Genomic DNA, 71592 nt, shown 5'->3' with positions numbered 1-71592 from the left:
GGGACCTGAGCAGTCAGCAGCCCTCTGAGGCCCTGTGTATGAGGATCGGGTGTCTGTGGGGATAAGGAGTGGAATGCATTTGGGAAAGGCTGTGGGAAAAGGTGTCCTCTAGTAGGTGGAGAGTAAAGGCAAATGGGTTGCACGCTCGAGCTCTGCATTCTATTTTTAGCACAAGAATGCAGGACTAGAGCATAGCACAGTGGGGAGGGTGTTTGCCTTCCACCTGCTTTAGATACTGGCATCCCATATGGCTTCCCAAGCATCACTAGGAGTGATTTCTGGGAGCAGAGCCAGGAGTAATCCCTCAGCACCACTGGGTGTGCCCCCAAAGATCACATAAAAAAGAGAGCAGGTCTATAAAGTACCTAGACAACTACCCTATGCCCTGTGCTATTTGTGCTCGCCCTGAGGTGCTCACCCAAGATGGTATAGAACTGGCTCATCAGTGCCTCTGCCTGGCACAGGAAAGCATTAAGATCCACGGGCACCAGTCGGCTGGTCCGGATACTGATCAGCGAGTTGGGCTTTGAGGTTCCATTAAACCAGCGGGAAGAAAAGTCCCAGCCAGACTCAGCGCCGGCCTTGAGTTCAGTGTATAGAGTCTCTCGTTCACCTGAGAGGAGGTCGCATCAGTGGGCTGGGCTCACAATCATGGCCCCACTCACTGCCTGCCCTGGGCCCACCCTTCTTGCTCTAGGACCACCCATTTCTTGGACAGGACCCCCCCCACACACACACAACTGCCTCAGGCTTCGTCCACTGCCCGACCCCGGGATCTGCTGACCTTCCTGCAAGGTGGTAGCCAGCTCGAAGTCTTTGCTGTAGGACTCAGGCCTGGTGGGTACAAAGGGGACAGTGTGCAAAATCTAAATTTATTATTTAGATTATTATTATTATTAATAATAATAAATTATTGTTTATTATTTAGGCCACATCCAGTAGCGCTCAGGGATTATTCCTAGCTCTGCACTCAGGAATCACTCCTGGCAGTGCTCAGTGGAGGACCATATGGGATGTCAGGGATCAAACCGGATCAGCCTCATGCAAGGCAAATGCCCTCCCTGCTGCACCACTGGCCCCTCCTAAGCCTCTCAGACCAAGGCTGAGCCTCTAGACTCCTGGGGCCCTTTCCATGTGCCCAGCGTTGACCATGTGCTCCCATCCAAGAGTGGGGTGCACTGCCAGCACTCCTGGTCGCTCCCAGGGAGATGGTAGAGCCAAGCCCAGCCTGGTGGTCTCACCTGGGCTGCCCATAGGGCACAAAGTAGTGATTGAGTGTGTAGTTCTTGTTGCCTGCACTCACAGAGATGTTCCTGTTGTTGGCCCAGAAATTCAGTTCCATAGCGAGCTTTTCAATATTGTCCCTGGGGCAGAGCCAGGGCATGTCAGTCAGGCCGCACCCTCGAGAAATATATGGGGGTGCTGGAGGGTAGTCTGGAGAAGGTGCCCACCTTAGAAAGGGGAGATCCTTCGTGTAGCTGAAGTAGCTGTTCATCATGAGGGTCAACAGTGGGGGCTGGCTGCGTTGCTTGTAGTACACACGTGCACCATTGGGGATGTGGCCCAGGCTGCCAAGGACCAGAGCTGCTGAGGGGATCCCCACTAAGCTGGAGCCTCCCTGCCCTGCCCTGAAAGGCTGCCCCCTTACAGTTGCACTAGATCCAGAAAGTTCTGCAGCATGCCCTTAACGGTCTGTGGCATTTCAGACAGCAGCAAACCCTCCATGATCCAGTAGGAGTCCCTGGAGACAGACACTCAGCATCTGGGCCACAAACCTGAACCCTAACCCTGTGGTCCTGTACATTGGTGGCTCACCAGTAATAGAACTCAAGGAAGCGCCCGCCAGGCACGATGAAGGGATGTGTGGACGGGATGAGAGAATACAGTTGGGGCTGGCTGATAACTTCCGCTTTCACCTGGAGTCAGGAGATAAAGAGAGGGAGCCTAGAACACCTAGCAGGAACTGGGACGAGGGAACCCTGACTGCAGGCTGGGGCCAAAGCCTGGGCATGGGGGTATGTTGGCTCCAAGTCCTGGTCAGTGCCCTGGAAGGGAAAAGCTCAAACCCTGATCTTACCGTTATCTTGTCCCCTATACCACCCCCAGGTGGGGCAACCCTACTGCCCCTCAAATCTGCTAACACACAGATAGCCCCAGAAGCCAGAATCCCTATTCTCAGCCAGGTGTGAACGAAACCCCAAAGTCTTTCCTCAGTGAGGGGAAGGGGTGCAGGGGGCTGAGGGAGTGGAAATGGGGGGGGGGCTAGCTGGTGCAGAGACAACAGTTTCTGAGTGTTGTCAGGAAGTACATGTTCCCCACTCCGCTGGGCTCAGCATGAACCCTGATATTCTTCTCATGCTCAGTCCAACTAGGCCCAGACCTTCCTCCCCAGCTTCTTCCATAGCTGGTGCAGCCGCTCTGCCCAGGTACGAAGCTGGGGGTCTGAGATGTTCTTCAGAACCTGGGGGCTGGAGGAACAAAGGGATTTTAGGGTTCAAGAACAGCCTGTCTATAGGGCCCCTTCTGACCTCTGGCCGGGCCTTACCTCTCTTTCCAGTCCTCAGGGGTCCAGACTTCCAGCTCTTGTCCCTTGGCCCGGAAGCTGGCATTGACAAAAGCCTCCAGCTTATCCCGGGGGATATTATTATTGTGGGCTTGGGACAGATCTTTAAAATTCTTCAGGATGTTCTCTGGGGAATAGGCAGCAGGACCCAGTGAGCAACCATCCCTGATCAGAAGCCCCACACTGCCTAATCCTGTCCCCTCTGCCTTGGGCAGAAGGTTCTTGAAGGCCCTAGACAACTCACCTGGAGGTAGGGACATGCCCATGTCTACAAACTCCTTGTCGTCCTTGTAGAGCTTGGCCATCTGAACTGCATGTAGCAGGGGCCCATAACAGTAAATCTCGCTGCAGGGTGGAAAGGGAGTAGATCAGACCAGTGGCCATAGTGGTGCAGAGAGGCTGAGCCATAGTCTGGCATGGACCAGACAGGGCCTTGTGAGCACCGTGAGTGCCCTAGATGTGCCCCACAGATTCCATGGCTTCCCCATTGACCTATTGGGCAGCTGCACAAGCAGACTGACACTGAAGCAAAGAACTGAACTGTTCTGTTTTGTTTGTTTTTTGTTTGTTTGGTTGGTTGGTTTTTGTTTTTAGGTCACACCCAGTGGTGCTCAAGAGTTAATTCTGGGCTCGGAGAGATAGCACAGCGGCATTTGCCTTGCAAGCAGCCGATCCAGGACCAAAGGTGGTTGGTTTGAATCCCGGTATCCCATATGGTCCCCCATGCCTGCCAGGAGCTATTTCTGAGCAGACAGCCAGGAGTAACCCCTGAGCACCGCGGGTGTGGCCCAAAAAACAAACAAACAAAAAAAAGTTAATCCTGGTTCTGCACTCAGAAATTGCTCCTGACAGGCTCGGGGGGACCATATGGGATGCCAGGATTGGAACAGCCATTTGGCTGCATGCAACGCAAACACCCTATCACTGTGTTATTTCTCCGGCCCCTGTTTTGCTCATTTTTGTTGTGGGATTGAACCCGGCTATACTGAGGGGTTATTTGTGACAGCACCCTGGATTTAGGTGTATTTACCTGAGATCTGCCCGTTTCTGGGCGGGGTCTTGGGAACCAGATATTACGTTAACCATACCTGCAAGACCCCGCCCATTTCCTGGGAGGGGTCTTGGGAGGGGTAGATAAGGCTTTGACCAGAGGATTAGGCCCCTTTTGCTCCTCTCTGCCAGAATGGAGAGGTATGAGGAAAAGACATGGCCAGACAAGTTAAGACGCAGGGCAAGCCAAGGATAGCATGCATAAATGGTTGAGATTGACCACACGTGTGGTGGATAGGGCATGAATAAAGTTGATGCTTCCTGAAGCCTGCGTGTGAGTGAGTTCAATACCCGTCGCTTTCCTGGACCCCAGACCCTCCGGTTGATGGGGGATGAAGCCACGTGGCCATGGCCTAAGAATAAAGGCCTCCATCCATCTCTATCCATCTCCATCTTTAATTATTTAATTCTACAGTTATTCTTTGCCATGTGCTCAGAAATCACTCCTATAGGAGAGGGTTCAGGGGAACATATAGGATGCCAGGGATAGAACTCAGGTTGGTTGCATGCAAGTCATGCCTTCTCTCCACTCTGCTATTGCTCTGACCCCAAGAATTGTTCTTGATACATTAGTGCTGAGATCCTCAGGCCTAATGGAGGTGTCACCCCTCAGCTGACCTCACTCACTAGCTCACTTTAACAGTGAAGGCAGGGGCCAGGCCAGAGTAGTATCACAGTGGGAAGGGTACTTGCCTTACTCACAGCAGACCTCGAATCCCCAGAATAAATCTTCTGAATACTACCAGGAGTAAATTCTTTTTTCTGTTTTTGTTTTGGGCCACACCTGGTGACGCTCAAGGGGTCATTCCTGGCTCTGTGCTCAGAAATCACTCCTGGCTTGGGGGGGCCAAATGGGATGTCGAGGGATTGAACTGCGATCAGTCCTGGATCAGCAGGCATGCAAGGCATACGCCCTACCGCTTCGCCACCACTCCAGCCCCCAGGAATAAATTTGCAGCAGTCAGGAGTAGCCCCTGAACATCACTGGGTGTGGTCCAAAAACAAAAAACAAGAAAACCAAAAAATAACAGTAGGAGCAGCTGAGGGTCAAAGGTCAGTACATAGTAGAAGAACCTGGAATCAACCTAGTCGAACCCAGGGCTCTCATAGGCAAAGCACTCTAGACTTTGAGTCAGGGCCTCACCCCCAGTTACTATTTTGGTTTTGGTTTTCAGTCACACACAGCAATTTTCAGGGCTCACTATTGGTGGGCTCAGGGGACCACATAGGGTACTGGGGATCAAACCCAGGTCAGCTGGCCATACCGCTGCACTATCCCAGTTGCACTATCACCCAGCCCTGAACTTTGAACGTTTTGTGTTTTCACAGGAGTGGAACCCAACCTTCCTGTAGGCCCAGACATTTGCCCCCCTGCTGAGCTGGGTGTAGTGTCATTATTGCTATCAGTTATTATTATTCTTAACATTTATTAGGGTCTCATTAGAGAGCAGGACTAATGGGTCAGATAAGGGGTCCCTCCCTCAAAATCTACTCTGATGTGCCCTTTCCCCAAGCCACCTCACAGGAGCACACAGGCTCACCCCGATACCAGGAACTCTAACTGCTGGAAAAAATCCAATGGCCTCACAGGACTCCCTAAATCAATCAGATTAGATAGTTCTGGAGGTTGCCAGAGGTAGGAGAGTGAAGGGAGCCTGAACCAGAAGCTCAAATTTCCAGAATGCATTTATCCCGGGGTTCAGAGGGCCATGTGGGGGCCTCACCTCCCCGGCACATCCAGTTTAGGGGCTCTGAGAGTGGCTGAGAAATCAAGAGACCTCAGGACACAGACCACATTATCTATGAACAGGGAGTCATTTTGCTGTGCCCTTGAAGCTCATAGACCTTATGCCAAGTACTGTGGTAGGAACAAAGGCCAGAGAGAGAGCCCAGGGCCTGGATGGGACCAGGCTCGATTCCCCAAGCCTTGCCAGGAGTGATCCCTGAGCACAGAGCCAGGAGCAAGCTCTGAAGAGCTGGCTGCGCTGGGGCTGAGAATCACTCTAACAGCAGGGAGTGGCCAGGACAAAGGGCAGAGAGAGTTTCAGGAACCAGCTTGCCATCTGTGATGGATGACGAGGGTGTGTGGGATCTAAATTATAATCCTTGAGCCCATTAGGTATCCCTCCCCAGGAGGTCTCCATTAGCACCTGATAGCAGGCTAATAATCGCTCCGCAGATGGCCAAAGTCCCTCCGTGTCCCAAGTGGCCAGAGGCCCTACTATAAGCTCACAAAGGACGCGCCAGGAGCCTAGGTCAGAGGGCGACCAAATCGTCCTTACCCCGGAGCAGCTGGGCTGGGAGTGCAAACTCTGCCCATTTCCAAAACTGCTGGTACCTGCCCTGCTCCTGCCTAATCTGTGCATTGTCCTGGAGCTTGGTCAGAGATTTTTATGGGGTGGGGCACCCAGAACCCCACTGAACTTCAAAGACCTGGAAACTGAGTGAGTAACTGGGTTCAGCATTGCTCACTCCACATCTGTCTCGGCTCCCCGGTCAGTGCCTTGGACACTGGCAACAGTGTGACTCGTTGCCTCTGCCAGTCACAGTGCAAGCTGGTGTCCCTCCTGTTGCAGAAACTGTGGCATTCTAGAAACTCACAATGGGGCCCTCAGCATGGCCACCACTGTCCTTTCCCCATTGTGGCAGCTTCTCTGAACACTATTCTGAGCAGGGCAAGCCAGTGATTAATCCCCAAATCCCTGATTATTCCCCAAGTCTCATTGCTGCAGTGCAGCCTTTAACACAGCCTACCATACTGAGCCTATGAATCTTTTTGCTCCTATGGAGTGCCAGCCTTGCTCCCCTCATGCCCCCAGCTCCCATGGCTGCCCCCATTTCTGCCCCAGACACTCAGGCCTCCTCCCAATCCCTCACCAACAGCCCTAACTCCCCTGGACTGTTGCCTCCCTGTGTCCCACATAGGCACGAGGCTGTGTCTCCTAATATAGCCAGTGCTTGGACACCTCCATTCTCCCTAAACCCCTCCACTCTCTGCTCCTGGCTTCCTGCCCCTTCTGGCCCGGCCTTCTCTAGCAGCCTGTCACCCTTGTGCTCCCCATCGGCCTGGATTCTCTCTACTCAGGTAGAGAGAGGGGCTACTCCTCAGTGAAGGAAAACATCTTTCCACCTGGATCTCAGAAATTCCCAAATCCAGGCTGGGGGGAGCAGACAGCGCACCACAAGTTTAGGACATAAGACTCCTTCCATTGACTCAGAGACAGAATCTGAGGCTCAAGAATGAATGGATGTGGAGCCGGAGAAATAGCATGGAGGTAAGACGTTTGCCTTTCATGCAGAAAGTCATCAGTTTGAATCCCGGCGTCCCATATGGTCCCCCGTGCCTGCCAGGAGCAATTTCTGAGCATGGAGACAGGAGTAACCCCTGCACACTGCCGTGTGTGACCCAAAAATCACACACACACAAAAAAAGAATGAATGGACTTGGGTTTTGGGGCCTGAGTGATAGTACAGTGGGGTGGGCACTTGCCTTCCACCTAGGTTTGATCCCTGGCTTCCCATTTGGTCCTCTGAGCTGGCCAGGAGTTGTGGTTTCTGAACACAGAGTCAGGAGTAACCCCTGAATTCTGCTTGGTATGCCCCCCCCAAAAAAGAACAGACCATCCTTGGTCACCTGGGGTCTCCTCCACCCTTCTGCATTCAGGCTTAGGAACGAGCCATTTCCAAAATGGTGATGCTCATGGCCCCCCAGTTCAAGTAGCAGCAAGAGGGAAAGGAAGGTCTGGCCCACAGGGGAGTGGGCAGCTGGTGGCTCTATTTTCCCCAGGAGCAGAGGTTACCCCCAACCCAATGCCAACAAGAAATCCAAAAGCTGAATTCCTCTCCCCTCTGCCTGATCCGCTGTCCAGTCCCTCACACTCTTACCTGTCACAGGGCGGGGGCAGAACCTGTGAGGACCCTAAGTCCAGCTCCAACAGAAGCAACAAAGGCAGCACCACAATGTTCGCGGGCATGGTGGTGGCAGTAGCGAGTGAACTGCAGGAGTATCCTGGGCACCCCTGCCTAAGCATATATAAGGTCTGTCAGATGTGAGGTGTGGCCTCCAGTCTGTTCCTCAAGGTGTGGCTTTCATGCCACTCCTATTCTTCCATACCACATCACCTTTCCTGGGTGATGCTTTGATACTAAAGGATTGAATCCAAGTGCAAGGCACAACAAACACCTTCCCAACTGTGCTATCACTCTGGCCCCGGGACCAACTCCACTTTCCTGGGTCTCAGGTCTTTCCCAGAGTCCTGGGGCGCAGTGAGGAACTAGATGCCTGCGTGGGGACCCAGGAGGCCCACTTACTCTGTGACCCACAAAGTCAGTTCCCATTTTTGTTGTTGTTTTGGGCCACATCCAACGGTGCTCAGGGGTTACTCCCAAGTTTGTGCTCTGAAATTACTCCTGGAAGGCTTGGGGGGGGGGACCATATGAGATGCTGGGGATAGAACTCAGCTTGACTACATGCAAGGCAAATTCTCTCCCCCGTGGCCTCTAGCCTTCCAACCCAAGACCTCCTCCCAGAGGTAATCATATCCTAGAACAGTTCAAGTCACTGAGTCCAGATTCCAGACCAGGTATAGGGCAGAACTCAAAAGCCTACACAGGTAGCCTGATACCCTTATGGGGCTGGTGAGTGGAACTCCATCTTTTTGTAAGACTGAATACTTTTGTTTTTTTTTTGTTGTTGTTTGATTTTTTGGGCCACACCTGGTGACGCTCAGGGGTTACTCCTGGCTATGTGCTCAGAAATCGTTCCTGGCTTGGGGGACTATATAGGACACTGGGGGGATTGAACCAAGGTTCATCCTAGGTCAAGCGTGTGCAACGGCAAATGCTCTACCGCCCTACTGCCTGTGCCACCACTCCGGCACCAAGGCTTAATATTTTTTTGTTTCATGCATTGACCACGTTTTGCCTCACATCACTATTCCTTCCTCCTCCTCCTCCTCTCTTCCTCCTCCTCTCTCCTCCTCCTCTTTTCTTCTTCTTTCTTCTTTTTTTTTCTTTTTTTTTTTTTTGTTTTTTGTTTTTTGTTTTTTGGGCCACACCCGGAGGTGCTCAGGGGTTACTCCTGGCTGTCTGCTCAGAAATAGCTCCTGGCAGGCACGGGGGACCATATGGGACACTGGGATTTGAACCAACCACCTTTGGTCCTGGATCGGCTGCTTGCGAGGCAACACCGCTGTGCTATCTCTCCGGGCCCTTTTCTTCTTCTTCTTCCTTTTCTTCTTCTTCTTCTTTTCTTCTTCTTCTTTCTTCTTCTTATTCTTCTTCTTCTTCTTCCTTCTTCTTCTTCTTCTTCTTCTTCTTCTTCTCTTCTTTCTTCTTCTTTCTTCTTCTTCTCCTCCTCTTTCCTCCTCTTCCTCCTCTTCCTCCTCTTCCTCCTCTCCCTCCTCCTCCTCCTCCTCCTACCTCCTTCTTCTTGTCATACCCAGCAGCGCTCAGGGGCTACTACTGGCTCTATGCTCAGAAATTGCTCCTGGCAAGCACAGAGACCACATGGAGATGCGGGATTCGAACCATCGTCCTTCTGAATGTAAGGCAAACGCCCTACCTCCACGCTATCTCTCCGCCCCACATGTGCAACTTCTATGGTGAAATCCTATGGTTTTCTTTTTTTTTTTTTTTTTTGTTGTTTTTGGGTAACAACCGGCAGTGCTCAGGGGTTATTCTGGCTCAGGCTCAGAAATGCTCCTGGCAGGCACGGGGGGGGGACCATATGGGACGCCGGGATTCGAACGATGACCTCCTGCATGAAAGGCAAACGCATTACCTCCATGCTATCTCTCCGGCCCCCGAAATCCTATGGTATTCTTATGACTATGAACCCTTGGGTGCATAAACAAGTCTTTGCTTTGGTTTCTTTAAAATTTATACTCAGAAAAAAATGATAAATAAAATTTATACTCAGGAGTAGAACTTCTGGGTCCTAGCAAAGCAAAACTTTGTGCTTGAGGAATTTTCAAGCAGTTTTCTATAGCAGCGGCACCACAGGGGTGTCGCTGGGGTGACATCACCCAACCCCAACCAGGAGGAAAAACAAGAGATAGTGGGAAAAGCTTGGGCAGCCGCTCAGAGCCCTGCAGTACCAGGCACGGCCACCAGGTACCGCCACTGTCCTCATGGGTTGGGCCTGGGCAGAACCCCAGCTCACTTTTCTTTCCTTCTCCTATCCCCTTTCCTTTCCCCTTCCCCTTCCTTTTTCTTTTCTCTTCCTTTTCACCCGGTAGCACTCGAGTTACTCCTGAATCTACGCTCAGAAATCGCTCCTGACAGGCTCGGGGACCATATGGATGCATATGGGATTCGAAACCACTGTCCTTCTGCATGCAAGGCAAAAACTACCCTCCTCCTTGCTATCTCTCAGGCCCTCCAGCTCAACTTTTCATACACGGTTTAGAAGCCCTGCTTCATTCTGATTCAGGGTTTTTTCTTTTTGTTTGTTTTTTGTATTTAGGGCCACATCCGTTTGATGATCAGGGGTTACTCTGGCTAAGCGCTCAGAAATTGCCCCTGGCTTGGGGGACCATATGGGACGCTGGGGGATCGAACCAAGGTCGTGATCTTTCCTTGGCTAGCACCTTACCTCTAGCGCCACCTCACTGGCCCCTGATCCAGGGTCTTATTCTATGTTTGTTATGTTCTTTAGTTTTTGGGTCACACCCGGCGGCAATCAGGTCCTGGTTCTGAGCTCAGGTGGGTTCGGGGACCATATGGGGTTCCAGGAATTGAAAAAGTAGGTAAAACAGAAACCCTCTCTGCAGTGCCATCACTCCTGCCCTGGGATCCAGTTCTGGGCCAGTTAAAAACCCACTTACTGGGTCTGCGGTGAAGGAGACTTGGTTACACCTGAACACCCTTCCCGAGGCAAGACCAAGTCTCCAGAGCCTGCTGTAGGAGCACAAAGGCCTCTCACTACCAGGGAGGGGGGTCCTGTGACCTCAGACCCCCCTTCTCAGTAGCTCAGGCCCCCTTGATCTGTGTCAGGGCTCAGTGCATGATGAGTGGGAGGCCCAAGCGCCAAGACAGACCCCTCCCCCCCCCCAACTCCCTAGCCCTGGCCTGCCTCTTCCCCGCAGCTACCCATCTACTATGATGACCAGGTCCTAGGTACTTTCAGGCCTGATGGCTGTTCCCTGGGGGTGCATTGTGTTCAGTACGAGCTGGGTCCTGCCCCTTGGAATTACTGATGTTTCTAGAACTTCTAGGTTGACCGTCTTCTAACTCCTTCCTCCCCTCTGATCTGCTCCTCCCCTTCCCTGCCAAGCTCTTCCAGTGGCAGGGAGACCTGCCCCACATCCAACTCTGACAGTCTCTCCCTACTCCTCGACCTCACAAGAAACAGGGGACTGCAGAAAATGAGGTAAGAGGCACCCCACTCTCTGAGGCCAGGGTATCTATCAGTTGTTTGTAGGCCAGGAAAGGTCCAGGTGCAAAGGGAACATCAAGACCCCACAGGGATTTGGGAGGCCTGCAAAGAGGGAAAGGTTTGGGGAGCTCTTGTCCTGGTCGAGTAGAGGACACAGAAAAGATGAGAGCTCCAGTGGGGTTTGCTTCTCCTGCGGCCTGGTATTCAGGCTTCCTCAGCCAGGCCTAGAGTGAGGCAAGGAAGCCTGCGGGCCCCCCTCCACTTCCCTCCTCCCTTACTAACCACAGCCACCTGCAGAGCAAAATGTTTTTTCTCTTTTTCAAATCTTCAGATGCTGGAGAGTTGTGGTGGTTGGGGGTAGGGAGGCCTCTGTACGGAGTGCTCAGATTTTGTAGTGCCTCGCATTTCTGCTCACCCAGTACTATATGCACAAGATGGAGGGAAGCAGCTGCTGCAGGGACCTCTGCCCACGCAGGCCTGGTCCTTGTTCTTCACCTTAACCACCATGACTTCCTGTTCCTGTAGGAACAGGGCAGAGCTCCGGAGCCTCTCCTCCATGCAGGCTACACACTCAGCAGTTAGGTCAGTGCATATCCATGGGGGATGGCCAAATGATTTCTCTTTCTCCTTTCAGCGTCACAACCATGAAGATTCAGAATGTATTTTTTTTCCATGACTTTTTTTTTTCTTTTTTTAATAACGTTCTTGGCTGGGATCGGTGTAATAATACAATGTGGACAGTGCTTGCCTTGCATGCTGCTGACCTAGTTTCAACCCCCAGCATCCAAGATGGTCCCTCAAGCCTGCCACGAATAATTTCTGATGCAGAACCAGGAGTAAGTCCTGAGCTTCAGGTGTGGCCCCAAATTCTTGGTTTGAAGCCACACGGGCAGGAGACATGGCTGTGCTCAGGGAACCATGAAACACTGGAGATTGAATCCATGTGTACCACAGGCCAAGGTTATGTTCAATCCACTGAGCTTTCTCTCTTCAAGCCTTGCTCCCTTTTAGTATATTTATTTATTTGTTTGTTTTCTTTGGGGCCACACCTGGTGACACTCAGGGGTTTTTCCTGGCTATGTGCTCAGAAATTACTCCTGGCTTGGGGGATCATATGGGCCGCTGGGTGATCGAATCATGTCCGTCCTAGATCAGCTGCTTGCAAGGTAATGCCCTACCATGTGTGCCACTGTTCCAGTCTCAGTAAATTTATTATTTTTTTTGTTTGTTTTTTTGGGTCACACCTGGCAGTGCTCAGGGGTTACTCCAGGCTCTATCTCAGAAATTGCCCCCGCGAGGCACAGGTGACCATATGGGATGCTGGGATTCGAACCACCGTCCTTCTGCATGAAAGACAAACCGCCTTACCTCGAGGCTATCTCTCCGGCCCCAATTTATTTATTTATTTATTTATTTATTTATTTATTTATTTATATTTAATTTTATTTTTTTGGTTTTTGGGTCACACCGGGCAGCGCTCAGGGGTTACTCCTGGCATTACGCTCATAAATTGCCCCTGGCAGGCTGGGGGGACCACATGGAATGCTGGTATTCGAACCACCATCCTTCTGCATGCAAGGCAAACGCCCTATCTCCATGCTATCTCTCCGGTCTCTCAACCTTTCTATTTTTTATCGTTTTTGTTTTTGAGCCACACCAAACAGCGCTCTGCACTCAAGAAATTATACCTGGCAGGCTCAGGGGACCATCTGAAATGCCAGGGATCAAATCCGGGCCTGTCATGTGCAAGACAAACATCCTACTCACTGTGCTATTGCTCCAGCCCCGTATTTTCTATTTTTATTGTTCTATTTTGGTAAAATTTATTTATTTATTTTGCTTTTTGGACCATATCTGGCCATACTTAGGGGTTACTCCTGGCAGGCTTCAGGGACCATATGGGATGCCAGGAATCGAATCACATCCATCCTATTTTGGCAATGTGCAAACGCCTTTAGCTCTGTGCTAATAACTCTCTGGCCCCCCAATCTTGCCATTTTAAACAAACTCTGAAAATCCCAGTGTTTTTTGTGAATCCCTTCCTTCTTCCTTTCCTCCCCCCTCCTTCCCTCCTTTCCTCCCTTCCTTTGTGGTTTTTGGGTCACACCTGGAGGCACTCAGGGGTTACTCCTGGCTCCGTGCTCAGAAATCGCTCTTGGCAGGCTCAGGGGACCATATGGGATGCCCGAGACTGAACCCGGGTCCATTACAGGTCAGCAGCATGCAAGGCAAGTGCCCTATCGATTTGCTATCACTCTGTCCCCTTGATGAAATTTATTCTGTTTTTTTTTTTCTTCAATCAACCCAGTTCCAGATGAGTTAAATGGCTAAAGAACAAAACGATGAAGACACAGATCCCAAGTTAACTTGATATTCAGTCACATAGTTAATGCCCAAATAAGACAACAGCAAAATCATGCTTCTGACTAACAAGCTCTGTTATCTGCCAAAAGAAAAAGAAAGAAAAATCAAAACCTTTTTCTCCAATTCAAGTCTTTTTTGTAGAAAGGGGATCCCCAGAAGTGTTGCAGGCCAAGGGCATGAATAACAGAATGGCTGCAGGACAGTTTGGCATACGTGGTTGCTGGGGGAGTCACGTGTCCAAGCGGAAAGTTGGGTCTTGTGATGACAGTGGCCCTTTGAGTTATTCCCTAGACCAGAGGTCCTCAAACTACAGCCCATGGGCCAATATTGTTCACATGTTGTGTTTTTTGTTTATTTTTTTGGTTTTTGGGTCACACCCAGCAGCGCTCAGGGGTTATTCCTGGCTCTACACTCAGAAATCGCCCCTGGCAGGCATGGGGGACCATATGGGATGCCGGGATTCGAACCACCGTCCTTCTGCATGAAAGGCAAATGTCCTACCTCCATGCTATCTTTCCGGCCCCTCACGTGTTTTGTTTTGTTTTGTTTTTTAACTATAGTCTGGGGGCCAGAGTACTGGCAGAAGCGGTAAGGCGTCTGCCTTGCCCGCAATAGCCTAGGATGGACTGTAGTTCGATCCTCCAGCGTCCCATGTGGTCCCCCAAACCAGGAGCAATTTTTTCTTTATCTTTTTTTTTTTTGGGCCACACCCGTTTGATGATCAGGGGTTACTCCTGGCTAAGCACTCAGAAATTGCCCCTGGCTTGGGGGGACCATATGGGACGCCGGGGGATTGAACCTCGGTCCTTCCTTGGCTAGCGCTTGCAAGGCAGACACCTTACCTCTATTACCTCTAGTGCCACCTCACCGACCCCGCAATTTTTTCTTTACTTTTTTTTGTTTTTTTTTTTTTTGTTTTGGACCAGGAGCGATTTCTGAGCGCATAGCATAGCCAGGAGTAACCCCTGAGTGTCACTGGGTGTGGCCCCCCCAAAAAATCTATAGTCTGGGGGCCTGAGAGATAGCACAGCCTTGCATGAAGCTAACCCGGGGTTGGACAACAAACAAACGAACAAACAAAAAACCTATAGCATGGTCCTCCAATGATCTGAGGGACAATGAATTGGCCCCATTTAAAAAGTTTGAGGAGATCCAGATAGCACTGTGGTAGGGCATTTGCCTTATATGATGCCAACCCAGGACGAATCTCGATTCCTGGCACCCCATATAGTCCCCCAGCCTGCCAGGGGCGATTTCTGATCACAGAGCCAGCAGTAACTCTTCAGCACCGGTGGGTGTGAGCCAAAAAAAGTTTGAGGATCCCTGCCCTATCAAGTCTTCATAGGGGCTGGCCTGCTTTAAGAATTAATTTAGGGGGGCCGGAGCAGTGGCAAAAGTGATAAGGCATCTGCCTTGCCAGAGCTAGTCTAGGATACACCGTGGTTTGATCTCCCAGCATCCCATATGGTCCTCCAAGCCAGGAGCAATTTCTGAGTGCATAGCCACACTGGGTGTGGCCCCAAAACAAAAACAAAAAAAGGATTAGGGGCCCGAGTGGAGGCACAAGGGGTAAGGCGTCTGCCTTGCCTGAGCTAGCCTAGAATGGACTGAATTTTGATCACCGGCATCACATATGGTCCCCCAAGCCAGGGGCGATTTCTGAGCGCAGAGCCAGGAGTAACCCAAGCATCGCTGGGTATGGCCCAAAAATCAACAGCAACAACAAAGAATTAATTTAGGGTGCTGGAGCAATAGCACACTGGGGAAAGCATTTGCCTTGCATGTGGGCGACCCAGGTTCGATTCCCACCATCCCATGTGGTCCCCCAAGCCGGCTAGGAGTAACTGCTGAGTGCAAAGCCAGGAGTAACCTCTGAGCACTGTAGGGTGTGGCTTAAAAACTAAAAATGGGAAGGGAGCAGAGCGACAGCACAGCAGGTAGGACATTTGCCTTGCACATTGCTGATCCATGTTCAATCTGGGCATCCCATATGTACCCCCAAGCCTGCCAGGAGTAATTTCTGAGCACACACTCAGCAGTAATGTTTGGACTTCACTGGATGTGATCCAAAAGCAAAAAAAAAAAACAAAAAAAAAAAAAAAAAAACTCTAGGGCAGAGTTTATAGGGGTACACTTGCCTTGCACATACAGCCAAACCTGGATAGATCCCCAGCATGGCATATGTCCCCTGAGCAACTACGAAAGATCCTGTGACACCCTGCACATCACTGGGTGTTGCTCCCCCTGGCCAAAACATTTATTTCTGAACACTTCATTCTTCTCTGGCTTGACCATACTTTTTGTGAAATCTACTTCCTATTCTGTGGCATCTGGCATGTCCCTCAAGTATCCATTCAGCATGGCAACCTGCAAAATTTAGACAAGGCTCGACCTGCTGCAGAGCAGTGAGGGGTAGAGCGCTGACAGTTGTGGCCTGCTAGTGAGTCTTTCCTGAGGGCCTGAGAGATCACCTATGAAGGTGGCAGCGAACATGGTTTGCTTCAGGAAACACACCTGCAAAAGCACCTGTCTGTGCCACATGTGCCAATCACTGGATATACCTCCTGGTGCCAATTTATGCCAGTCTTGTTGCCCCACACATTCTAAAAACATGCCAGTGTTAACCCAACGGCCAGCTTGTGCAACCCATGCCCATTTGAAGCCAATTGGTGCCAGTTTTGTAGTTGATAAGTCTGGGTCAACCAGTGCCAGTTGGTACCAAATTACAATGGTCTATGCCAACTCATGCTCATCTGTGCTAAGCCATACCAGTCAGTGCCAACTTATGCTAGCCATTGCCTGGTAGTTGAGGGAAACTCATGCCAATCTTGCTACCCCTGCCAACCTAAACTAGTGAGCACCAACCTTTAGTCGTCCACCCCATGCCACATGGCAGTCAATGCCCACCCAAGCCTATGCTAGTTTATACTCATGCAGTATGTGCCCTTTCCAACCTGTGCCAGTTGCTGCCAGCCATTGCAAGTCAATGTCTGCCCACATCAATGCCAAACTGTGCTAGCCCAAGCCAACACAAGTGTGCCAACCTCTGTCAATCAGTGCAAATATAGCCAACACATCAGTATGCTGACTCCTATCAGCCTAAGCACCAATATTTGGTTTTTGTTTTTGGACCATACACGGCAATGCTCAGATTACTCCTGGTTCAGAGCTCAGAAGTCATAGGCCCTGCCAAGCTTGGGGGACCATAAGGGATGCCAGGAACCGAACCAAGGTCTGTCCTGGGTCGGTTGCTTGCAAGGCAAACACCCTACTGCTTTGCTCTCTCTCCAGCTCTATGCACCAGTATTTGGCAGCTTGTGGTAACCTGTGAGACAAAGAAAAAAGCCTTCTGTCTGCACACTTGCCTTGCACACACAGCCAACCCTGGATTGATCCCCAGCATGGCATAAGGTCCCAAGCACTGCCGAGACCCTGAGCATGCAGGATCCTGTGATACCCTACACATTACTGGGTATGGCCCCACCGCCCGAAACATTCATCTCTGAACAATTCTTCACGTCTGCAAAATGGAGCCAACCTACACCAACTGCAAGCCATTGATGCCAGACTGTGCCATCCATCCAACCTATGCCTACCTGTTGATACTTAGGTAATAATACTGATCAAGGTATTTGGCTGGATGGATAATTTATATCCTATCCTGTAGTGCTCATTTATTATCTGGTCTTCGCTTCTTGGCAATGCCCAGGTGCTCAGGGCATGCTGCTCAGGATGGAACCTAGGGTGTGGCCCAAATACTCTCCCCCATCCCTTCAGTCCCACTGGGCGGCTCTGTGGTTTCATCTTAAGACTTGGGTTGGGCCAATAGTGAATGCTACTTGTGCAGGAGTTGGATCAATGTAGCCCTTGGCCCAAACGCAGTGATTGGGGCTGAGAGGGTCCATGGTTGTCCCTTGTTCAGATGAGAATCAGAATCCTGAAATTTGAGTCAGACTGAGTAGATGGTGCCTTCAGGCCTTTGGGCTCCCCCCATTCTTCAGGGAGAGAGTGGTAGGCTCAGGGCCCATGGCCTGTGACCCCCAGTGGGGCCACTGCCTTTGTATATAAGCACAAGACCCCAGAAGAAGTGGTGGGGCAAGACACAGGGGCTGGAGCCCAAGTTCTGTGAGCACCTGCCTCCCTTTCTCAGTCTCAGGCAGGCAGATATGTGGCTCTGGCGATGAGCTCAGCAGTCTCAATCCGGTGCTCATGCTCAATGTGGCTGCACTGCATGGGAGCACTCATGACAACCCATTCCAGTCTGTGCTCTTGATGCGCTATCAACCCATAAAGCAGGGTGAGGCAGTGCTGCCAAGTACTAAGACTTAACATCCCCCACCCACAACCCAGCATGCATGACAGCAGCTAGGAGACGTGACACTTCGTGGCGATTCCAGTGGGCTTTTTATTGAGATAAAATTAACAAAACTCAAGTTTTTTTTTATTTTTCTAATCAGCTATTCAAGACCTTTTTTTTTTTTAAATCAACTCGGCCACACTCCTCGGTCCTTACTATGTGTACATACAACGAAACACATCTCCAACCAAAAATAGAACCACTGGAACAATCAAGCCAATTACAGAAAGCCAATTTCCCTATATCCCCAAATTGCCATTTTTTGAGTCCCCCACTGTTGATCCTCTCAGTGGAAACTGTCGATCCCTTGTGGCTAAGGGACATTGGAATTCATCTCCCCATTTATTTTTTTTTTATTTACTTAAACAACAACAAAAGAGTTCTATTTTTGTTTTAAGTTTTGCTTCAAAAAGGGCGATGGAACGTGATTTCATTTTCTCCAGGTCTTGCCCCACCCCCACAACCACTAGCCTGATCTTATTAACCCAACCCTGTCCCCTCCCTTACCCTCCCCAGCATCGTCCACTGGAGAATTTAAATACACTTCAGTTGGAACCTGGCACCTGTGGAGGGGCAGGCTAGCTCCCTCTGACCTCAGGAACCGAAAAACCTTTGGACATTTTAGCTCGAACCCCAAAGATGAGTTTTTAGACCAGAAAGATGAGTGGATTTTCTCCGAAAGTTAAAAAAAAATGTTCGAGATTAGAAAGCTCACCCTTGTCCATTCAAATTCAACAAAATATTGATTGACTTTAGCTCCTGTGAGGCCATCGTTCTGACTGACAAAGGTTATTTTTCCAAAAACTGACTCTGTAAGAACCATTTTAAAAACACAGGACACTGAAAAATGTCACAAATTAACATAACATGGCTTAATTCCCAAGAAATTATTTCATCTTTTGAGTTACTCATCCCTAAGGTCAAGGAATATGGCTAACAACAGTTTCCAACACGGTTCTGAGCTTCCAAAGTGTGTCTAAATCCTTAAGAGCAGACACCCACTCCCTTTCAGGGGCACTGGAACCTCCCTCCCACCCCCATAAAAAAAAAATTAAAACAAGTAATCAGAATGAGATGTTTTGATTCCAACAATTACACTCAAGGCTTTGTGCGGTATACGGGACACAAAGGCGTGCAAGGAAAGATGCTCCCATCTCATTCTGGAAACGACTGTGATTGATGACCTCCCACCCCCCACCCCCGGGTCAACCCTTATTAATGATGCAAAATAATTTAGAGCCACTTTGGTTTCCTTCTTCCATCATTTTGCAAACCCATTCTTCCACTCCCGAGGAAAAGGGCAGAAGAGCTGCCTTCTCCACAGTAGTGGCCCCACGCCCAGAGGCACTGTGGAGTAGTAGGGAAATGGTGCTACAACCACAGGCCAAACTTGGCATGATTTATATGCTCAAGATGGGCCTCATTTTCACTCAAACAAACAACTATTGGAAAAACATTGCCACTAATTTAAGTAAACAGCCCACAAATGACCGAAAAATAATGAAAACGATTTCCACAATAGTAACTATGTCTTTTGATAAGGGAGCCATTAAAAAAAGGCAAAAAAAGAAAGAAAAGAAAAAAGACCGGGCTTTTGGACCCAGATCCTCCTAGAGCATACTTTCCAATCGAACAATCTCCTAATTCTAGAGGTCAAAGCACCCAGAAACGCTGGAACAGCCACACTCTCGACTGTCACAATCAGTGGTGTCCCAGATAGTTTTAAGTGCCATCCTCATCAGAGGCCTCTGTACATTTCAGCGAATACTTTAGTTCAAGATCTGTGCTGTTAGGAAGGGAACCCACAGGCAATGTGGCCACAAGCAGCCAGAGCCGTCTGTAGGAATGGGCCAAAGATGAGACTGCCTTGTCACCCGCCACCCCTCCGTGCGCGAGATACAGTGTTATCTGCACTGCTCAGAATGCAGCTGACTGACCCTCTTCATCATCGCTCATGAGGTCGGGGAGAAAGAGAACTGCATCAGTACAGGGGAAAAATTTTTTCTTTTCTTTTTGGTCAAAAATTTTAATCCCTCTTAACCCCCCACCCCCACCCCATCTTGGGAAAGTTACTCCTTAATTGGGGTTTGTGTCTGTAAGAACTCTGTGGCATGGCAGCCAAATATTTATTTTGTTTAGGTTTGTACTGTGCAGCTCGGGCTCCATTACGGAGGAGTTAGGGCTCTGTCGGATCAGGAGGCATCTGCAGGGTCTGATCCTCAAAGAATTTTGGGTGAGTCTCAAAGAACTCTGCTTAGAAGCAGGCAGAGTCATAAAAGCAACTTGGAATAATTGATTTATCTCAATGAGTTGAAACATGAAAAGCGCAGAATTTGTATTTTAAGGTTTTGCCAAAAAAGAAAAAAGTGAAATATGGAAATCAACATTTTGGGGGGGTGATTCCCCCTTCTAGATGCCTCCTGATTGACCTAGTAAACTGGATTAAAAGGGAATTAAAAACATTAAAAAAAAAAAGTTCACTGGTTTTGATTCATCTCACCCCTTTTGCCTGGAGATCAGGCCAAACATCAAGCATGTTGGGAGGGGCACAATTTTAAAAGCAACACCTATTGACTGTGAAGCATTTGCCGAGCAATTTACAATGCAGAATGACAGATCTACTTGGTCACAAAGCAAAAGGATGGCTAGCAAACTTTCCCGTAGCATGGAAGTTAACAGCTCTCAGGGGTTGCATGGTCCCTGCAGGTTTCTGTAACAAAATGGGCCCAGGGACAAGAAAATGACTCATACCAAACACAGGAGGCAACCCTCAGGGAAGCACAGCCCCCACCACCTGTGTTCACTACCAAGGCTCTATACTGGCGGATAATGGAAATGCAAACCCCCATGCCTGTGTATACACATGCTGCCTTAAGGACACCACTCTCCGCCATAGAATGCCCCCACACTGTGCTGGCCGCTGGCTCCCCCTCTCGCTGAGTCTAAAAATTCCCCTCGAACGTCTTCAAGAGGCGTAGAAGCAGCAAAACCAGAGAGAGCATCTCAAAAAAACAAAACAAAAACAAAGCACCCTGAAGTATCCAGGTTTTTGGAGCTTCCTGGCTCCTCTCTGGTCAGCCTCCTTCAAGGTGAGACAGTGTGGCAGCAAAAAGGGAATATCCAGTCGGAGGGAGTCCCAAGAAAAGGAGGCCACCCTCTAGCAAGAGGCCAGAGTCAGAGTAATTATATAGTGTTGCGGAAAACTGAGCCCATCTCATTCTCTTAGCTGCTCCCCATAATCACTCTAATCCCCCTTAAATCCCAGCAACCCTTCATCCAAAAAAAAAAATATATATGTTTATATATATATGAACCCAGAAAAAACTTATTTACAAAGTTTATACAAGTGAACACACCCAATTTCTATGGGACGCGCGTTGCCCACAGAGGAAGAGGGCCCAAGGCTCGGTCTTGTCTACATATCAAGTGCATAACTGCTCACAGAGGCGTCGTCAGTGAAACCAGTCTTTAGTGTTCTGTGATAGAGCACAAAGGCTTGTCGTATGGTCCTGCAATGAGACACTGCGCTTTCCTTTTGGGAGGCAGAGCAGGATGTTGTTATCTACTCAGCCCAGAAGAACATTTTTACTGGATTGTTTCTTTTTAAATACATGTATTTACAGTGCGGAATGAACTGGCGATTCGCATATCAACTCACTCCACATAAAGAAAAAGAAAAAAAAAGCAATGGTCGCTATAACATTACTAATACGTTTCATCTTCCAAGCAACTGGGCATGAGTAAGTAACTCAGGTAGAAAGGAGAAGAGAGACTTCAACTTGAAACCAAAATGAAAAGACAAGATTTTAAAAGAAAGAAAAAAAAAAAAAAGGAAAAGAATTACTATTGTCGATTCCTTGACCGGCAGGTGTCTAAAAGATGATATTCTGAATGGTCTCATAGCATAAGGCACTTTGCACAAGAAGTAATAAGCTCTTCAGGCTTAAAAAATGGAATGAATAATCAGGGAGAAGTTGAAAATGCACTCAAGAGTCACGACTGTTGGAGAATTACTGAATTGTAGACAAGCTTCTGTTTCATCAAGATTCTTCTCTTTCTAGGGTTTCTCCCCTTCTCTTCTTCTTCCTCCTTCCTTGTCCCCCTTTCCCAGAAAACATTTTTTTAAACATGAGCAGTTAGTGCAACTAAAGTTCAGTCAGCACACAGTGCAAACAAGTGGAACAAAAAAGGTAAGTTCCTTCTCTTCAGCTTTTTTTCTTCACCAGTTTAAAAAAAGAAAAAAGAAAGTCTGACCTCTTCTATGTCTCCATAGTTCCAAAATAAAAGAAGATGAAAAACCCACAAAGAGAAGAGCATTTCCTCAAAAATGATGTGTCACAGATCCAAACGAGCCTTCTGTAGTTTTGTCAAAGCCTAAAGGAAGGAAGAGACTAAAATCAACATCTGAGGGGCAGCACATAGAATAGTTTTTCGTAATTTCCATCCCAACAGCCTAATAGCTTCTGTCAATTCTAGAAGCCAGGCTGAGGAGAGCAACCTGTTAGGCATCAGAGACAGAATGAAAGCCTGAATATAAACATTTCCCCCCCTTTTTTTGGTTTGTGGGTCACACCTGGTGATACTCGGAATTGTCTGGGATGTCTGCCATGGGAGACAAGGCAAAGGTCAACTCCAGCCTCGCGAGCCTAAAATATTCTTTAGTAATTAAATTTTTAGTGCTGGAGCGATAGTACAGTGGGTAGGGTATCTTGCCTTGCTCCCGGCCTGCCATGGGAAATCCCCCAGGACTCCTTTGGTTCTCTGGAACACTGCCAGGAGTCTAACTTGTTGTGGTCCAAAATAAAAGAGCTCTGGGGGCCACACCAAGTAGTGCTGCAGAGGTGACTCCGCTATGTGTAAAGGGACTGATTGTTCCCAGTGAGAACATCATCAGGGTCCTAATTCTTTTGCAGGCATTCAAACCCCTGACATTCCAGGTCATTGAGCCATCCTGTCCCAGAAAATAATGTCAGGAAGCAGGCTGTAATTTAAAGAGGGGTGAGGATGGTAGCTCAATGCTGGACTACTTTTGTCCTGGCTCCCCCATTTCCACTCTCAGCTATTTACCCTTAGATGGGCCTGATGAAACCTTTTACCTGCCCAGGGCCTATCTGGAGTATCTAGAACACTTCATTTCAGGGCCTCTACAATCATAGCAAAAGAAAAGGGCCCTAGTACAGCCCACCAATGACTATGTATGTGTCTGTCCCCCCCTCATGGACCCACTAACCACCCTGCCTTCAGTTTCATCAGCTTGCCAATACACTTGCAATACTATTTGGTTTTCAAGGGCAAAAACAGTAATGTAGAAATTAAGTTACATGTTAATCTGTTAACCCTAGATGGGAAAATTCATACTGAGTTTGTCTGAGCACTTCTATGAAAAAGATGCAAGAACACAGAACATGGGAAATCAGAGAAGCAGTTAAAAACATCACTCTACTAACACTGAGCACCATTTCTCAGGAAGGTGTTACTGGTTATTTAAGGTAGTCATTAGAAATTAAGAGTGTGAATGCTAATTTACTCTGAGAGATGTCTAGTTAATGAGCCAGAAATCACCAATGCTGAATAAGATTCTTTGTTCTACTTTATGGGCCATACATCCAGTAAGCTTAGGGCTTACTCCTGGCTCTGCACTCAGCAATCATTCTTGGTGGGCTCATGAGATCTTATAGGATACTGGGGATTCAACTGGGTCATTTGTGTGTGCAAGGCAGTTGTGTGTGTTGTACTACAGCTCAAGCCCCAAGATTATTATTTTTTTTTTTTGCTTAATTTTGGAAACCTAGATTTCATCCAAGAACAGATTCTCCAGTGAGACTGTTGCTTATGTCAACGGATGTTCTACCTACAGTGTTGTTATATATGATGGGATATCAAACTGGCACAGGAAAGAGTCTTGGTTTTTAGCTCTACCCATTGTGCTCACTTTGCTGTGGCTGTGCACACACGCTTGTTAAGGTTTCTCGTCTTCTACAGGCTCGCTGTGGTATTCTGCCACATAGAGGCTCTTGTCAATGTTGCTTGGGATAGGTTTAATTTCTGTTCCCAGCTGCTCCTCAATACTTTTTAGGTTGAATCGATCATCATATGTGATCAAGTTGATGGCTAAGCCAAGATGACCAAAACGACCTAATGGAAAAAAAAATTAACAGAAAAGTGATTATTAAGATTCAAGGTGCATTTCTTCTCAGTGCTAATATTCTAGCTTATGAAATTTCTTAAGACCTCAGACACATTATAATGCCAGGGTTTACTCCACTAAGGAATACTCTATTCTTTTTTTTCTTTTTTTTTTTTTTTGGTTTTTGGGCCACACCCGGTAACGCTCAGGGGTTACTCCTGGCTATGCGCTCAGAAGTTGCTCCTGGTTTGGGGGACCATATGGGACGCCGGGGGATCGGAACCGTGGTCTGTCCAAGGCTAGCGCAGGCAAGGCAGGCACCTTACCTCTAGCACCACCGCCCGGCCCCGGAATACTCTATTCTTTGGCTATTGGGGAGGGGATACACACACATACACCTGCAGTGTTCAAGGTGTACTCCTGTGTTCAGGGATCGCTCTTGGCAGGCTTGGGGGACGACCATACAGGGTTTGGGAACCAAAGCCAAGCCATGTTCAATAATGCTAACCCCTGAACTACTTCTCCAGCTTCTCTAGTAGTTCACCCTATTTACAGATGACAAAATTAATATTCACTTGTGCCAAATTAAGTTATCCATACTAGTATGTATGGAATGCTCGCGGACTTGAAACCCGCTTGGCTGATAGATTGTGAGCAAGGGCAAATGTTTTCTCTGCTAATACTGTCATTTCATAGCCCCAATACTCCCACTTTTCTTAATATAAGTACCCTCAAATTAGAATTAGATTTAAACATTGAAAAAAAAGTTTTTAATTTATTGTTTCACTAACTAACCACAATTCTGTACAGAACAATATTTAGTGATTACATTTCTCAGAAACCTTCTAGGAAAGAACATCTTCCTTTTGGCTACACTGATCTTACAATACGGTGGAGATAGGTCTCTGCCAGGCTTTGGGAAGTCAAAGTTTATCACCACATTCACAGCGTGGATATCAGTACCTCGGGTAAACAAATCTTAGGGGTGGGGAGATAATCTCTATTAACTCTTTCTCAATTTAGCATGAATTTCCCAGTCTTATATTTTTATAATATATATTTCTAGAGTAAACAAAAGTTGATTCATATTCATTCAGCAATTCAAATACATTTTCAAATTATTGTCATTGTCTGGGGAGCATACACCTGGTCATGTTCAAGCACCGTATTTTCCGGCGTATAAGACGACTCCTTAATTTTACAGTTAAACATAGGTTTAGGCCCTATATTCGCTATATCAGGACAGAACGTTCCTGTGCTGCAACTGTATGTACCACAGTGAGCCAATCACAACAAGCAAAGATTCAGAGGTTATACTGTAATAGACTTCTTCTCTGACTCTGGGCCAATCTGAGCAGGCTTTTTACAGTGTAGATTCGGTACAGAACATTGTCTAATTTGCATGCATCAAAAGCACTGCTTGGATTGGCTGAGTTAGAGAGGCGGGTCCGAGCAGCCTTGCAGTGATTGGTGCAGGATCGAGTTAGAAAAATTCGTTTTGTGGCAATATTCAGACAATTTTTGTTTAGCGGCATATTGAAACATTTTTTTGGGATATATTCAGCGTATAAGACAACCCAGGTTTTCGGTTGACTTTTTTTTTTGTTTCAAAAAGTCGTCTTACACGCTGGAAAATACAGTATGTGCTTTGGTCTTGAGCTATCTGCCTAGCCATTATTTGTGTGTGTGTGTGTGTGTGTGTGTGTGTGTGTGTGTCCTGAGCTATCTGCCTAGCCATTGTGTGTGTGTGTGTGTGTGTGTGTGTGTGTGTGTGTGTGTACACCCAACTGGTAGCACTCAGGGGTTAGACCATATGAGATGCTGGGGGTTGTCTTATGCCTTTTTTGTTTTATTTTTGTTTTTGTGTCATACTTGCTGTGCTCGAGGCTTACTCCTGGTTCTGCACCCAGAGATCATATGGAGGACCATATGGTATGTAAGAGATTGAAATCAGGCTGGCTGAGAGCAAGGCATGGGCCCCACCTGCTATATTATCTCTCCAGCCCTAGTTCTCTAATTTTTTCTAGGCTAATAGGCACATGCTTTCCATGCCGATGATCCTTTGCACCACTTGAGTACTACTGGATTGGTGCCCAATCCCAATTTCTTTTGTAAGTCTGAAACTTACTGAACTTACAATCCAGCTAAAAATTATTATTTTCTGAATCCACCTCAGATGGAAATCCCTCACGAATAAAAAGTTAGAATGGGGGAGGGGGAGAGGAGGATCTCAAAGGCCCGAGCTCTGAGACCCCGATGGTGTCTACTTCTTTAAGCGTCATCCCTTTCCACCTCCATCTTTTTCTTTTTCTTTTTGGTTTATAGACAAATCCAGTGGCGCTCAGAAATCGCTACTGGCAGGCTTGAGGGACCATATGGGATGCTGGGGACCAAACTCGGGTCTGCCCCAGGTAGGCCATGTGCAAAGCAAATGCCCTACCACTCTGCTATCTCTCCAACCCAACACTCCCTCCTCTTTTTCATATGAAACTTATTAGAAATAATTTTACGGATAGCATATATACTTCATTCTTGTAAGCTAAAACAATTCAGAAAGCACACATATGCACAAATTGGATTAAAGGAAACAGATGAAGTAAAAATGGCAAATTTCATACACAGAACTCAGTAATTCAGAAGGTAACTCTAAACTCTTAAATTTAGGGAACCCAGGGTTATGTCATAAATTCGACTGTGATGAAGACAGAAGAACAAACAGAAGAACAAACTATGAAAAAGTGAAATACTCACCAGTGCAAACAAGATTGCGGCATAAGCCATTTCGGAAATCATGAAACACACGATTTCGATGTTCCTAAGAACAAAGTGATGCTTTGATTTAATTAAAGCTTATAGTTTTAGATTTTATATTAACCCTTTAATTTCCCTTAATTTTGCTATTAATATATTTATTAAACATATATATATATATAACCCTTAGGGGTTACTACTGGCAGGCTCGGGGACCACGTAGGATGCTGGGGGTCAAACTGGATTCAACCCAGGTTGGCTGCAAGGCAAATGCCCTACCACTGTGCTATCACTCCAGCCCCTGAATAGAAATATTTGTAATTAAAATCCCCCCCTTGATTTCTATTATCCAATATTTTTACTAAAACTTTAATTACCCAGATAATTTACTACTACTTTGATGCTGGAATGCTGGATATCAAACCCAAGTTGGCAGGTGAAAGGCAAATGTACTATCTGTTGTGCTGCTGCTCCAGCCCCTCCTGTGATCATTTCCAAAAATTACATGCCTGCATAAGGCAAACACCCTACTTGCTGTGCCATCCCTCTATCCCCCATAATGGTACCTCCGAACTATGACAATCCCCTTAAAACTACAGTGAGCCTTCTCTTCAGTCTTGAGTAAAATTTCATAATGTACTCGTGACCACACACAAAGTATCACTTTCTTTTTGTTAGAATCCAATTCTGAGATTTCCACAATGTATCTTTTTTTTTTTTTTTTTTTTGGTTTTTGGGTCACGCCCAGCAGCACTCAGGAGTTCCTCCTAGCTCTATGCTCAGAAATCGCTCCTGACAGGCTCGGGGTACCATATGGGATGCCAAGATTTGAATCACTGACCTTTTGTATGAAAGGCAAATGCCTTACCTCCATGCTATCTCTCCAGCCCCAACAATGTATCCTTTCTGTATAACAACTTTTTTTTTTTTTGGTTTTTGGGCCACACCCGTTTGAAGCTCAGGGGTTACTCCTGGCTATGCACTCAGAAATCGCCCCTGGCTTGGGGGGACCATATGGGACACCAGGGGATCGAACCGCGGCCCGTCCTACGCTAACGCTTGCAAGGCAGACACCTTACCTCTAGCGCCACCTTCCCGGCCCCTCTGTATAACAATTTTTACTAAAGAAAAAAATGGGGGCTGGAGAGAACATCCTGTGTAACCTGGTTTGAGCCCAAGCACTTTAGTTTCCTGACTACCACTAGGGGTCATTCTTGAGCTACAAAGTCAAGATCAGCCTCAGAGCACTTCTTGGGTATGGTCCTCAAACCCATCAATCCCAACTCCAAGCCCAAATAAAGGGAGAAAATAGAAAATTTAATGTGACTAAGAAACAACATTTATTTATTTCTGTGATGCCAGGATTTAACCCAGGACCTCACACAAACCATGTCCTACCTACAGGGACTCACTGAAATCAAAGCAGCACGTTTAATATGACCATAATAAACTGCTAATAATTATCTTGAAAAGGGAGCAAATCTAAAAAAAAAAGGGGGGGGGCCAGAGATATAGCAGTGGTGTTTGCCCTGCAAGCAGCCGATCCAGGACCAAAGGTGGTTGGTTAGAATCCCGGTGTCCCATATGGTCCCCCCGTGCCTGCCAGGAGCAGATAGCCAGGAGTAACCCCTGAGCACAGCCGGGCGTGGCCCAAAAACCAAAAAGAAAAAGAAAAAAAGAAACGAGAGCAAATCTAATCAATCTGTATCATGCACACCAGTTTATAAACTATCTACTCAATTATTACGTCAATCCATTTTTGGGGCCATACCCAACTTTGCTAAGGACAAATTCTTGGCATTCCTTGAGGGTGATGCAAACAATGCCTTTAAGGCAGGGGTCTCAAAACTCGAGGCCCCTTCCCCCTTCCGTACAACATTTTGTGGCCCTGCCCTAGAGGAAATCTTTTTTTGTTTTTTGTTGTTTTAGTTGTTTGGGTCACACCCCCCAATGTTCAAGGCTTACTACTGACTTTGCACTCAAGGATCATCCTGACTTTGCCTCCTTCGGCCCCCAGGTAAATTAAGTTTGAGAGCCCTGTTTTAAGGCAAAAGCAAAAAAATACTCTGAAGCCCACTTCAATACTAAGCCGTGTGAGAAGAGTATTATTACTCCTGTTGTAGAGTTAGAAAACTGATCATCAGAAGATGTTAAAAAGACTCCTAGGGGGCTGGAGCAATAGCACAGTGGTAGGGTATTTGCTTTGAACAAGGCCAACCCAGGCATCCCACATGGTCCCCAGAGCCCGCCAGGGTCGATTCCCGAGTGCAGAGCCAGTAGTAACCCCTGCGTGCAGCCGGGTGTGACCCCCCCCAAATTTATCGATTTTGCCCCACTGTTTAACAGTAATTTGCGAAATATGTTATTCGCTGCACTGGCCTACGTTTATGACTGCAGTTTCTAAGCAACCCTCCCACCATAAATAAATGGAAGGAAGGAAGGAAGGAAGGAAGGAAGGAAGGAAGGAAGGAAGGAAGGAAGGAAGGAAGGAAGGAAGGAAGGAAGGAAGGAAGGAAGGAAGGAAGGAAGGAAGGAAGGAAGGAAGGAACCCTTTGCCCACTAAGGGATTTTTTTTGCTTTTAAACACAGGTTACCTGAAACCAATATTTTTTTTTTTTTTTTTTTTGGTTTTTGGGTCTCACCCGGCAGTGCTCAGGAGTTACTCCTGGCTCCATGCTCAGAAGTCGCTCCTGGCGAGCACGGGGGACCATATGGGACGCCGGGATTCGAACCGATGACCTTTTGCATGAGAGGCAAACGCCTTACCTCCATGCTATCTCTCCGGCCCCGAACCAATATATTTTTTTTTTAATCTGCAAGTTCTAATTTTACACTTACCTGCCTCATTTTAGCATGGATATAGAAGCAAGAATAACCCAGTTGAGAAATCTTCTTGGCCAGTAATTCAACTCGCTGAGAGGAGTTACAGAAAATGATCGATTGATTTATCTGAAGCTGAACACAAGGGAAGGAGTAAGATTAGAAAAAAAAAAAAAAAAAAAAAAAAGCTGTGTCCTTTGCTAAATTTGAAAATATTGACTGGTGGAGGCCAGAGAGATAGCACATCGGTATTTGCCTTACAAGCAGCTAACCCAGGACCTAAAGTGCTTGGTTCGAATCCCGGAGTCCCATAAGGTCCCCTGTGCCTGCCAGGAGCTATTTCTGAGCAGACAGCCTGGAGTGACCCCTGAGCACCGCCAGGTGTGGCCCAAAAACAAACAAAAACAAAACAAAACAAAACAAAAAAAAAAAAAGAAAATATTGACTGGAATGGTTATGTTCAAATCATCACCTTCAACAGACACTCACAAAGTGTAAATATTGTTTTACATGTTTTTACATATAGGTGCAGATAGTGATTTCTTTTATGGAGCTGAGCCTAAGGGCTATTTTTGCCAGGGGAAGTAAAACACAATCAATTCTCATTATTTTTGGTAGCTAACATATAAAGGTGCTACAAATATAGTGACCCACTGCTCTGAGGGGGAAGTCCATGAAAATATGACAGAATGAATGCACATCACTGCTCCAAGAAACTGACTTGTGGGGCCAGAGTGATAGCATAGGCACATCGGTGGGACGTTTGCCTTGCATGTGGCCGACCCAGGACAGACCTGGGTTCAGTCCTGGCATCCCATGTGGTTCCCTGAGCCAGCCAGGAGCAATTTCTGACCGCAGAGTCAGGAGTAACTCCTTAGAGCCTCCGGGTGTGGCCTCAAACCCCCCACCATATTTTTATTATACTAATACATACTTGTAAATGACTTCCAAAAAAACAAAGTTACAAATAAATTATGTCAGTTTATAAATATAAAACATATGGGCACAAAACAAAACCATGGTAATGTGGGTCCATTGTAATAAAAAAATCATTTTTTAAAGTTGGGGGGACAGTACTAAGGGGTTATTTTCTTATTTTCTTGCTCTTTTTGTGCCACAAATACTCTTAGCACAGGAATCATTGCTGGGATTATTCCAGGCAGTGCTCAATGGACTACATGGGGTGCTGGGGATCAAACCCTGGTTGGCCACATGCAGGGAAGGGGCCCTAACAGGTTAGATTATCTCTCAAGCCCCAACATAATACTTTCTGTTTGAGTTTTTGGGCCACATGTGGTGGCACTCAGGATTTATTCCACTCTGTGTTCAGAAATGATTCCTGGCTAGGAGTAATGTAACTGGGATTCTAGGGACTGAACTTGGGACAGCCACGTCCAAGGCAAATGACCTACCCGCTGTGCTCACTCCAGTCCATCAACACAATACTTTGTTTTCTGGGTCACACCTGGCATCGCTCAGGGGTAGTTAGTTACTCCTGGTTCTATGCTCAGAAATCGCCCCTGGCAGGCTCAAGGGGGACCATATGGGATGCTGGGATTCGAACCAATGAATGAAATGCATGAAAGGCAAATGCCTTACCCTCCATGCTAGCTCTCTGGCCCCCATACAATACTTTTAAACCAAAATAAAAGTGTGTGTGACTATCAATTAGATGCCAACTACTGAAAACGTCTTTTGGGAATAAGATCTAGTGTGGGAAACCACCAACTGTTCTAGTGAAGTTAAAAGATGCTACTATCAGGAGCAAAGGCCTTTTACTCACCCTGGAGAAGAGCGTGTTGAGGCAGTGTACTTTCTGGCGCTCAGTTACGTAAGCATAGTACTGGGTTACTCCCTTTAATGTTAGCTCCTCCATCAGGTTAATCTCATAGGGTTTCTGCAAATGGGAATTCTGGGGGGAAAAAAAAATCTTAAGTGTTTTTCCAACTCAAAACATCTTCACTGCATTTGTCTGACAGGTTCATGTCTCATGTTCTAAGGGATATATCTCTTGCCAATTGAATGAATTAACTACCAAAAACAAAAGGGTACCAATCCAGCTAAGTATCTACTGTGTGCTATACATACAGGTTGCCGTAGTCAATTATCTAGTATTAATGGCAATATCAATCTGATAATAAAAGCTAAAACTGGGGGCTGGAGCGACAGTACAGTAGTAGGGTGCTTGCCTTGCATGCAGCTGACCCAGGACGAACTTTGGTTCTATCTCCAGCGTCCTATATGGTCTCCCAAGCCAGGAGCGATTTCTGAGCATCTCTGGGTGTGGCCCAAAACCAAAAACAAACAAACAAGGCTAAAACTAAGAATCTAATGAAGCTTTATTTTGTATGGCTTGTATTTTTGGGGCCACAATTGGCAAAGCTCAAGGATTTACTCCTGGCTGTGCTCAGATTCATTCCTGATAGTGCTCAGGGACTATATGGGATGTCGGAGATAGAACCTGGGTCCTTTCCAGGTCAGCTGCATGCAAGGCAAACACTCTACCCCTGTGCTATCACTTTTTTCCTACAGTATTTTTTTTTTTTTTTTTTGGTTTTTGGGCCACACCTGGCGTTGCTCAGGGGTAACTCCTGGCTGTCTGCTCAGAAATAGCTCCTGGCAGGCACAGGGGACCATATGGGACACCGGGATTCGAACCAACCACCTTTGGTCCTGGATAGGCTGCTTGCAAGGCAAACGCCGCTGTGCTATCTCTCCGGGCCTTTCCTACAGTATTTTTAAAGTTAATTCATACATACTAAGAACTGATTAGCTAAAGGAAAACAGAAGTTAATGTATCTAATAACTGATAACAAAATGTAATTATGGATAATGGTATATGGATAAACACTAGGTCCATGTTGATTCCTAGTACAGATTTATACTCACCATGAACTTCTGTACACTAAGAGGAAAAGTAGCAGAATATAATAAAATCTGTCTGTTTTTAGGTAGCGTGAGAATAATATCCTCCATTATCTGCACAAAATCCTGTGATAGCAACTTATCAGCCTGCAATACAAAAAGAAAATCTTTAATAAAATACAACGAAATGGGGACCAGAATGATAGCATAGGGGTAGGACGTTTGACTTGCATGCTGCCAACTCAGGATGAACGGTGGTTCGATTCCTGGCATCCCATATGGTTCCCCAAGCCTGCCAGGAGCGATTTCTGAGCCCAGAGCCAGAAGTAACCCCAGAGGCCCTCCAGATGTAAACCAAAATCATACAAAAACAAAAAAAAACAAAAAAAAAAAAAACAACCAACCAACAAAAACCCACAATGAAATGCAGTAAGGACTTAGGTTAATATGCTACTGCCTCTGAACACTAAGGTCTAAGATCTCTAGAACATTACACAAAGGCCAACTGCACAAATTTCTAGGGATTTAAAAGGAGAGGAAAAAAACAGCTTTCTGGAAAAAAATTCTAGGTAACTGTTAACAAGGATAATAGCAGGATACTCTTCCCAAAACATTATGAGGGGGGGGGGGGATTTAGGTAACTGTTAACAAGTGTTTCATAGCAGGATACTCTTCCCAAAACATCGGAAAAAATTTTTTAGGTAACTGTTAACAAGTGTTTCATAGCAAGATACTGTTCCCAAAACATCTTCATGTTATCTCCACTGCCTTTAGCAAAGCCAATTGTAGACCCTCCTTGGAGAGGGAGAGGAGAAAGGGGAGAGGGAGGAGAGAGAGGGGAGAAGGGAGAGAAGGGGGGAGGGAGGGAGGGAGGGGGAGAGAGGGAGAGAGAGAGAGAGAGAGAGAGAGAGAGAGAGAGAGAGAGAGAGAGAGAGAGAGAGAGAGAGAGAGAATATGAATATGTGGGGGGTGGGAGAGGTTGAGAAGGTCACTCAGTGGATCGTAGTGGTGCTCAAATATCCAAACAGGGATATAGTCAAAAAAAGATGCACATATGGAAAAATGCCTTACCCGCTATTCTTTTTCTGGGGGAAGAGGGCACTCAACAAGTATTCAGGGGCCGGGCGGTGGCGCAAGAGGTAAGGTGCCTGCCTTGCCTGCGCTAGCCTTGGACGGACCTTGGTTCAATCCCCCGGTGTTCCACTTGGTCCCCCAAGCCAGGAGCGACTTCTGAGCGCATAGCCAGGAGTAATCCCTGAGCATTACCGGGTGTGGCCCAAAAACCAAAAAAAAAAAAAAAAAAAAAAGAAAAAAAAAAAAAACAAGTATTCAAGGAATATGGGGTGGCAGGGATTAAAACTAGGTCAGTCTTGTGCATGCAAGGCAAGCATCTTGCCCCTGAGTTAAGTTTTACAAATCACTTATATATATGAGCTGGGGACCACATGGGATGCCAGGAATTGAAGCAGGTCAGCTGTGTGCAAGGCAAGCACATGACCCACTCTACTCTCTCCCAGTCCTCACGATAATTCATCCTTTGAAAAAGAGACATGGGAGAACTACTATTAATGTCCATTTCTATTTCCTTTGAAGTCCTAAGCTATCTCCAAACAAAGAGACATTACCTCATCCAACACTATCATCTGGACATGATCAACTTTTGCTACTCCTTTCTTGATAAGATCCAGGATCCTTCCAGGCGTAGCTATCACCACGTGCACTACACAAAATTAGAAAACACACACTCTTGTCAATCTTAGTTTATCACTTTTATTAACTTAGTCATAAATATGTTGTAGAAGGGATCACGCAAATAAACAAAGATGTGTTTCAAAATTGAGTTCCATTTCACCTAAGTTGACTAGAGAAATATTTATGGCAGTCCCTAATAAATGAATGTCACACCAGGCTTATAACATGACTTGTTTGAATCTAGAAGCCTTCAGAAGATTCTTCAAAGACTTAAATGAGATAAATTAAGTACACAAGAATGATATCAAAAACACTTGATTAAAACATGATTTTACATATATAAAAAAGATCTTATTCTTGCTATCTTTTTATTCAATAATGCTCCCTTGGGAATTTTTAATGAAAATGACTTCCCAACAGCTTTACTCTTTAACTTAGGCTCTGTTGAATTTTATTCCCAAAGTATTAGGTCAACCTTCCCTGACATTTAAGTTGTTCCAATTTTTCAGGACTACAAACGAAAGCCACCTTGTATTTATCCAATAATTTTTCAAATAAATTCAAAACAGTACCCAATTTCCTTCCAAAGCAATTTGTTAATTTATACTCCTACATTGCAAACTTTTTCTCCACAAACTTACATTATTCATTAATTTGGTTTTTTTTTATGTGTGTGTTGGGGCCAAAAATAAGTGGGTAGGGCACCTTGCCTGTGTACAAGAGACCTGCATACAGCTAATTGGGATTCAACCCCCAGCATTGCATATGGTCGGTCTCCTGAGCACTGGCAGGTGTGGACTCCCCCCCCCCCCAATTATTTTTGACCTGTCAATCAGCACAATAGCAATCTGTTGCCTTTTTTTTTATTATTAATATCTTTATTTAAACACCCTGATTACAAGTATGATTGTAGTTGGGAATCTGTTGACTTTTAACTTACATTTTTAAGAGTTCCTAATAAGGTCAAATAGTCTTTTGTTGTATTAATTAATTAATGATGGGGCTGGATGGTGGTGGATGCCATTCAGGCCATGTGGCTCTGCAACCCCCATGCAGCCGGCGGGTCCCAGGTTAGGCGAACGGCGGAATCAGACTCACAAGCAGGCAGACCTCAGGAAGCATTATCTTTATTCAAGCCCTAGCCACCACATGTGTGTGGCCTACTCATAACCTTTCAAGCATACAGCCATTCTAGGCTTGCCCTGCGTCTTATCCTCTTTCAGCCATCTCCTTCAGAGAGCCCAGCAGGGCCAAAAGGCAAAAGACCCTTAATCCCCTGGCTTCCGGGTTTATCTACCTATTCCAAGACCCCTCCCAGGAATGGGCCGGGTCTTGCAGGTAAAGTCACACCTATTATCCGGTTCCCAAGACCCCTCCCAGAAATGGGTGGGTCTCAGATAGGTACCCTACATTTCCTCCTTTTTTGAAATATAAAAAGAGCCTTTTGTAATTTTGATTAATCTACCTATTCCAAGACCCCTCCCAGGAATGGGTCGGGTCTTGCAGGTAAAGTCACACCTATTATCAGGTTCCCAAGACCCCTCCCAGAAATGGGTGGGTCTCAGATGGTACCCTACAGTCTTTCTATTAATAGCAATGTCTTTTCCCCCTCTTGAATTAATATAATTTATTCATTTTTCCTATGTCTTTTTTTTTTTTTTTTTTTTTTTTGGTTTTTGGGCCACACCCGGTAACGCTCAGGGGTTACTCCTGGCTATGTGCTCAGAAGTTGCTCCTGGCTTGGGGGACCATATGGGACACCGGGGGATCGAACCGCGGTCCGTCCAAGGCCAGCGCAGGCTTTTCCTATGTCTTTAAAGAAAAAACCCTAAAACAAAATTCAGGGGCTGGGAATATGACCCAAGTGGCAAAGCACATGCATAGCATAGTTGAGCTAAAGGCCTGCACTGCATGTCCCCACTACCCTAACACAAACATGCTGGGTGTATTTATCAGTCCTTATTTAAAAAACACAATTAAATTTTTTTCAACTAGCTGCTGATTGATGGAAACAACTACGTATACAGAGTTAGGCAGAAATCAGTCGTTTTTTTTTTTTTTTCTTTTGGTTTTTGGACCACACTCATTTGATGCTCATGGGTTACTCCTGGCTATGCGCTCAGAAATCATCCTTGGCTTGGAGGGGACCATATGGGACACTGGGAGATCGAACTGCGGTCCATCCTATGCCTGCGCTTGCAAGGCAAACACTTTACCTCTAGCACCACCTCTCCGGCCCCGAAATCAGTCATTTCTTACCTGTGTCATCCAGTCTCATTATGTCATCACGTAAATTGGTTCCTCCGGTGGTCGCCATCACTTTGGCCCCTCCCATATGCTTGCTGACCTGGATGCAGATTTGACTGACCTGTAGAGCAAGTTCTCTAGTGGGAACAATCACCATTGCTGAAAAACACCAAGTAACAATTGTTTAAAAAAAATGAACATGTTAGGAGTTTAAGAGAAAGAAATACTGTCACTTGCAATATACTCAAGACATGTTAAAAAAAATGAATCATAAACAGGCCAACTACTTTACAAGTTATAATAATAAGTAAATCTCTTTAAAGCAAAGCACAAAACAAGGGCTGTGTGGCAGTAGAGTCTATGCCTGGCATGTGGAAGGCCTTGTGGATTCAATCCCTAGCACCATACAACAAAATTAAATTAAAAGAAAAAAGGAATCCCTTAAGTTATGGCCATAGATTAGAGTAATATAGTAATAGAATGTTTCATAAACTTGAAGCTTGGGTTTACCTTCTAGCACTACATTCAAGCACCATATGATTGACTCCTGGCACCAAACACTGCCAGGAGCCATCCCTAGCACCAAAAACCAGAAAAACAAACAAAAACCCACCGCCACCAAAGAGACCCTATTATAATGGCACAAACTGATTTTTTTTTTTCAGTAATACGATGTCAGTTTCATACTCCTTAGTTATAAACATTTAAAGAATTCTCTGTCAATTGTAAGCCCAAACCTTAATTTCAGTAAGACTGACTAGTCTAGTCTATGTGCGGAACAATAATACAACTGGTAGGGTATTTGCCGTACACACAGTAGACACAGCTTTGATCCCTGGTACCCCATAGAACCCCCAAGCCCACAAGGAGTGATCCTTAAGCACAGAGCAAGGATTAAGTTCTAAGCACTACCTGAGTTGGCCCCAAAACAAAACAAGTAAAAAGATTGGTCTATTAACACCCACCCAACTATTTTAAAAGGCACAAAAAGGACACTTATGTCTTTTCAACATTTTATGGGTGTTTTCTTTGACGGCTATAACTTTTGCTGAATATTTTCTTATACAGTGACAATCCCCCCCCATTTTTTTTTTATCTTCTCTTTGTGAACTGCTCAATATGGAATTTGGTGTGAAAGAATCCCTCAGTTTAATGCTTATGTTTGAACCAGGTCATGGGTATGGTTGGAAATGTTCTTACGCCCCATATACTCTGATAGCGCCACGTGGCTTTATTTCTTGTTTGCTTAGGCACACTAAAATGGGAAAATACTATACATACCAATAAGTTCTTATCTAATAGAGATGGGAACACACAAATCTTGTAGTGCAATGGGACCTTATACCCTGAACACTGACATAAAGACCTGGCACAGGCTTCAGAAGAATGGGCATTCTCCATTCACCCCTGATCTAGAGAAGACATCTACAAAACATCCAAGGTTGTGTATAACATCACCTGGAGGCATTCCTCTACCAGGGAAGACCCTACAGCTGCTCTGACATCTATCTACTCAAAAGAGACTTCCCTTAACACTGAGAAGACTTAACAAGAACAATGACCTGCTTACTGGACAGGGCTTGCTGTATTGCCCCTTAATTGTGAGGTTTGTCTATAACATCACCTGGAAGCAATCCTCTACCACTGCTCAGACATCGACCTGCTCAAAAGAGACTTCCCTTAACACTAAGAAGACTTAACAACAACGACCTGCTTACATGACATCCTGCATTGCCCTTTAATGGTGAGGTGAAACGAGAAGACGCTCCACATCATGACTTCAATGTAGGATATGCAGATACCAGGATCTTTAATACAGAAACATGATACCAACAACAGAGATTGTGTGAAAAATGTGTTGGCACTACGGACGTCTTGGATTGGACGATAACTTGCCTGAAGCCTAGAGTTGGTCTTATGCCAGGAAACTTCAGGGGTAGGATTTCTTTGTATTTAGGCCAAGGTTATTCCTTTCCATGCCTCTCATATTTTGGTGGGCCTATGCAAACAACAATTGCCACTCTAACACCATTTTTACTGTGCTCCTTTGACTCTAATCCTTTGTACATGGAAATGTAAAAAATACTATGCCTCTAATGTTTAAGGAGTTACGTAAGTTTTATGTCTTTAGATTGCCTTGTGTGCTGTAAAGAAATATTATAATGTTACAATCTGGGGACTTGAGGGACAAAGTAATTGTACATGGATTCTGTTTTATTTATCTTAACGTTCTTTGGCTGAAAGTTCAAAGTTAAGATATCAGCAAGGGGACTTCTGAGAATTATGTTATGGATGATTGTCCTTCCACTGTAACTTTACCTTGTCCTCTTTCTTTGCATCTTTTGTTCTCATAATTCAAAATTTAAAAAATGAAAAAAAAAAAAAAAAAAAAGATTGGTCTAAATACTCAGAATTACAATGTCTACAAGAGCCAGAGCAGTAGTATAGTAGGTAGGGAGCTTGCCTAGCACATCATGTCTGAGCCCAAAATAAGCCCTGAACACTACTGTCATGGCAGCAAGAAGAGGGGGCGGGGGAAGGAAGAGGAGGGAGGGAGAGGGAGGGGGAGGGGGAGAGAGAGAGAGAGAGAGAGAGAGAGAGAGAGAGAGAGAGAGAGAGAGAGAGAGAGAGAGAGAGAGTTCAAAGAAATGAAAAGAAGGTATCTACTGCTGTACAGGGAAAGGATGCTAAAAAAAAAAAAAAAAAAAAAAGAATTGGCACATATAGTCTGGAGTTGTCTGCATCCCAGCTTAGGGTGCATAATTTATCTTTTTTTACTTTACAGTCACTCTCTTTCCCCTCATAGTTCCCAGAGTTCAAAAATAGAGAACTGCCAGGAGTAGCTCCATCACAGAAAACACAAAGTAAATAAATGAAAATTCAAGTAAAAATGCTTAAACTCTGATACAACTAAAAAAAAAAATCAATTTATTTTGGGTCACACATAGTGATAGTCAAGACTTACTCCTGACTCTTATAGGACTCATTCCTGGCAGTACTGGGAGACCATATAGGTTGCTGGAGATCAAACATGGATCAGCCACATGCGAAGCCTTCCCCAATTATCTTTCTAGCCCTTCCACACTCTGGTAAGTAGCAATGTTATTAATTTATCATTTTCTCAGGTATAGAGCATGCTTTGCTTTTGTTTTTGAGTCATACCTGGTGGTGCTCAGAAGTTACTCCTGGCCCCTGCACTTAGGAATTAGTCCTGACATATTCAGGGGATCTATGAGATGCCAGGGATTGAACCAGGTTGGACACAAGCAGAGAAAAATGCCCTACGCACTGTACTTTCTTTCTTGTCCCTATACATAGGCCTTATTTGACTATCGTACTGGAATGTGGTCAAAACTGTATAATAGGGGCTGGAGAGATAGCATGGAGGTAAGGCGTTTGCCTTTTATGCTGAAGGATGGTGGTTCGAATCCCGGCAGCCCATATGGTCCCCTGTGCTTGCCAGGGGCAATTTCTGAGCATTTATGAGAGTCAGGAGTAACATCTGAGCGCTGCCGGGTGTGACCCCAAAACCAAAAAACAAACAAACAAAAAAAACCTGTATAATATATAAAAGCATATTTTTTAGAGGAAGGGGTTGGGTACAGAGGTTGAGCCACACAGACCAGTGTGCAGGGGATATATGCAGAGCCAGGGATAAAATGGAGGCTTGATGCATGGAAGGCAAATGCTTTAAACCTTCTATTCTCTCTCTGGTCCTCAAAAAGTTGTTTTCATTTTATCTGTCACAACCAGCAGTGCTTAGAAGACCATATGGGATCCCAGGGACCAAATCCAGCTTGACTATGTGTAAGGCAAATGCCCTCCCCATGACCTACTATACTATGTCTCCAGCCCCACCCAATAAAAGAACTTTGAAAGAAATTTCTTTAAAAGTTAGGAATCAATTTTATACAATTGGGTCAAATGCTAAAAGAAAAAGTAAAGGCTTAGTTCAATCATGTGAATTCTGGCTTTAAAAAGATGGTAATGTCGAGGCCAGAGAGATAACATGGAGGTAAGGTGTTTGCCTTTCATGCAGAATGACTACGGTTCAAATCCCGGCAACTCATATGGTCCCCTGTGCCTGCTAGGGAAGATTTCTGAGCATAGAGTCAGGAGTAACCCCTGAGCACTGCCGGGTATGACCCAAAAACCAAAAACCAAAAAAAAAAAAACAAACAAAAAAAAAACCCCAAAAGATGGTAATGTCTTCGGTATGGATCCAAGGTTTAAGCAAACAACTAACCTTGTATATTATCCTTCTTCAGGTCTAGCCGTTCAAGTAAGGGAATGAGGTAGGCACCGCTCTTGCCTGTTCCATTTTTTGCTCTAGCTAATATATCCCTACCAGATAATGCAATGGGAATACTCTCCTCCTGAAAGAGACAAGAAACAAGGCAATGCAAACTTAGTTGAGAAAAAAACATAAACAATGTAAGCAATTCTTCCCTAAAATGAACTGTAGCTCTCTGGTACCACTTTAGGCATTATATAAAATAGTGAACAAACAAATTGGCAAGACGAATCAACATCATCATCTTTATCATCAGTATTTAGTAGAACTGCTCGCAGAATACATAAACTTATATCCCAATGAAAAATAAAAAACTACCAAACAAACCTCCCACAAACCCAATCCCAAAAGCCTGTTTATAGAAGTGCTTATGCAGGATATTTCTGAAAGCTGAAAGTGAGAGAGGATGACAAGTACAGAGAGGAAGCACATGCTATGTAGGAAGGTGCTGGGCTCAATCCCCAGCAGGTAAGGGCCAGAGAGATAGCACGCAGCCAACCCAAGACAAAATCCCCAGCAGGTAAAATAAAGTACATACATGTGTACGTGTGAATACATATACATTTCTAGCTCTGTACTCAGGAGTACATTCATGAGTACACTCATGGCAATGTTCAGGGGATCACATAGAGAGCCAGAGGCAGAACCAGAGCCAGCTGTAGGCAAGTCAGGTGGTGCCTTGAGCCTCTCCATTATCTCTGTCTCTGGCCCCTATAAAAGAAGTTTTAAAAACCAAAAAACTGTAGTTTGAACATCTCATTGCATAGTAGGAACTGGCTGGGAAAGTTTAATCACCGATATTATTTGACTGACTCATTAAAATAAATCTCCTGTGCTCAGGTGCTTGATCCAAAGGCTGGAGAGTATGCTGCAGGTTGCAGGATGATCACAATAGCATGGCTCCCTGAAGGTCAACCTACGCTCTAGTCAAAAATACTTTGGGTACCTAAAACTTAAATCCTCAGAGTCAAATGTATTATGAGATGAAGATGAGGCTTAAAACTTTGGTGTTGGGGCCTGAAGAGATAGCACAGCGGTGTTTGCCTTGCAAGCAGCCGATCCAGAACCTAAGGTGGTTGGTTCAAATCCTGGTGTCCCATATGGTCCCCTGTGCCTGCCAGGAGCTATTTCTGAGCAGACAGCAAGGAGTAACCCCTGAGCACCGCTGGGTGTGACCCAAAAACCATAAAAACAAAAACAAAAACAAAAACAAAAAACTTTGGTGTTGGTTGTTGCTCTTCTCTCCCACCCTTTCTTAAAAATACAGGCAACTTCCAGTGATCCCATAGGTGAAGGGAGAGGGTTGATTGATTTTGGGCCCTCAAACACACCGAGCATGTGCTTGTCCACTTAAGTAACTCATTGCTCTTGTTTGTTTCTTTTTTATTTAGGTTTTGGGGCCACACCCGGCGGTGCCCAGGGGTTACTCCTGGCTCTATGCTCAGAAATCACCCCTGATGGGGCTGGAGAGATAGCATGGAGGTAAGGCGTTTGCCTTTCATGCAAGAGGTCATCGGTTCGAATCCCAGCGTCCCATATGGTCCCCCGTGCCTGCCAGGAGCAATTTCTGAGCATGGAGCCAGGAGTAACCCCTGAGCACTGCCGGGAGTGACCCAAAAACCACAAAAAAAAAAAAAAAAAAAAAAAAAAAAGAAATCATCCCTGGCTGGCTCGGGGTACCATCTGGGATGTTGGAGACCAAACCTGGGTCCGTCCCAGGTTGGCCCTGTGCAAGGCAAAGGCCATATCGCTGTGCTACTGCTAGGGCCCTCACTGCTTTTTTTAACTTACATTTTACAAACTGTTTTTTTTTTTTTTTTTTTTTGGTTTTTGGTTCACACCTGGCAGCGCTTGGGGGACCATATGGGATGCCAGGATTTGAACCACTGACCTTCTGATGCAAGGCAAACACTTTACCTCCATGCTATCTCTCCGGCCCCCCTACAAACTGTTTTAAGAGCCAGAGAGACAATAGGGATTAAGGCACTTGTCTTGCATGTTGCTAGACCAAGTTCTTCCCACTCCTGGCACCACATATGGTCCCTACAAGCACCTCGAGGAGTGAACCCTAAACACAGAGCTAGGAATGTGCCCAGCTGAGGGTGCACCCCAAACCACACCAAAACTGTCCTGTTTAGAGACTTTTAAAGTAAAACCAGAAAGGTAGTAGAGAGTTGGGGCACTTGCCTCGCATTTGGACATCCCTAGTTTTTTTTTTTTTTTTTTTTTTTTTGGTTTTTGGGCCACACCCGTTTGAAGCTCAGGGGTTACTCCTGGCTATGTGCTCAGAAATCGCCCCTGGCTTGGGGGGACCATATGGGACGCCGGGGGATCGAACCGCGGTCCTTCCTTGGCTAGCGCTTGCAAGGCAGACACCTTACCTCCAGCGCCACCTACCCGGCCCCGACATCCCTAGTTTAATTCCCAACACATTTAACGTCCTCAAGGCACATACATGTACACACACACACAACAGAAACAAATTAGCAAATCCTTAAGATCACCAATATGGGTACATATGTAGTGCTGGGGATGAAATCTAGTCACAACAGGGAAGGCAAGTAAGTAGCCTTGACCACAGTACTATCTCTCTGGCCCCCCCCCTTTTTTTTTTTTTTGGTTTTTCGGACCATACCCATTTGATACTCGGGGGTTACTCCTGGCTAAACGCTCAGAAATTGCCCCTGACTTGGGGGGACCATGTGGGACGCCGGGGGATTGAACCACGGTCCTTTCTTGGCTAGCGCTTGCAAGGCAGACACCTTACCTCTATAGTGCCACCTCACCGGCCCCGGCCCCCATTTTTTAAAATGATGCATAATCTTAATATTTTCTCTAGCCTTAAACCTCTTTCAGTTTGTACAAAGTACAATTTCATCAAGGCAATAGCTACTCCTGAGTTTTCCGGTTAGAACCTAGTTTCTCCCAAAATTATTTCATCATTCCTGAATGGGTTCATATATGTGCAATTTCAATTACATAGATTGCCTGCATTAGTCTTTCACCAGACTGAGGGTAGTAATCCCATTGATCTTGGACTTCACAAAATCCCATGTTTTAACACTTTAACACCACAATAGGTGAGGCATTTACCTTGCTGCAATCAAAAAAAGTCTGATCCCTTTGTAACACTATTTTCTAATTCTTATCTCTACAGCAGATTAAAAGAACTTGTATTTGAACTTTAGACAAATATAATAAATTTACCTGATAAATATTTTAAGATTATTAAGAGACTTCTGAGCACCAAGCCAGAACTAAGCCCTGAGTGCTGCCATGTATGGCCCAGAAACCAAAACCAAAAACAAAAAAATAAATGTTTACTTACAAAGTGGGCTAAGAATAATCCCTTGAGCTCAACCAGGAGTGATCCTTGGTCATATAGCCAAGATTAAACCAAAGCCCCACCATGTATACTCCCCCCAAAAGAATTTAATCCATTGAAATAAAATGCCTTTAGAATCTGCTTATGGGGGCCGGAGAGATAGCATGGAGGTAAGGCGTTTGCCTTTCATGCAGGAGGTCATCGGTTCGAATCCCAGCGTCCCATATGGTCCCCCATGCCTGCCAGGAGCAATTTCTGAGCGTGGAGCCAGGAATAACCCCTGAGTACTGCCCGGTGTGACCCAAAACCACAAACAAACAAACAAAAAATATCTGCTTATGTATGTTTATATAAGTGTTGTGTGTGCTGACACCCCACACATACACCTGCCTCAACTAAAAGGGGTGAGGAGCACTAAGTGTGCCTCACACTCAAAAACAGATCTTGGTCCCTGCTAATTAGAATGAGGAGTCTAGGAAAATCAGCTGATTCCAAAGCTGGAACAGAATATGGAGGTAAATTTAGAATCATGTGACGCCAAAACGTGCTCAAGAAAAAATAAATCGGGAGGGAGGAGTAAATAGTGGAGCATTAAAAAATTTCAGGACAACACAACTATCCTCCACAACATAATCGAGGATGTCACCGGTACATCTGCCCCAGCTCACAAAATGCACATTACCAAGAATAAGCATAAACTATGGCATTTGAGGGATAATGAGTCAATGTAAGTATATCAGTGTCAAATGTGTCACTTTTATGGAGGATGCTAATAGGGAAGCAAGATGAGAAGTATTTATCATCTGCTTAATTGTAAATGTTAAAATCTTTAAATAACAAGTATTTGAAAATTATATGAAAAGGGCATTATTGGAGCTGGAGTGATAGCACAGTGATACACCAGGCAAAACCCAGAGCCCAGTTTGATTCCCGGCATCCATATGGTCCCGTGAGCCTGCCAGGAGTGATTTCTGAGCAGAGCCAGGAATAACCTGAGCACCGCCGGGTGAGGGCCCAAAAATATAAATAAATAAACAAATAAATAAATAAATAATGGTTAAGTTTCTATGTTCTACACTCATGCTCTATTAAAAGGGGGGGCAGAGAGATAGCATAGAGGTAGGGTGCTTGCCTTGCATGCAGAAAGATGGTAGTTCAAATCCTGGCATCCCATATGGTCCCCCAAGCCTGCCAGGAGTGATTTCTGACTGTAGAGCCAGGAGTAACCCAAGCGTTGCCAGGTGTGACCCAAAAACTAAAAAAAAAAAAAAAAAGGGGGGGGGGGGGACCAGAAAGATAGCATGGAGGTAGGATGTTTGCCTCGCGTGCAGAAGGATGGTGGTTAGAATCCCAGCATCCTATATGGTCCCCAGAGCCTGCCAGGAGTGATTTTTGAGTGTCGAGCCAGGAAGCCAGGAGTAACCCCTGAGCACTGGCGGGTGTGACCCAAAAACTAAAGTCAAAAAAAAAAAAAAAGAAAAAGAAAAAGAAAAGACAGGACATTATTACAAAAATACTAGAGTCTGGGGCCAGCATGACAACACAGAGGTAGGCCATTTGCCTTGCATGCAGACGATCCAGGACGTACCCGGGTTCAATCCCTCCCATTTCATATGGTCCCCCGAGCCTGCCAGGAGCAACTTCTGAGTGCAGAGCCAGGAGTAACCCGAGCACTGCTGGGTGTGGCCCCAAAATGAAACGAACAAACAAAAATAACACACACACACACACACACACACACAAAAACCCCACCTGGAGTTAAAAGACAGCACATTGGCCAAATCTAGCATAAAGGAAACTACCCTGAGCACAAAAGGCAAGAAGAAGAAAGGCACAGGAAGAGTATTCAAAACTAAGCGGCACACCTAGTGCAAGCAAATTTTAAGGTACCATCTCAGTGTCACATGGTCCCCAAACATCACTGGGCCTGAGCACCCTGGCCCAAGCATCATTAAGATCACCTCTCACACTCTCCAAAAAGAGGAACTCATTAGTCTGCATGGACAGCACCTACTTGAGAGAGATAAACCCTTTATAGGTCTAGATATGAAAGGAGAGCCAATCAGGAACATAATTCTTCAAAATAAATATCCTATTACATAACACTCCCCAATGAGGGACATTCTGATGATGCTCCCAATAGACTATGCTTTAATTTCAAAGGAAGGGAGAAAGTAGTTAATTATGAGTAGAAAATTACCACAAGGTAATCAAAATTAAAATCACCAACGAGGAATAGATGGATACTAAATACTTCTAAATGTGATACCCTGAAAAGGCTATATAACATATTTGCAATATTCTGGCTAGAACGTGCAACGTCAATGGGATCACACAAAAACCTTCAGACTAACTCCATATCAGGAATGTTTTACTAAAAAAAAAAAAAAAAAAAAAAAAAAAAAGATAGGAGGGAGAGATCAGTGGATTAGAGCATTAAGATTTCATGCACTGTCTCCTGCACACCAGTAGATATGAGCACTCTGCTCACCCTGCTGTCCCCCCCAAAGAGTCAATAATTCTAGGACTTCATTATAAACAGATTTGAATGGGTTATGGACTGGGTTCAATCCCTGCACACTGCTGGAAAGAACCATGAGAAAAAGCTGGAAATAGCCCAGATACCAATAGATGTGGCCTAAAAACAGAAACATAAATAGAGAGGGAAAAAATGGAAGTTAAAAAGGAGGTTAGAGGGGCCGGAGAGATAGCACGGAGGTAAGGCGATTGATCGCCTTTCAAGCAGAAGGTCCGGTGGTTCAAATCCTGGCATCCCTTAGGGTCCCCAGTGCCTGCCAGGTGCGATTTCTGAGCATAGAGCCAGGAGTAACCCCTAAGCACTGTTGCCGGGTGTGACCCAAAAAAGGTTAGAGACGAGGATTACACACAATACTGGATTCTAGGGCAACACTATACAGGAAACAATACTACAAAGGATTTAGGACAGGGGTCTCAAACTCAAAGCCCGTGGACAGCAAATGGCCCTCCCTCCTCCCTCTGTACAACATTTTGTGGCCCTGCCCTAGAGGAATCTTTGTTTTGTTTTAGTTGTTTGAGTCACACCCACCAATGTTCAAGGCTTACTACTGACTTAAGGATCACCCCAATTTTGCCTCCTGCGGCCCGCAGGTAAATTGAGTTTGAGACCCCTGATTTAGAATAAAAACTACAATACTACTACTACTACAAAACACACACACACACACACACACACACACAAAAACAACTTAATACTACAAATAACAGCTGTGATAAAATTACTGTTAAGGTTAGATTAACTGGCTATGCTTCTGGAAGAGAATATTCTTGTCCTTAGAAAATACACACATCATGCTCACAGTACAAAAAGTAATGTTACTTCATTACAATTGTGAAAAAAATATATATATATACCTGAATAGGAGATGGCTTTTCCCAGCCCATTTCGAAAATTCCCATCAGTAACTCCCGTTTCAAACAGTAATCTTCAAACTCATTTCCTTTTGTGGAGGTCACATCCTAATCAAACAAACGAGAATAGTTTCTCTGATGAGCATACTTAAGTTTGTGTCAAAAATTCAAAATGTTTCTGTAAGCCATGCTTCAGCCAACTGTACTCTCACCTACTCAACTGTAAAAACCTGGCTCAGCTCTGAAGCCCTAGGTTCTGCCCCAGTACTCCTTGGCCTCCCAAATTAAAACTTTCAAATTAGGGACACTCTTTTACTACTAATCTAAAAGCGACCTTACTTCCTAAGTATCATGTCATGAACTGCGAATCAGAAAATGTAGTGGAATCCTAGCTTCACCACTCACTGCCCATAAGCACACTCGCCGAGTACCAATACTAATCGGGTTCAGAATTGACAATGAAGCCAGAAAAGATCTGTTGTGACAGCCCGGCCTGCCGTACTCTCCATGGGCTAACATAGAATGTCTCCCATTTACTCTCAAATGACACAGGAGGACACTGGGCTACAAGAATGAATTTTTTCAACTTCTTTTCATCAACAAAAATGAGATTAACACCTAGCCTGATCTTAAGCACTGCTAGGAGGAAAAGCATTTTGAGAAAATGCACTGAAAAATGATCAGTGTTATTATAAATTAGGCTATGTTTGTATTCTACAAATGTGTAGATTTTATAAATTAAGTTTTATATATAAATAATATTTGGACAGACCACACATATATACACATAAAGACATACCACAAATATAATTTCTGCAAAGAATAGTATAAATTTTTGGCAATTCACCAGTTAAAATTTCAACCTGAGTAAACAGTGTCTACTGTTAACATAAGTAACTTTAGTCTGCACCATTTTCCAACCCAGTTACCATCCCTGGTACCCTGTTAACCTACCGAAGTTTTGATTCTTAGATCCTTTGGAGGGAGTTTTAAAGTCTTTTTCCAGTCATCACCAGGTCTAAAGAGAAGAGAATTAAAATGAAGTATTAGCATTTCTAGCATCACTAACCAGACAAAGAAAACTCATCTCAATGATAGTTTAATCTGGAAAAAAAAATCACAATAATCTTAATATATTCATTTAAAATAATTACCAAAAAAAAATCACCAATAACAAATTGCAGAAGGACAGTGGTTCGAATCCCAGCATCCCATATGGTCCCCTGAGCCTGCCAGGAGCAATTTCTGAGCGTAGAGCCAGGAGTAATCCCTGAGCATCACTGGGTATGAACCCCCCCAAAAACTCTTCACGAACAGTAAGTTTAGTAAGGATAAAACTTAGAATAAAAAATAAAAAGCAGTGTAGTATATAGTACAATTCTCATCACAATCAATCAACCACATTTTGTTTGACCTGCAAGGTGCTTTGTGGGTTTGCTGGAGCCCACACCTGGGCCTCCTGCACATCAGCAGGCAGTCCAACCCACCGAGCTGCTCCTGATCCCTGGAATTTAGGACTCAGAAGTTACCAATTAAAAATTATGTTTCAAAAAAAAAATTATGTTTCAGGGGCCGGAGAGAATCACAGTGGTGTTTGGTTGGAATCCCGATGTCCCATATGGTCCCCCGTGCCTGCCAGGAGCTATTTCAGAGCAGATAGCCAGGAGTAACCCCTGAACGCCGCCAGGTGTGGCGCAAAAAAACAAAAATAAATAAATAAATAATGTTTCAGAGTCAGACAGAAAGTACAGCCAGAGTACTTGCCTTGCAAGGAGCCAGCCCAGAGTTAAATCCTGACACCACTAAATTATGGTGAGCTGACAAACCAGGAGTGACCCCTGAGTACAAAGCCAGGAGTAAGCCCTCAACACTGCAAGGCATGATCCAAAAAAAAAAAAAAAAGGGGGGGGGGTGATATTTCATGACTAAGTCCAGCTCTGACTATTCTTGAAAAACTGGAAGCTTGTTGGGGCCAGAGATAGCACAGTAGTCAGGTAGTTTGTCTTGCATGAGGTTGACCCTGGACAGACCCAGGTTTGCTCCCTGGCACCCCATGAGCCTGGCAGGAGCAATTTCTGAGCATAGAACCAGGAGTAACCCAAGAGCCACCATGTGTGGCAAAAACAAAACAAAAAAAAACACCCACAAAAACTGAAAGCTTTAGCAAAACTGGTTCCAACTTTCTGTTAAACTGATAAACTTTGGGGCCAGAGAGCACAGAGGTAGAGCATTTGCTTTCCACGCAGCCGACCCAGGAAGGACGAAGGTTCAAATCCCAGTATCCCATATGGTCTCCCGAGCCTGCCAGGAACGATTTCTGAGTTTGGAGCCAGGAGTAACTCCTGAGCACTGCCAGGTGTGACCCAAAAAACCAAAAAACCAAAAAAAAAAAAAAAAAAAAAAAAAAAGATAAAATCAAGTAGTCAACCCCTTTAAATAGGACAAAGCTCCCTTTAAATAGACATCATCTTCTGGTGACAAGTCAAGGGCTCGAAAGTTTCAGACCATGGGCTAGGTAAGGCACTTGACTTGCAAGCAGCCAATCCAGTTACCATCCCTGGCACCCCATATAGCCCCCAGAGCCCTACCAAAGCATAATCCCTGAGCACACAGAGTCAGAATTACGTCCTGGACACGGCCGCATATGGTCCCAAAATAAACACAATAATAAAGAATTATGGGGGCCGGGCGGTGGCGCTAGAGGTAAGGTGCCTGCCTTGCCTGCGCTCACCTTGGATGGACCGCGGTTCGATCCCCCGGTTTCCCATATGGTCCCCCAAGCCAGGAGCGACTTCTGAGCGCATAGTCAGGAGTAACCCCTGAGCATCACCGGGTGTGGCCCAAAAACCAAAAAAAAAAAAAAAAAAGAATTATACAAGTTATACGAAGCACTGAGTACAGTGCTGACAAAATAAGCACAGGGTCTGACAAAAATAAGACCTCAAAACTAAGCCTTAAAAAACAAAATACAGGGGCTGGGCGGTGGCGCTAGAGGTAAGGTGCCTGCCTTGCCTGCGCTAGCCTTGGACGGACCGAGGTTCGATCCCCCGGTGTCCCATATGGTCCCCCAAGCCAGGAGGGACTTCTGAGCACATAGCCAGGAGTTAACCCCTGAGCGTCACTGGGTGTGGCCCAAAAAAACAAACAAAAAAAAAACACAAAACAAACAAACAAAAAAAAAACGGACCTCCCTCTGCTGGAGGTGCTTGATGTGGAAGGCCCAAGGGCTACTCCTGGAACTGCCTGGCCTAGAAATGTGGATCTGATGATTCAATGTTCAGATCTTGCAACACCTTTTGCTACTTGGGTCCAGTAGCACTGGGGGCAACCAAAGGCAACCGGAGACGGGTGGGCATGCGTCAAAATGATGAATCCAAGGCTTCAGGCCAGAAAGATTTATGCTCTCATTTAGGCTATTTTAGGGCCCAGATTACTTGGTTAGTTAGGTGTGTGAAGACCTGATTTGTTTGGCTTTTTTTTTTTTTTTTGGGCGGAGGGGGGGGTCCATAACCAGCAGCGCTCAGGGGACCATATGAAATGCTGGGAATCGAACCACCACTTGTCCTGGGTTGGCAGCATGCAAGGCAAACGCCCTACCGTTGAGCTATCTCTCCAGCCCCAAGATCTGGGTTTGAATCCAAAATATAAACCTAAGGAATCTACTATACTGTCAAGAAAGCAAACGATGGGCCCGGAGAGGTAGCACAGCGGTGTTTGCCTTGCAAGCAGTCGATCCAGAACCTAAGATGGTTGGTTCGAATCCCGGTGTCCCATATGGTCCCCCATGCCTGCCAGGAGCAACCCCTGAGCACCACCGGGTGTGACCCAAAAACCAAAAAAAAAAAAAAAAAAATGAAAAAAAAAAAAAAAAAGAAAGCAAACAATGTTTTCAACTATATAGTCATTAAGTACAGGTTTCTGCTAATTATACCATCAGAGCTCCCAAAATATCTCCAAGAGTTCTGATTTAGAAAGAGGAATATGTACATAAGTTAGGTTCTACAATTTAAAATACTCCAACGAAAGTGAAAATGCCAGCAGCACTAAACATATTATGCAAGTTTCTGGACTAAACCATCAGTTGAACATTATGTAGGGCAGTCTGCTACAGCATCAAGTTCATCAAATAATCAAAGTCTTAAAAATAATGCAAAAATGCATGCAGTAATTATTGGAGGAAGTTACAAAACTTAGAAAATAAGCAACAGATTTGGCAACAGATTTTAATAAGAAACAAAAGTGAAGCAGAAAACAAACTTCACTATCATCTCAAAGCAAAATGTTAAGTAAAAAATATTCTCAGAACAAAATTAACACAACAATTTCTATCCTTAAGAATTTAAGGGAGGGCCCGGAGAGATAGCACAGCGGTGTTTGCCTTGCAAGCAGCCGATCCAGGACCAAAGGTGGTTGGTTCGAATCCCAGTGTCCCATATGGTCCTCCATGCCTGCCAGGAGCTATTTCTGAGCAGACAGCCAGGAGTAACCCCTGAGCAACGCCGGGTGTGGCACAGAAAGAAAAAAAAAAAGAACTTAAGGGAGGGGCCAGAGAGATAGCATGGAGGTAAGGCATTGGCCTTGCTTTCAGAAGGATGGCAGTTCCAGTCCTGGCATCCCATATGGTCTCCCAAGCCTGCCAGGAGCAATTTCTGAGCGTAGAGCCAGGAGTAACCCTGAGTGCTGCCAGGTGTGACTCTCCAAGACTGCATAGTGGTTTGCCTTGCACAAGACGCAGCCAACCCAGGACAGACCTGAGTTTGATTCCCAGCATCCCATATGGTCCCCCAGCCTTTCAGGAGCAACCCCTGAGCGCTGCCAGGTGTGGCCCAAAAACAAACAAGCAAACAAAAATTTAAAATAGGGGCCAGAGTGGTGGCGCAAGGAGTAGGGCGTTTGCCTTGCACATGCTCACCTAGGATGGATCTCAGTTCAATCCCCCAATGTCCCATATGGTACCCAAGCCAGGAACAATTCCTGAGCACATAGCCAGGAGTAACCCCTGAGCATCATTGGGTGTGGCCCAAAACCATAAAACCAAATAAACAAAATAAAATAGGGGCCAGGGAGAATATAGCAGGCAGGGCATTGCCTTGCTCGCTGCTGACTAGGGTTTAATCCCAGGAGCCCATGAGAACCACTAAATGAAGAGCCAAAAGCAAGGCCTGAGCTTTGCCAGGTACTGTTCAAAAACAAAAAAATTTACAAATATATATATATATATATGTAAATATATATATATATATATGTGAATGCTCTATCCCTTTGATATATATGTATGTGTACACACACACACACACACAATCTCAAAGGGCTAGAGCATTCATAGCATGAACAGCTCCCCTCCTACTGGTCTCAGGCAATGATGAAGCCCTAAAAATACCAAAACCAACCCCAAAAATGGGATCATGGATATGGCTCAATGGTGTAGTGTATCCCTTGCCTGGGTGAGACCCTGGGTTCAATCCCCAGTACCACCACACATGAAAATTATATTAACTCAGTGCCAGAGCATTAAGCACAGCATCTGCCTTGCATGAAGCTGATGTGGGTTCAACCTCCGGCATCCCATATTATCTCCTGTGCCCGCCAGGATTAATTCCTTAGCACAGAGCCAGGAGTAACTTCTGAGCACAGCTGGTTATGGCACAAAAAAAAACAGACAAAAATTTATATTGGCTAGCCTATTCATACTTTGTAAAGACAAATTATAATCCCATGGAAAAGAAATTAATCTTGGTCTGGTCACAACTGATGCTAGGGATAAAACTCAGGGCTCAAAAGTGCAAGATACATGGAAGCTCTGCCACTTGAGCCATTCTCCTACTCCTCAAAAAATACCTTCATTTCCACAAAATCTCCCAGTGACTAAACAAACTGTTTGACATTCTTTTCTTCCAGTTTTTAGGCCATCACAGGGTTCACTCTTGGCAGTGCCCGGGGAAGCTTATGTAGTGCCAGGGATAGAACCTGGCAGTGTACAAGGCAAAAAATAAAATGTCTTGCCTCCTAAACTCTCTCTGGCCTCTGAAACTAATTCTTATAAGCCTGCCCCTTCTGAACAATAAAGCCATCATCACCTATATATTATTCTGGTAGTTTATAAAGACTGAAGTGTGTAACCATAGAAAAGCCCTAATAAAATAAGTAATAAAAATATGCTGCTTGGGGCCCATAGGGATAGCACAGCGGCATTTGCCTTGCAAGCAGCCGATCCAGGACCTAAGGTGGTTGGTTCAAATCCTGGTGTCCCATATGGTCCCCCCATGCCTGTCAGGAGCTATTTCTGAGCAGACAGCCAGGAGTAACCCCTGAGCACCGCCAGGTGTGGCCCAAAAACAAAAAAAACAGAAAACAAAAAAAAAAATGCTGCTTGGGCAGGAGTGGCAGCACAATCAGTAGGGTGCTTGCCTCGCAAGGAGCAACCCCTGGGCATCACCAGATGTGTCCCCCTCCCCAAAAAACCCATCCAAACAAAAAAACTGCTGTATTTCTTCAATCTATACTTTTCATCTTAAAAACTAACGTCAGGGGTTGGGGAGAGAGTGGATAGGGCGCTGGAGTGATTCCTGAGGACAAAGCCAGAAGCAACCCTTAGCACCGCTGAATGTGGCCCAAAGACCAAACGAAACTACAACGAAGAGTCAATTTCTTAAGACACTATCTCAACTTCTATGGCTAGACTACGGTGCCAGGGATCAAACCTACTGCAGCCCACAAGGATGGCAAGTTCTCCACTACTGAGCTCAAACCCAGTCTTGGGACTAGATCACTTGTTATTTGTCTTCTTTTAGGGCCACACCCACAGGGCTGGGGGGTGAGGTTCTCTGGGCCCCAGGCTCAACCACCACGTGCCAGCGCATGATTCAACCCACCGAGCTATCATCTCTCTGGCACACATGATTGGGTTCTTTAACACTAAAGCCAAATTCAAAGAAGGTCAAGTCTTACATTTTTCTATTAAAAGCACTCTTTGAGTAGTTATGATCCAAGGAATATTCAAATGTACACTTAAAGATGACAAATAGGGGGGCCGGCGAGGTGGCACTAGAAGTAAGGTGTCTGCCTTGCAAGCGCTAGCCAATGATCAGGACTGCGGTTCGATCCCCCGGTGTCCCATATGGTCCCCCCAAGCCAGGGGCGATTTCTGAGCACTTAGCCAGGAGTAACCCCTGAGTATTGAAGGGGTGTGGCCCAAAAAAACAAACAAAAAAAAAAGATGACAAATAGGAAAAAAATTCTGTCACTGAGTTGATATATAGGAAGTTTTCAGTGAAAAGAGGGAGGAACTTGGGACTATTCAGAAATACATTTTTAAAAGCTCTAATTTCTGAGTACTCTATTACATATGAGTAATAAGAATCCTATTTTTTAATGTAGTAATAAAAATAACCAAACACAGAAAAGGCTTCATAAAGTGAAATTAAAATACATGGGATACATGGGGGATCCATTCCCTCAAATACCTGGTTTGAGGACAGTTGATGCCCAAGCCAGAAACACTATGTTGTGATGTACTTAAGGATTACCAGACCCTGGCGGTGCTTTGGGAAACATGAGGGACAACAATACACGATACAGACACTCAAAATCGGGGAACAGGTAAGCTAGACATCCTCCACCCTGCTGTGCAGTTCAAAACTGAAGCCAGCTTTAATATCAAAAAAATGTTGGGCCCGGAGAGATAGCATAGCGGTTTTTGCCTTGCAAGCAGCTGATCCAGGACCAAAGGTGGTTGGTTCAAATCCCAGTGTCCCTTTTGGTCCCCGTGCCTGCCAGGAGCTATTTCTGAGTAAACCCCTGAGCACCACCGGGTGTGGCCCAAAAACCAAAAAAAAAGAAAGAAAATTTTAAGGGGTGATGGAGGAAATATAACACATCGATAGGGCCTTTGCCTTGAACTAAGCTGATTCAAACAAAGGATGGTTCTAATCCCATATGTCCTCACCCCCCCCACCTGCCAGGAGTAACCCCTGAGGACCACTGGGTGTAACCCCCCCAAAACAAACAAACAAAAAAAAATGTAGGGGGTCGGAGCAACAGAACAGCAGTAGCGAGTATGCTTGCACAGGACTAACCCAGACCCAGGTTTGAACCCTGGCATCCCATATGGTTCCCTGAGCCTGTCAGGAGCTATTTTTCTTTTTTCTTTTTGGTTTTTTGGGTCACACCTGGCATCGCTCAGGGGTTACTCTTGGCTCTATGCTCAGAAATCGCTCCTGGCAGGCTTGGGGGACCATATGGGACGGCAGGATTTGAACCAATGACCTTCTGCATGAAAGGCAAACACCTTACCCTCCATGCTATCTCTCTCCGGCCCCAGCTATTTTTTTTTTCTTTTTTTGGGGGGGCGGGGGGGGGGAAGTCCACACCCAGTGAAGCTCAGTGGTTATTCCTAGCTATACACTCAGAAATTGCTCCTGGCTTAGAGGATCATATGGGACGTTGGAGAATTGAAATGCAGTCCTTCCTAGGTCAGCCGAGTGCAAGGCAAATGCCCTACCACTGAGCCACCGCTCTGGCCCCAGACTTCCCCCCCCTTTTTTTTACAATATTTAAAAAAATATTTATTTAAGCACCATGATTACAAGCATGATTGTAGTTGCCAGGAGCAATTTCTGAGCGCAGAGCCAGGAGTAACCCAAGGGCTGCCGGGTTACTTTAAATTTAAAATTTAATAGTTAAATAGATTTTTAACTGCTATATTTGAATCAGACTGTAATGTAGTTCCAATACCAAGGGAATACGCATACAGACAAAACCCAGAATGAATCTAATACACTCAGCCACTAACTTTACTTCGGCTAACTTAAAAACCCTGAAAAGTGTTTAAAAAAATTACTGCATACATTACTGTAAATAACTACTAGGTATAAAATAAAACCATCAATCTTCTGTCATCCGAAAATACTGACATATACATAGAATACATATATATACATAGAGTAGTTACCCACTTAGAACAAAAGAAACGGCCTGCTCCCCAAAATGTATTTCTTACTTAATTGTGGAGGTCAGGCTCTGTGCTTGCTGAGTGCCGTTATTCATTGTGTTGGTGTTTTTCAGCTGGTTCATCTGTTGCTGTGTAGGTGTACCCCCTCCTCCGGGGCCACCACTGGGCTTCACCGGGCCCCTCAGCTGACCATTTTGACTGGAAAGACCCATTATAACAGGGTTCTCTGTTCTGGCCGTGCTCATGCTGTAGTATTTGCAAAGATGTCTCTTTCAAACGTGAAAACTTTTGAAAGTCAGTAGAGAAACTGTAATAACAGTTTATTAGGCTCTCCAAAACGAAGAGATAAATAGAAGTCTTGCTCAATATATTGAGTCCTTTATTGCAATGCAGGCAAGCACCTGTAAGTCTCTGAACGGTAAGCAGCAGTAACTTGCTCTCATGCACCAAATCAACTTTATATATTTTTTAAATGCCCTCTAACAGGGTTGAATTTTCTGAAATCACTTCAATCTGAAATAGAAGAGAACTTAAATTAGTAGACAGCAAAGTCAAAGACAAAGACACCACGATAACACTTTTACTTTTGAATGGCCTTTAGAGTAAGTTTTATCTTTTGTAATGCAAGAACGAATATGTGTTCCCCTTATGCCACCTTGAGTTCCATCCACCCCAGGCACCCAGAACAGAACAGAAAGCCAACAGTAAAAGACGCCTTGCTTCAACAAAGTCAATTGCCATGCACAAAAAATGACCAGGCTCAAACAGCAAGGGAGTGAAGACCAAGCCTCAAATATTTTAAATTGTCAGTTCAAAGCAACAGAGAGGTGTGTAGGAACTATAACTAGGTTATTCTAGTATTCAAAAGGCTGCTCTGCCCTTCGATGTTACCATTTTCACCATCTCCCAGGTCAGCCTGATTCATTAAACTTAAGTATGACAACTCAGTGAATTAATGTGGAAATTTACACACGAACAGGGCAGGCTACCAATGACTTTCGTTTTCTAAAAGTTGACAGACATGAAAGTACCACTATGTTCGCATCCCTCCATCGTTCTTGCCCTCTAAAACTGAAGGAAGCAAAAGGATAGACATGCCTAACTATCAGATTCTTACCTAAAAAACAGGCAAAGAAATCTCAGAACTATCTTAAAAGTTTGGCTAGTTAAAAATTAGTAGCTTTATTTCAATATTTTCCGAAGTAAATACTAGAATGAAGACATAAATTACAAATAAAATCAGGGGCCGGGAGATAGCACAGCGGGGAAGGGCATTGCAACAGCTGAACCAGGACGGAAGGTGGTTCGAATTTCGGCATCCCATATGGTCCCCGAGCCTGCCAGGACCGATTTCTGAGCACAGAGCAGCCAGGAGTAACCCCTGAGCGCCGCTGGGTGTGACCCAAAAACAAAAATAAATAAATAAATAAAAATTTAAAAAAATCGACCGTTTAAAATAGTGTGCATGAAAGCTAAATAAAACTAATCATTTTAACCGATTTCCCAAGAAATCAAGAGTCCTAAGAGACAGACTGATGATGAACCTTCCTAATTTTTATTCTCAAAGGAGAAATTTTAAAAATCTAAATTAAGGGGCTGGAGAGAGAGAACACAGCCATAAGGCATTTATTTGCCTCGCACCCAGGAAGGACCCGGGTTCGATCCCGGGCATCCCATAGGGTGCCCTGTGCCTTCCAGGAGCGATTTCTGTGCACACAGAGCCAGGAGTAACCCGTTGAGCGGGCCCCGGGTGTGGCCCAACACCCTCCCCCCAAAACAGAAGTAAATTAAAACTTACAAAGCTTACGTTATAAAGACACATAGTAATCTGCATTGTTCTTCTTAAGCTGGACGTTCCTTACCCAAATACACTACATTATTAACGCTGATTTAATTTTCCTGTACATCATGACTTTTCAAAACAATACGTAGTTCCCTAAAAGGTTCCTTAAAATGACAAGCTCGCTTTAAAAACAGTTACCTGCCAACGAATCCTAAACGTCACAGACTACCAAGCTAGTTTGCAAAGTTTCTCGCAAAAAAAAAAAATCTGTCCTCTTCTTTTATTATTTATAAAAAAAAAAAAAAGAGACAGCGGGATCAGTAAGTCACTTTATAGCCGTTTAAGGCACTCCAGTCGCCTGCACTGACATGACAGGTTTATAACAGAATCAACACCACCAGCAAGGGGGTCACACAAGACTTGTTTCCAAAGCACAAGGCAGAGTTGGAGGGAAGACAGACAAGACAGACAGACTTGGGGAGACCTCTTCGAAGCCTAAAGAACAAAAATTATCACTGCTTTTAGACCTCCCCTCACCCCAACACCAAGCCACATCTCTCTGTACCTTGACTCTTACTTTAATTAAAGCTAAAACCTGCACTGCAGCTCTGTGGCTCTCGGAAGGAAACAGAGGGGAGTCTTCCTACTACCCTTCCCTACCCGCTTTAGATGTGCAAATGATTTCTCTCCTCTTCTTCGCAAAAGAAAAACAAGAACACAAACCTCGAAGCCCGGCAGGGAGCGAGGGAGGGGGGAGCCCGGCCTAAGGAGTTCTAAGGAAGGACAATTTCGCACCCCAGACACACTCTGGGTCCTCACCAAAGTGGGGGGGGGGGGGGCTTTTGTTTGCACAAAAAAAAAAAAAAAAGGCAGCTAGCTAACTCAGTTGCTCCCAGAGGGGGGCCAGCCAAGGTGGAGCGACTTGGGTTGATTTTGGTAGGGTTTTTTTTTGGGGGGGAGGGAGGAGGAGGGAAGGAGGATTTGGGGGGGGTTTGGGGTGGAGGAGGGAAAGAGAATTTGGGGGGGGGTTTGGGGGGAGGAGGGAAAGAGGATTTGGGGGGTTTTTTGGGGGAGAGGGGAAGAGAAGGGCCAGAAAGCTTTCTTAAAAAGGAAAAAAAAAAAAACACCCCAAGGAGGGCTCTCAGCTTTGAGCCCCCCCCCGAAAGGAAGAAGCCAGACCGAGCCAAGGGTGCGGGGCTCCCCCTTTCCACCCCACCCACCGCACCCCAACCCCCGCACTTGCTCCCAGGACCGTCAACACACACACACACACAAAAGGGTGGACGGGGTGCCTGCCAATCGTAGCTGCGCCACAAGAGCGGCTCGCAGGGGAGGGGAAGGGGAAGGGAAGGGGAGAGGGGGGGAGCAGACAATGGAGCCCAGGGGGGGCGGGAGAACCCCTCAAAAAGGCTCCAGTCCCGAGAGCCCCCCCAGGGGCCGTGGGGCCACGTCTCGGGCCCCCCGAAACCCGCCCGGCCCGCCGGGCCCTGCCCTTCCTCCTCCCCGTCCTCCGAAGCGGCGCAGCGCCCCAAGTCCCAGCCGCCCTCGGGGCCCCGATCGCAGGGCCCGTCGCCCGCCGCCACCCGGGCCGGGCCTAGCTGAGCCCCCACTTGGGCCGGCCCGAACCGAACCGCGGCCTCCCCCCGGCCCGCACCTCGGAGCGGAGCCCCGCAGGTCCCCGGTCCCGCCGCGTCCCGCCGAGGCCGACGCCGACACCGCAGTGACCCGCGCCCGGCGCCGCTCGCTCCTTTATTGTGGACTCCCAGCGCGCAAAATGGCGGCGGCTCCTTCCTCGCTCGCTCGCTCGCTCGCTCGCTCGGCCCGAGCCTCCGCCCGCCCATCCGCCGGCCCGCCCGCCCGCTCGCTCGCTCCCTCCGCTCCGCCGCTCGGCCGCAGCCGCCGCCCCCCGCCCCGCCCCGCCCCGCCCCGCATGGCGGCGGCGCCGGCGACGCGGCTCCGCCCCCCGCAAGATGGCGAGCGAGGCACGGGCAGGGAGAGTCGGGAAGGGCCCTGAGGCCGCCAGCCTCGCTCTGCGGCCCGGCCAGCTGAGGGCGAGTGGACTACAACACGAGCGCTGTGGGCCGGTGTGAGCCGGTATAGGCCGGTGTGGGCCGGTGTGAGCCGGTATAGGCCGGTGTGGGCCGGTGTGAGCCGGTATAGGCCGGCGTGAGCCGGTATAGGCCGGTGTGAGCCGGTATAGGCCGGTGTGGGGCCGGTATAGGCCGGTATGAGCCGGAGTGGACCGGTGTAGGCCGGTTTGGGCCTCTGAAGCGAGTGCCGTCTGAGGAAGAGAAGGACAAGGGCGGAGGAAGGGAAGCCACTGTCCTCCCCTCAGCGCTCCCAGATTCACGCGGGCCTTGGGGTCCCATCAGGGCTCTGGCGCGCGGCTCACTTCCGCTCTCTCAACGACACGCTGGGAGGAATCCTGCGAGGCCGCCGGGCAACCGGAAGTCCCTTGCCCCGGCCTGACTCTCTCTGACTTGGGGAGCAATTCTGTGCTTGCTGCTGCTGCATGGGTTCTTCTCACTACTTTCTCTAACGTGGGAAGGCCAGCTGTTGGTTCCGGATTATGCGAACATTTTGCTTTGTCAGGAAGAAACAGTTCAGACACCCCGAGTCTCACCCAAGCTCAGAGACTGGAGACAAACCACTCAGGCCCTCAAAGGCCCAGCGCGCAGCCGCAGAAGAGCTCACACGCACACACAAACACAAAAAATACCCAGCCCCCGAGAGAGCCCAGGACGGCGCTTCCGGGACTTGCCTGCTTCCTGATTTTTTTTTTTTTACCCTCCGCTTCCAACTCTCGGCCAATCGGAGGAAGCCAAATAGGCTCCGTTCACCAATCACGAGAGAGAGGGCTGCAAGTTAGCCCGCCTCCGGCTCCACACCGTCCAATCCGCGCGCGCGCCTGGAAGCCTCCAGTTTTCTCACCGCCTGCCGGAGTCCCGCCCACCTAAGGGCGGGGACATGGGGAGGGGCTAGACTCGAGCATACTTAGGGGTCCTGGGGCCTAGTCATGCTGGGGACTGCCTGGAGGGTTGGTTGAGTTGGAAGTTTTGATGCCTGAGCCTGCCAGGAGTGATTTCTGAGCGCAGAGCCAAAAGAAAAAGAAAGCCTTTTTATTTTTTTCTTAAATCTTGAATTCATAACCTGTTACTTCCCTCCAGATTCTAAAGATATCCATTCATGCACCGGATAAAAAGCACTTTGCATCCATCCCAGAGAGTTAACAGGTCTTCTTAATAAAAATTTAAGAGCTGAGGCCTTGTTTGCTAATATCCCAAAATAGAAAAGTGACTCGGAGGGGAGAAAGTAGGTGGGAAGAAGAATTTAAGGGTGGCCCCAAAAAATAAAATGACACCGCTGGAGAAATAACTCAGGAAGTAAAGTGCTTGCTTTGCATGTGGCTCCTGCCATTTCTCTGGTTTTAGTCTCTTCTCTGGTTCATATCTCAAGAGCATAGATGGTCTGAGAGCACCAGAGGACATTTCCAAGCAACCCCAGGCATGGCCCAACACACAAAACAATGAGAAACAAAGACAAAAACAAAATGACAGGGCTGGAGGGATGACATGGAGGTAGGGTGATTGCCTTGCATGCAGAAGGAGGGTGGTTCGAATCCCATATGGTCCCCCGAGTCTGCCAGGAGCGATTTCTGAGTGTAGAGGCAGGAGTAAACCCTGAGCACTGCCAGGTGTGACCCAAAAACAAAACAAAACAAAACAAAAAAAAAACAAAAAAAAAATGAAACAAAAAAGAAATGACACAGGGGCAGAGAGATAAAATGAATAGGGCACTTGCCTTACAGATGGCTGGCTAGAATTCAATCCCCACACACCATGTGGTCCCTCAAGAGCTGCCAAGACTGGGGCAGGAGTGGTGACGCTATCGGTAGGGCATTTGCCTTGCACGTGCTAACCTAAGAAGAAACACAGATCCCCAGCATCCCATATGGTCTCCCAAGCCAGGAGCGATTTCTGAGCACATAGCCAGGAGTAAACCCTGAGCATCACCGGTTGTGGCCCAAAAACAAAAAAAAAGGGGGGCTGCCAAGACTGATCCCTGAGTGCAGAGCCAGGCGTAAGCTATGGCACAGCTGCTTGTGGCCCCCAAACCAAAATAAAATACAATGACACACTATAACAGGATGTATAGCTGGCCTGGGGCAGGTAAAGAGTATTGCATGAGTGAGTTCCCTGGCACACTCCCACCCACATTAAATCCAAGAACATATAGCTGATCAAATGAGCTGGCAGTTGGGGGGAGACAAAAGTAGTTGGAAGATGGCATAGTACAAAAGGACAAATGGCCAACACAAGAGGCTAAAAACATCTTGGGAGGGAAATAAAAAAAAAAAAAATGAGCCTCACCACAGCCACCTTCTCCACTCTGAGCAGCCCTGAGGATTGCTCCTGGGCACCAGCCACCTTGCCTGTCTGATGTGCCTGTTCACAGACTCACGACCCCATCTTGTGTCAGGTCACTGTTTCAACAAAGCTGACTGACTCTGTTGTCAGCACTTCAAAGGACACTGAAGTGATAATACTGTAGTCTCTCTACTTGTCACTGCTTGTCTCTCACCCGGTACATGTTTTGACAAGACTAGAACCTTTGACATACGTGTTTTGACAAGACCAGAGCCTTTTAACCTAGTACATGTTTGGACAAGACCATAATTTTTTACTATTCTGTTTTTCTCCTTTTAAATGGGATGCTGATTTTGGGGTGCTATGTTGTGAGAATCTTCAGTTGACCTGAAAGCCTGCCTGTGTGGACTTCAAGACTAACCGTGGTAAAGAAAGAAGCTGTAGCCTCTTTTTTTTGTTTGTTTGTTTGTTTGGTTTGGTTTTTTTTTTTTTTTTTTTTTTTTTTGGCCACATCCGGCAGTGCTCAGGGGTTACTCCTGGCTGTCTGCTCAGAAATAGCTCCTGGCAGGCACGGGGGACCATATGGGACACCAGGATTCGAACCAACCACCTTTGGTCCTGGATTGGCTGCTTGCAGGGCAAACACCGCTGTGCTATCTCTCTGGGCCCAGCTGTAGCCTCTTGAAGTGGCTGCAATGTGTGCTCTGGCTTGGGGAAGAAGAGATGAGACTCTATGCTTCCTTGAAAGGTTTCTTGTTAGGGGCCAGGAACTCTAGAAGCTGAAGTGCACACTTTGCCTGCAAGAGCCTTGGGATCAATCCCAAGCACTGTGCGGTCCCTGTGCTATAGAGTAGCATCCCTCCCCAAGAATTAGAAAAATGTTAGAAATGTTTTCATAAGGAGCTGGAGTGATAGTAAAGCGGTTGGGCATTTGCCTTGCATGCAACCAACCCAGAACGGACTCCAGTTCAATTCCCAGCATCCCATATGGTCCCCTGCCAGGAATGATTTCTGAACACAGAGCCAGGAGTAACCCTGAGTGCTGCTGGGTGTGACCACCCCCCCCAAGAAAAAGAAATGTTTTCATAAAAACTGATTTTGTGAACACAAAACTTTTTTGGGGAGAGGTTGTTTTTTTTTGGGGGGGTTGTTTTTGTTTTCTGTCTTTTTTTGTTTGTTTGTTTTTTCAGGCCACACCCGTTTGATGCTCAGGGGTTACTCCTGGCTAAGCGCTTAGAAATTGCCCTGGCTTGGGGAGACCATAGGGACGCCGGAGGATCGAACCACGGGAACCACGGTCTCTCCTTGACTAGCGCTTGCAAGGCAGACACCTTACCTCTAGCGTCACCTCGCTGGCCCCTGTTTTTTGTCTTTTGTCTTTGTTTCTGTCTGGCACATCCACCTCCTCTGCATTCAGGAATCACTCCTAGCAGTGCTCAGGGGACTATATTGGATGCTGGGGATCGAACCTAGGTTGGCCATGTGCAAGGCTTCCTGCTGTATTACCCCTCTGGTCCCTGTGAAGACACAACTCTTAAGTGTTGTGCCTCATTAAAATGGTGACATCAAGCAAATCATGCAAGACACTAACCGGCTCCGGAAATGAGATCAAGCAAACAAATGAGTTTTGCTATTACCAACTGTTAACTTTTGAAAAGGGATTGGTGGAGGCCATAGCAAAACCTTTAGTAGTAACAAAAGAAAATCGTTTCCCATTCTCACCTGGAAATCCTTCCAGGACTCAAATCTTGTATGATTTTACAGCTCTTGCATAAATTAGTTGAATATCCTTATATTCTTCCTGTCAGCCCTGCAGTTTTCCTGTGAGAAGCGTAAATGTTATTTTAGTAAGCTATGACCCCATGGATGTTCTGGATTCAATTTTAGTGACAGGACTGGAGAGAGAATACAAAGGTTAAGATGCCAACCCTGGTTCTGTCCTCAGCATCACTGTGGCTCCCTGAGCACAGCCAGAATTGATTCCTAAGCCTGATCACAGAGCCAGGAGTAAGCCCTGAGCAGCATTGAGTATAATTTCCCCCAACCAAAAACAATCAATTTTAGTGATTGTCTCAACACCTTTTTGTCTCCCTAGTTCAAACAAATTTACAAACACAGATGAATCATTTGGTAACTACACACAAAATTCTTTTTATCCCCTTTTTTGGTTTATTTTGGCCACACCCAGAGATCACTCCTTCTATGCTCCAGGGAGCATCCAGGATGCTGAGGATCGAACCTAGGTTACTATGTGCAACGCAAGAGTCCTACACAGTACCATCTCTCCAGCCCACAGATTCTTGTGTGTGTGTGTGTGTGTGTGTGTGTGTGTGTGTGTGTGTGTGTGTGGTGTGTGTGTGTGTTGGGTCACACTCAGCAGCACTCAGGAGTCACTCCTGGCTCTGAGCTCAGAAATTGCTCCCGGCAGGCTCAGGGGACCATATAGGATGCTGGGATTCCAACCACCGTCTAACCTGGGGCAGCTGCATGCAAGGTAAATGCCCTACCACTGTGCTATCTCTCCGGCCCCAGGTTCTTATTTTTATACAATATATGTTTTATTTTGTTCCTACTGGTTTATTGTTATTAAAATACATGGTTACAACAATGTTGATATTTTTTTCTGTGTTCTGAGTTACTCCACCTCCATCATCAAAGTGCCATAGACCCTTCACTGTTTTTTTTTTTCTTTTAGGGGGTGCAGTTTAGATCACACTTGACTGTGCACAGGTGTTATTCTGGTCAGTTTTTTTTGTTTGTTTGTTTTGTTTTGTTTTGTTTTTGTTTTTTTGGGCCACACTCAGTGATGCTCAGGGGTTACTCCTGGCTGTCTGCTCAGAAATAGCTCCTGCAGGCACGGGGGACCCTATGGGACACTGGGATTCGAACCAACCACCTTAGGTCCTGGATCGGCTGCTTGCAAGGCAAACAGCGCTGTGCTATCTCTCCGTTTTTGTTTTTGTTTTTGTTTTTTGAGCATTAAATACTTTTATTTGTGAAATGGAAAATGGGAGGCAGTTGTGGATGGTTTGACAGGAAACAAACTTGTTAACACAACTCATGGATTCTCCCTTAACAAAATTTGGCTAACTTGAGTTTCAGTGCAATTGAACACTAAGAAGAACTTTGTTATGCCCTAGCAGTGATCGCATCGCGACCCACCCATTTCTTAAAAAAAAAAAAAGGGGGGGGGTGCTCTTGATACCTGGTAGTGGTTTAATCAGGTTGGGGGTGAGGACATCAGCTTCAAATCCATGGTGCTGCAATTGCAACCAGGTCTGCACCCCAGCAGAACTCCACGAACTCCCCAGGCCCAGGGTGGGTCCAGAACCCAATCTTGCTATAAATGCAGGCCGGGTCAGGCCCCGAACCCACCAGGGAGCACCCGCTGCTGCGCCCTACGGGGTTGCGCGACTGAAAGCACAGGTGTTATTCTGGACTCTGCGCTCGTGGAGCACCCTTTACAGTGCTTATATGGTACTGAAGATGCAAACTCATGTTGACTGCATGCACCTCCTATCCTCTCCCTGGCCCATATCTGGGCTTATTTTGTTTGAAGGTCTCTTTGCTTCCTGGATCAAGACATATGTCTTCCTCCTCAGATTAGGGAAGCTCTCAGCTGTGATGTGATTTTTTCCAAGGAAATACTCTTTCTTCTCCTTCTGGGATGTCTTCATGTAGACACATTGTTTCTCTTATTGTTATTCCACATATTTCTTTTTTTTTTTTTCCGACCACACCCTGTGATGCTCAGGGGTTACTCCTGGCTATGCGCTCAGAAATATCTCCTGGCTTGGGGGACCATATGGGATGCCGGGGGATCGAACCGTGGTCCATCCGAGGCTAGCGCAGTCAAGGCAGGCACCTTACCTTTAGCGCCACCGCCCGGCCCCCAGGAGCTATTTCTGAGCAGACAGTCAGGAGTAACCCCTGAACACCGCTGGGTGTGGCCCAAAAACCAAAAAAACAAAAAACAAAAAAAAACCCTGTTCTTTCTTTATTAAACTAATACTCATTCACCAGGAGGGAGAAGGCCAAGTGATCCTGGTGGACTTTTACATATCAAAGGGTTAGGTGTAAAGGAAGGAGGAAGATGGGGAAGCCTTTGTTTTGGGTGGGACCATATAAAATGTCTGGGATTGAACCCTGGTTGACTGTGTGCAAATCAAGCACCCAATCAACTGTATTATCTCTCTGGCCTGCCTGAGGCCATTGATTTTACATTTTGGTTTCCTCCATTATGTTTTTTTGTTTGTTTGGCCACACCCGTTTGATGCTCAGGGGTTACTCCTGGCTAAGCACTCAGAAATTGCCCCTGGCTTAGGGGGACCATATGGGACACCGGGGGATCAAACCGTGGTCCTGATCCTTGGCTAGCGCTTGCAAGGCAGACACCTTACCTCTAGGGCCATCTCGCCGGCCCCTTCCATTATGTTCTTAATTCCTGCTAATTTTTTTTTTTTTGCTTAGCTAATATGCTCATTAGCGCATTCATTTCTGGTTGGATGAGTCTTTACCTGCTTTCTTTCAAATTTTCTTCATGTTTGGTGATGATCTCTCTTGGTGTTTGTTCCATGTAATTGAACAGTGCTAGAATTATTGCATTGATGTCTTCCTAAGGCAGTTTAGAAAGTTCTGGTGTGTTTGAAACCCTCCCTAGGCTTTTGTTCCAATCTATCAATAAGTCTGAATTCCTCTATTTTCCCCCTTTATATCTGCTGCTACATGAAGGCTAAAGGTGTAGATCTGGTATGAGCTGACCAAGAAGCTGGCCCCTGGCTCTGAATTTTTGTGAGTCTGGATGGTTATTGACTTTTGGTCACAAGATACTTGCATTCAGCCTTAGTACAGTGCTAAGGTCTGGCAGACCTGGGCTCTGGCCCAGGGATCCCAGCTGCTTTTATCTTCCAACTGATAAGGAGTAAAAAGTCCAGCCTGCCTGAACAGCCTGGGCTTTATGATTATGTGTTCCCAAGAGCTGATCTGCTTAACTAGTGGGGTGATGGTTGTGGGGTGCATTTGTCAGAATCTGGTTGCAGTTGTAGCACAAAAGTTCAATAGAGGTGATGCTCTGGTTTTGTTTTGTTTGGGGGCCACACCCAGTGATGCTCAGGAATCAGTCTTGGCAGATTTGGGGACTATGCAATGCTGGGTATTGAACTCTGGTCAGCCACATGCAAGGCAAATTCCCTACTCAATATGCTCAGGGGTTACCTGAGTCTACACTCAAAAATTATTCCTGGGGGTCGGGAAGGTGGCGCTAGAGGTAAGGTGTCTACCTTGCCAGCGCTAGCCTAGGACGGACCGCGGTTCGATCCCCAGGTGTCCCATATGGTCCCCCAAGCTAGGAGTGACTTCTGAGCGCATAGCCAGGAGTAACCCCTGAGCGTCACCGGGTGTGGCCCAAAAACCAAAAAAAAAAAAATTATTCCTGATGGGGACTGGAGCAGTGGCACAAGTGGTAGGGCGTTTGCCTTGCACATGTTGACCTAGGATGGACCGTGGTTTGATTCCCCCAGCATCCCATATGGTCTCCCAAGCCAGGAGCTATTTCTGGGCGCATAGGCAGGAGTAACCACCGGTATGGCCCAAAAACTAAAAAAAAAAAATTATTCCTGGTGGTACTTGGAGGGCCATATGGGATGCTGGGGGATTGAACCCAGCCAGCAGCATGAAGGCAAGTGCCTTACCCATCTCTCCAGCCCCTGCTCTAGTTTTTTTTTTTTTGAATCATCCAGTGGCACAAGTTAGAGTGGGCCTTTACTGCTGCCCAGTGAACTGGTTCATATGTGTCCCATGTACTTGAGTACTACATTTAAGCAGATGTGAAAGGTAACTAAGGGGGTTAGTTTCTGTTACCCTGGGATAGTTCTGTGTTGAATTTGCTAAAGTCATTGATGGTCTGGTACAATAATGTTCAGTCAGTGAGGGGAACCTTCTCTCCATTTTCAATGGGCCTAAATGGCAGACACTGAAGTCTGGCACATATGACATGTGTCAGATGACAGATAGTGGTAAGCTAAATCCATCCATTCTTGGGGGTTTAGGCTTCAGATCAGAGATTCCCCAAGGAGACTGAGCATGTATATTGGGCGGGCCTCAGTTGCATACATGAACTCTGTTTCCATCTGCCTTGCTGTGTCTCATAGGTCTGGGGAGAAGGCCCCTTGCTTGCTGCCAAAGCTTTTAGAGGCCTAATCAGCCTGCTGGCCCACTGTGGGCTGGGTAGGGCTGGGTCAAGGCAGCATGCCTGGATAAGTAAGTGTCAATCTGCCAACATCTTTCTCAGTTGCTAAACTGAGCTCCTTTCTTCAGCCTGGTAGTTCCCAGCCGGCATCCTCAGAGGTAACAAAGACGTGCATGGTGCTGGTTCCTGCCAGCTGGCAGTTTCTTCCCTGTTCACAGGGTGTGGAGTTAAGCTGTGTTTCCTCAGCTTCCACCATGTCACTTATGCACCCTTATTTTGAAGCCATGGTGCTTCTGTCCCACCATGCCACTCACCACTCACCCACCATGGAGCTCCTCTCTATAAGTTTTGTCTGCCCAAACTCAGGTCAAATCAGACTCTGCTTTAAGTCCTCTTCTCAATGCAGGCTCCACTGTGGGAGTGTGGGACAGGTTCCTTCTGTGTGGCACCCCTTACAATGTATTTTTTCCCAATATTTCATAAATCTAAATCTTGTATTAAGAGTATAATAGTTCGGGCAGTGGTAAATATGGTATCTAGAGAGCCTGCTAGTCTTAGTGAGGTCACTTTCTAATTTTAGTAAAACAGTTTTCAAAACATTCATCCTTTTTCTTTCTTTTCAGCCTCTCTGACTCCCCCTATCCATAGTTCTGGAATTGAACTATTGCTTTGGATAAACAAAAGTGTTAGGCCTGCATTCTATGCCAGAGTACCAAAGAATCTTTCAGTAAGGATGATCTTAAAACTGGGGCCAGTGCTAGCCTAGGATGGACTGTGGTTCAATTCCCTGGCATCTCATATGGTCCCCAAGCCAAAAGCAATTTCTGAGCGCTTAGCCAGTAGATACCCCTGAGCATCACTGGGTGTAGCAAAAAAAAAAAAGGATAATCTTAAAAAAGGGAAAAGGGAAAATAGGGCTAAAGAGATAGTTCTATAGATAGGTCTTGCATGCAGCCAACTCAGGTTCGATCCCCAGCATCCCGTATGGTCCCCTGAGCCCCATTCCTGAGTACAGAACCAGGAGTAATTCCTTCCACAAAACTGACCCTGTTCTATCCCAGCATCCCATAGGACCCTAACCCTGCCAGGAGAGATTTCTGAGCCGAGGGCTAGGAGTAGGCCGTATGCACTGCTGAGTGTGACCCAAACAAATGAAAATCAATATAAAATAAAAATGACAGGTTCCTTTTGGAAATAAATCACAGTAAAAATACCTTCCAGCAAATGCTTTTTGTTTGGTCTCACCTCTTATCTTCATCCGCCTAAAAATAACTAGGAGTACAAAATAAGTAAATGAAAATCTTAGGTTAATTTGTGCTTGATTACATATTACCATTACAACATGTCAAACCTAGAGTTTGAATATAAGTAATTTGAATATCTACATCTGTAGATATTTGAAGTATTTTAAATTTTGTTTCTGTGCGTCACCCCTTACAATGTATTTTTTTCTAATATTTTATAATTTTTCAAAACTATAAATTCAAAATTATTTTTAAAATATTTCATACTTTATTTACTAAAATTACACAAGTAACTTGAATATCTACATCTGTAATATCATCGTATAAAATCTAAAGTGTTTTCAATATATTACAATGTATTTCTCACATTTAATTTTCTACAAGTTATTTATTGATTTATTTTGGTATTTGGGTCACATTCAGAAGTGCATAGGGCCTACTCCTGGCCCTGTGCTCAGAAATTGCTCCTGACAACTCGGGGGACAGTATGGGATCCTGGGATTCGAACCACCATCCAACCTGAATCTGCTGTGTGCAAGGCAAACGCCCTACTGCTGGACTATCTCTCTAGCCCCTAAAAACATATTTTTGAACTCAAACTAGAGGAAAATGTGCTCATAACCAAAAAGCTTCTTTTATGCTGTATCCTCAAATTTATTATATTCCACCGGGCTTAGATTTAAAGTCCAGCATTTTTCTTTTTTCCTGATTTGCAGTATCATATTCTGAGCTTTCCACAAGAAGTCTCCACATCCATGTTCTTTGCCAAAAATCTTGAGCAGTATCCGACAATCACTAACCAAGACAAAAGGTTGGACTTTCTTTGGACTTCATGGCAGGTAAATCAAACTGATAAGAACAGACGCTACACTCAATCTTAACCAAAAGATGGAGAATCAATTCAGAGCAGATAAATTGCCTCTTCAAATTATTGACATGAAGATAATGAAGCTGAAACCTCTTACTGAGAGCTAGCATTGCAAAGACACAGGGCTGTAGTGAGGGTAGTGCTGACTAAGCAGACCTCTGTAGGCAGGGAGACCACACCAGGCCCATTTTATGGAGAGAAATGGTTCCCTCCAGAGGAAACTCAGGTTGAAAAGTAGGAATACAGTGTCACAGATAAGTAGGAGAGCTGAACGCATTTCCTTTGAACTCACAGCATTTATTTGCTGAATTTATATTCTCTTTGACAAACCACCAGCGAACTCAGCTCACCATGTCTTAGCATGCTAGAAATTCTGGTCATCAACTAGAGAATTCTATTCATTTTGTTTCTTTCTTCAGTTTTTCTAAAACCACTTGTGTCCCAGCAATTTCAGTCTTTCCATTAACTTGACAACAATGTGTGCCTGGGAAGACAGTGAAAGCAAGAAGTTAGTTCTTTGAGTATCTCTTTAATTTGATCTACTCAGATCAAGTATGAACTTGGGGGCCAGAGAAATAGCATGGAGGCAAGGCGTTTGCCTTAATGCAGAAGGACAGTGGTTCGAATCCCGGCATCCCATATGGTCCCCCAAGCCTGCCGGGGTCAATTTTTGATCGTAGAGTCAGGAGTAGCCCCTGAGTGCTGCCGGGTGTGACCCAAAAAGAAAAACAAAACAAAACAAAACAACAACAACAACAAAAAAAAACAATGAACTTGGGAAGGGCCTGAGAGATAGCACAGTGGTAGGGCATTTGCTTTGCATGCAGCGGAAATGGCGGTTCCAATCCCGGCATCCCATATGATCCCCCGTGCCTGCCAGGCACAACTTCTGAGCACAAAGCCAAGAGTAACCCCTGAGCGCCACCGGGGTTGTGACCAAAAGAATGAACTTGGGTGTGGGCAGAGTGAT

General features: G+C 45.9%; 2 protein-coding genes across 2 annotated transcripts in view; both read right to left on the bottom strand.

Annotated features, from left to right (window-relative positions):
• The window catches only part of TREH (trehalase), an 8984-nt gene extending 1397 nt beyond the window's left edge, over nucleotides 1-7587 (bottom strand). The window contains exons 1-10 of the mRNA XM_049778170.1: nucleotides 7499-7587; nucleotides 2808-2908; nucleotides 2546-2690; nucleotides 2381-2468; nucleotides 1816-1916; nucleotides 1649-1741; nucleotides 1452-1568; nucleotides 1242-1364; nucleotides 785-834; nucleotides 419-613 (exon numbers count right to left, since the gene is read on the bottom strand). Coding sequence (XP_049634127.1) covers nucleotides 419-613; nucleotides 785-834; nucleotides 1242-1364; nucleotides 1452-1568; nucleotides 1649-1741; nucleotides 1816-1916; nucleotides 2381-2468; nucleotides 2546-2690; nucleotides 2808-2908; nucleotides 7499-7587 — 1102 coding nt within the window. The remainder of the gene's footprint in view (nucleotides 1-418; nucleotides 614-784; nucleotides 835-1241; nucleotides 1365-1451; nucleotides 1569-1648; nucleotides 1742-1815; nucleotides 1917-2380; nucleotides 2469-2545; nucleotides 2691-2807; nucleotides 2909-7498) is intronic.
• A 14192-nt stretch (nucleotides 7588-21779) lies between these two features.
• DDX6 (DEAD-box helicase 6) lies at nucleotides 21780-59765 on the bottom strand. The gene is given in 16 exon segments (XM_049778205.1): nucleotides 21780-22086; nucleotides 23645-23847; nucleotide 24569; nucleotides 24716-24751; nucleotides 24753-24817; nucleotides 26591-26654; nucleotides 29429-29545; nucleotides 31194-31322; nucleotides 32300-32422; nucleotides 33901-33995; nucleotides 36227-36373; nucleotides 40461-40590; nucleotides 47227-47331; nucleotides 48178-48241; nucleotides 56222-56686; nucleotides 59611-59765. Coding segments are annotated over 14 exon segments (1449 nt in total). The 5' UTR covers nucleotides 56419-56686; nucleotides 59611-59765; the 3' UTR covers nucleotides 21780-22086; nucleotides 23645-23671.
• Nucleotides 59766-71592: the final 11827 nt, after the last annotated feature.

This window comes from Suncus etruscus, chromosome 8 (genome assembly GCF_024139225.1).
Source record: "Suncus etruscus isolate mSunEtr1 chromosome 8, mSunEtr1.pri.cur, whole genome shotgun sequence".
Taxonomy (NCBI): domain Eukaryota; kingdom Metazoa; phylum Chordata; class Mammalia; order Eulipotyphla; family Soricidae; genus Suncus; species Suncus etruscus.
Note: the sequence above shows the minus strand (reverse complement) of the source record. Positions and strands in the feature narration are given on the sequence as shown.